The following is a 72,089-nucleotide window of genomic DNA, read 5'->3' as shown; positions in this document are numbered from 1 at the left end:
TTGGATCCTGGCTGCTGGGAGGCATCCGGAGCTGGTAGCAGTCAACGTACATGAGTGAGGCCCACAGTGGTGATTGAAATTCCACCGTGGGAGGATTCAGAGACGCTGGCGCACAAGAGAGCTTGATGTAACCAGGGTTACGGGTTAGCCAAGCAGCGGGATGGAGGGTTAACCATGAACTTCAACTGGCAAAGAAGAGCAGTATGAGAACAGGTGGTGGGTGAGAGTGTTGTAGTAGGTCCGTTTAATTTTAGGTCTTTCTTGGCTAAAAACATTGTCGGAATCGAAGAATGGAAGGGACTCATCTGGCCTAACAGGGAGTCTTGGAATTTTTTCTCAAGGTGCCATTGGTCTTTGCTGTCTTAGGATGGACTTGGATAAAGATTAGATATGTATTATGTAAACTAAATCCTTCTTTTTCTTTGTTTTGGTTTTTTATGATAATTAGGTCTCTCCATACCAAGTTTATTAAAATGATGGGGCATGGGGCTCCTGAGTGGCTCAGGTCATGTTCCCAGGGTCCTGGGATCAAGCCCTGCATTGGGCTCTCTGCTCGGCCGGGAGCCTGCTTCCTCCTCTGTCTCTCTCTGCCTGTTTCTCTGTCTACTTGTGATCTCTGTCTGTCAAATAAATAAATAATATCTTTTTAAAAAAATGATAGGGCATATTTTATTTTTTTAAATTTTTTTTAAAGATTTTATTTACTTGACAGAGAGAGAGATCACAGTAGGCAGAGAGGCAGGCAGAGAGAGAGTGGGAAGCAGGCTCCCTGCTGAGCAGAGAGCCCGATGTGGGGCTCGATCCCAGGACCCTGAGATCATGACCTGAGCTGAAGGCAGAGGCTTAACCCACTGAGCCACCCAGGCGCCCCAATGGGGCATATTTTAAAATCTAGTTTGATACCTTTGTTTCTCAATATTGAAAATCTTTGCTCCATTGGGAATTTGATTTGGCATGAGGTGTAGAAAAGGGGTTCAGAGTTTTTTATCCAAGTGGATAATTCCTCCTTCAGTTCTCCTTTTTCTTCCATTTGAAGACATCCTAAATGTTTTTACAAGAGAATAAAATGGCATATATTTTGAGAAAAGGAGGAGAGTGTTTAGACCTTTTATTATGTGGTCAGAAGTGTCTGAAGTTAATGTAGCAAATTTTATTACTGAGTGCTTATGAATAAACAATAATATGCAATTGAAGAAAAAATGTAAATTCAATCAGAGAGACACAACAAATACCAAGTTCTTGGAAAATCTCCAAATTGTAAAATTGTCAATTATTTCTAAATTAACCTAGGATGTCAATGGGACACAGTCAAAATTCTAAAGGCTTTATGGAAAAAAAGAAAAAATAATAAAATAATTCTGTAATAACCTAGAAGAACCAAAATGTAATAACTTTAAGAGATTGAGATTTTTTAATAGGAAATATTTAATATGCTTCCTATAAAAATAAAACCTTTTTAGAACTAAGATATTGAATCTAAAGTTTTATTGGGAGAATAAAAATGTGTCAATGTTAAAACAATTAACATTTTTATATTAAAGCATGAATAAACACTGAGTTCAGAGGAATAGCATAATAACTCTAGAAATATGCCAAAATACATAGAAATGTATTATGAAGTAACAGTGGCATTTCACTTAAGGAAAAGAAGAATAATAAGTAAATGGTAACTATTAAAGATCATCATACTGACTGAGCAGATATGAACAGATTCCAAACTGATAAACTACTGATATAAGTAATAAAATAATATTGTTATAAGTCATCTAAAAGGTCAAAGCTTTTCTAAATATGACATAAAAACAAAGGCCATGTAACTAAAAAGCGTTACATTCACATACATTTTTAAAAAAATGCCTGCATATGCAAAAGCATTATCTACAATGACAAGACACTTAAAAAATTGGAAAACTTTTCCCCAAACCTATAATAACATCACGAAGTAATTAAGCTGACATAAAGAGTGCCCTTAAGTCAAAAGGAAATGTCAAAAAAAAAAACATACAAGGGGATATTAAAAAATCACCTAAATAAAATATGAATTTTAAGAATGAAAGTAAGCTGAGCACTACAGATCATATGAAAAATGCAAACTGAATTTCCACATCTCTTCTATCAGACTGGCAAAGATCAAACTGTGTGAAAACCTACTACTTTTGTGACAATGCAAGAAAAGTTGTCATTTTATTTTTGCTGGTAGGAGGGTAAACTGGTGTAAGCTTTAAAGAAGGCTATATTGCAATATCTAAGTTAAGAAGATACATACCTTAGATGTAACAATTCTACTTAAAGAAATTTATCTTATATTTATTATCACTTATGCTGATATTAAAGGTGATTAACTACAGCTTTCAAATACATTAATAAGTGGACTATACAAATCTCTTATCATGGAATATTCTATAGTTGCATAAAAATGAAGGAACAGAAGAATATATGTATATGAGTCTATATATTTACAACATTCCTTTAAAGGATATACATACAAGACATACATACATGTCCCCAGTACATGCTAATTGTCTCTGGAAGAGGGAATGGTTTTCTGGAAATCAATGAAGATTTCCAATTATACATTCCTTAGTATTTTAGAATTTTGAACCACATGAATATATTACATATTTATTTATATATTTGTTTATTTTCAAAGATTTATCTATTTATGTGATAGAGGGCACATGACCTACTGGGGGGCAGAGGTAGAGAATCTCAAAGAGACTCCCCACTAAGCATAGAACCCAACATGCGGTTCAATTCCATGTCCTATGAGATCATCACCTGAGCCAAAATCAACACTAGAATGCAGACTGAGCCCCCCTGCCACGGACCTCTTTATTTCTTAAAATATGTAATATATTTGGGGTGCCTGGGTGTTAAACATCTGACTCATGATCTCAGGGTTGTGATTTGAGCTCCACAACACGCTCTGGGCTCAGTGAAGAGTCTGCTCGAGATTCTTCCTCTCCCTCTGCCTCCCATGCCATCTCATGCTCTTGCTCTCAAATAAATATAAAAACAGAGAGGAGACAAGAGATGATATCCCTTTGATGAAGATCTATGTTCAATACCTCTCTCAGATTTTGTCTGAAAATGTCTTCAATTTTGTTCTCATTCTCGAAAGTTAATTTTATTAGGCACACAATTGTTAATTGATAGTTATTTCCTCTCTGAACTTAGAGGAGTTATTTACACCATCTTCTGGCTATAGTGGGTGCTGTTGAGAGTCAGCCCTACAAATAAATTTCCTGTTTCTGTAGGGAGTCTGTTTTGTCTGAATAATTTCCATATCTCTTTATCATCATGTCATTAATTGTCCAAATATGTGTGTATATATGAGTTTATTTTTATTTATTTATTTAGCTTGGAATTCACTGTGCTGTTAAATCCAATGATTCATATTTTTCAACATATATTTGCAATTCTCATCACTTTTCAAAATATTTCTTCTCTGCTATTTTCTCTCTTTTCATATATATATTGCTTTATTTTGCCAACTGACAAAATACTAAGGTTAACTTTTTTCATATCGAAACATTTCTAAATGGGATTGTAGATTATTATCAGCAGCATTCTATAATTTGGCAATGTCTTTCATGTTTTGTCTACCTTGAATGTCTCAAACTTTATTTCATATTTTCCATACACTGTGGCCATAACGATTGTGCTGTATTTTGAGTGATTTCTTCTTTTTTTTTTTTTTAAGATTTTATTTATTTATTTGACAGACAGAGATCACAAGCAGGCAGAGAGGCAGGCAGAGAGAGAGAGGGAGGCAGGCTCCCTGCTGAGCAGAGAGCCCGATGCAGGGCTCAATCCCAGGACCCCAGGATCATGACGGAAGCTGAAGGTAGAGGCTTTAACCCACTGAGCCACCCAGGTGCCCTGAGTGATTTATTTTGATGGGTCTTCCAGTTTGTCGTCCCCCCTTCAGTCCTATCTATCATGCCATTGAGCTTATACATTACATTTTACATTTAATTGGTTATATTTTCACTTCTACAAATTTTTGTCCCCTGGTCAGCCTCTGAATCCAATTATCCAGGTTAAAAGTTAAAAATCTCAAAAATTCCTCAGGCTTTTGGGATCTGCTTAATCCCTCTGCCTTTTCTACTCATTCTGAGTTTGGTCACTGAAGTCTCCCTGGGTTTTTGTAAACTCAGCAAATCATTTAAAAGTACATTTCTTACATTATCCAGCATTTCTAGGGGGTATATCCAGCATGCTCAAACTGTTTTAAGCATCTAATCTGCAAGCTGCTGACAGATGAAATAAGGAAGGGTATCTCCGTGACTTGGGGGAGGAGGTGATGACAGCTACCGAGGAGACATTGTATGACAATGACAAGGAAGAACAGGGTCAGATGGTTGCAAAGGGGATGGAAGTATTTCAGGAGGAAAGAAAAGAAATACATTAGATGTGGTGATAGAGAGCAAAGAGGTCGGATTCTTTATTCTGAGTTAGTTGCGATGCCAAGGAAAAAAATAAAGGTCTTCATTTAAAGGGGATGCAAAAAAACAAAACAAAACAAAAAAAACAGTGTTTCATGAATCATCAAAGTTGCAGCTAAGACCAAAGGTAAATGAAACATGTAGGGCAGAAGCTGGAGACAGAGCAGGTTTTCTTGGTTCGGGCTGTGAAGAGTCCATAGATACAAAGAGGGGGATGGAGGCAAGTGAGACAAATGGTGGAGGCCGCTTAGGGAGTGAGGGCGGAAGTAGAGGGAAATCTCCAGCTAAGAGGGTGTGTGACACACTCTCGTAGGGACAACCCTTCTGTTTCAGGCACAGCAACGATATGTTTCAGAATGAACACCGTCAGGTCTCACCAAGCCCTACACGAGATCATCATTGCCATGGATCGGATCTGGAACACAGACACAACATGGGAGTCGGAAGTGAGCGCAGGAGCAGCGGCAGCAGCAGCGGCAGCAGCAGGCGGACAGTACGGAGATTGGTTACGGCTCCAGAGCAACGAGCAAGAAGAAATGTCTCATGAAATCAGGGGCCAAACCTCGTGCACCGCTTGAAGCCATGTGCTTGTTTGGAATTGCTCTGCTTGTAATATAAATATTAGGAAAAACGACCACAGACGATCAGACTGCTATGTTTATAGACTTGATAGAGGAAGGCAGAGAAACGACTTCGCAGCCAGGACGTGGACCGTGTGTTTCGGTGACTAGGGCTGCAGTGATCCCAGCGGCATTGGAGCAGGAGCCCTGAACCATCCTAAGGAGAGTTCATCCCGGACGGGGGAGTCCGGATGGCGGGAGAAGTAAGCCACAGCCCTTGAGAACCGTTATTTGAAGAGGGACTGTCAGTGAATGGGACGGGGGCCGGGGAAGCAAAAGAAGGGGAGAGACAGAGGAGAAGGAGGAGGAAGGAGACATGACGGGAACAAAAGAATGAACCCGCAGCCTGGGTGAGCATGCAAGTCAGAACTGCAAAAATGTGAGGAAAAAGATAAAGCTTGGAAAGACAACCAGTAAACTAAAAGACAAAACAATCAGGAGATTCATTCACACCAGAAAAAAAAAAAAAAAAAAGAAAGTAACAGACCACTTGGAACGTTGCATTAAAATAAGCATGTTTAGGACACTTGATGACGGATAAGAAAGAACAAAGAACAAGAAATCTCGAAACAGCACCTGCAGGTGACATCACAAATGGTTAGGGAAAAGCAACTAAACATTTTCGGGGAAGAAAACATAGACTTTGGAACAAAATCTAAAGATACATGGAAACTCTGGGAGTGGGTCGAATTAAAGAGGGAATAAATGAAATGGTAACGGAAGAGGAGCTGAGCTCTATGAAGATGTTGCACCCAGAGCCCACACTAACGCAAAAGCAGCCGAACGAAGAGACAGCCAGTCCGGAAACGGGACAGAGGAAAGACATGCCCCAGAGGGCAGAGACACGTCTGAGGCTACCCCAAGCATTAGGGATGGTATTTGGGGAGATAAGAGATGAAGGATTAGCCCTCCAGGCTCTCAAGATGGGCTTCAAACCCAGATGTATTGCCAGGCGGACGGCGGCCACATCCTGAAGGGGAAGGGCTGGGAGGTGGTGAAATGTTGGAGCAGGGCGGGGGCCAGGACAGAGGAGAGCGAGCCCCTCCAAGACAGAGGCAGCCCATGGGAATGCGGAGCCCTGGTTATGACACAGTTTTTTAAAAGACAATGCATACATCTAGACTTTCAGGTCACAGCTTCTGACTCTCAGTGCCGGCAAAGGATGTAATACGGAGCTCTACAGAAGTCGGCGGACCCCATGCAGCTGCGGCGGACCCCATGCAGCTGCCTGCAGGCTGAAATTTGCACCATTCACTTCAGAGAAAAGTGCGCGATTCAGAGTCCTGAATAGGCTCAGCGTGACTCTAGGGTTCCGGTTGACCTAGCCCCTCCTTTGTCAAGACCATGCTATTTAAATCAGTATCACGACATCTGTACCACACACTTCATATGGGGACCCTCATGGATCTCCTTTCCGCCAGGTACAGTACAGAGGCGGGATTGTTACCTTCCCCGGGAGTCAAGAACTGTGCCTGATATTTTGTGAGGTTGGCCAAAATTATGTCTCTAAGGTCCAGAATACTTACAGGATAGCTTCCTGAAAAATTATGTTTGGCTTCCTTGTTTTCTTTTAACTAAGGAGAATGATTACATCAGCCACATCCCCCTTCAATAACAAAGACAAAATTTAAATGAATTTTGAAAGAGTCTGTGCTTGTTTGGGCCATAGTCCTTCTCCATAATTTCTAAGCCAGTTAAATGGACACCATGAAGATATTAATGTATTGGAAGATATTTATAATTTATTATCTCTTTGGAGGAAAAAAACCCATACTTTGTTTTTAAGATTTTATTTTTGATTAATCTCTACACTCCATGTGGGGCTTGAACTTACAACCCCCAAGATCAAGAGTCCTATGCTTTACTGGCTGAGCCAGCCAGGGGTCCCAGAAGTCATATTTTAAAAATGTTCACCTCACCACTGTAATTTGCTCATTTACGTTTCTTAGAATTATATTGTACACAAAAGCACCACCGTCTAATAAAAAACTCAGACATCATAAAATACCAGAGTTAGGATGATAGAACGCACTACAGCTACGATTCTCATCATGACAAGAAGGAATCCGGTGAGCAATCACATGGGGCTTCTTCCTCCTCATGTCACACATAGCATTATACCCAGCTGTGCTATTTATACAATGACACAGAGTCAAGGGTCATTTTGAAGGGATTTCTGTGAGAAGGGGATGGCCAAGGAGCCACTCTTCTCAGTTATGTCTTGCTTTCATTTCCTCTAAAGATACCTTTTCTTTAAATATTTTACTTGAAAATATTTCAAGTTTTCAGTTAATAAGCACATCTCAAGCATTATACTGCTGCAATAAATCGCTTAAATGGCCAGGTTATATTCCACAGCGTTGGTCGCTTGAATATTTATTGTAAAGCACCACGTACGATGATTTCCATTTTTATAATTAAGAAGATCTGGAAAAATAATTCTAATGGCGAAATCAAGAATGATAGAGATGTAGTCTCGTAATTTTGTCATGGTCCTGAGGGGAACTCCCTTTCATGAACACACTTTGATTAGAAGATCAGTGGAAGAATAATTATTAGAAGCCGAGTCCCAGATATTTAATGGGAAGTGAACTTGGATCGATTAAGCATGTCCTTTTTGCCATAGCTGAACCATCTTTGTTGGTGCATTTTTCCATAATTTTTAAAATCGTTCTCATTCTTAGTTCACAAAAGACTTTCTCGAGGGGGACAATGAGGCCTGTATTTGAATGTCCCAGTGTTCCTCTGACGACCTATTTAACAGGTGTCCTGATGTCAAACCTAGTCTGTCTACCTCTTCGTTCCATTAGTTTGAGTCTGTTTCCTTTCTGAACTTCTATGTCCATCCATTCTTCATTCTCAGGAAGAATGCAGTCCCCCTCCTAGTTAGGCTAGGCAGTAATTTGATTTTGTTCTTTTTTCCTCCAAATTTTCTCATTTTGTATTGCTCCCAAGACCGCAGATAGTTAAGTCATCCTTGACTTGAACTCGCCATTTCCTCCTCTGTCTCCCCATCTTCCATCCACTCCTGAGCATTTCCAATATATTCCCTCACCGGAGGTGCCTACGCTGGGACTCTCCTTTATATTTTAATCATTTTCTATATCAAACACTACCTCTACCTCATTTATAGCCTTCTTAAATCTTTAATCTGTGAGTTTCAGAAGATTCACGTTTCTGCTGCTACACTGTGTTACCTCTGCATTTTTCAAAGCTCTATATTCTTGACCTTTTCCTATAATCTCTGATGGCTTCTTTGTCCATTTTTTTCCCCTAAATTCTCAGTTATCAGCTCACTTGCTTTATTCTTGATATCTTTTTAACTTTCTCATGCTCTTTGCTTGAAATAGTCCCATTAAAAAAAAAAAAAATCACACTACAATGGACCTAATTTCATTGTTTCTGTGAAGTTTATCTCACTCTATCACTCAACATAAAGCCGCTGAACTCTTGAGTCTATGCCAGAAAGATGTATTGGAAAGCGCATACAGAATTAGTATACTGTATATAGACATCTACCATTAATTGTTACTGAGTTGATGACTCCAAGGTAACATTACGAACAGAAATTACTATTCTATGGCATGACAAAGGGCTGACTCTCACACCGAAAGACAGGATGCCCCCATACATTTCGAGTTCTTGATCTCTGCCATCTGTTGTTTCCAGCTTTTGTGTCGTCTTGCTTTTATCAGTGTGCAAACCGATAAGCTACCTCCTTCTTCCCTTTCTCCCTCCCATTTTTCTGCCTTTGTCTTCTGAGGTCTGGAACACCAGAAAACCAATTTTAGGAAAATAAGGTACAAAACAAAATAGGTTCAGGATCAAGCCCTCACCCTTAGGGTGTTAGGCGTCCATCCTGAAAATAAGTTGTAGAAACTTGGTGCCTGGACTTAGGGACTTACATTTTATTTCCTCAAAAGCACATTTTGTACCTACAGTGTTGGGGTGACTGCTAGATACCTGGGTTCAACATGAAGAGGTTATTAGATCTGTCAGTGAGGTATCTAAAGGTATGTTAAAACTTTATTCAACTTCTGAGAGGCACAACCCACTCATTTTCATCAAGAGAATAACTTGAAGCCTTTTGGGAATGGCGATATTCTATAACAAAAAAGTTATTTTTGAAATTTCAAAAACCAGTTATTTGTACTTTTATTTTTCCCTTTCAAGTTCTTTGGGCTCTATGTAAGAGATTACATTTCCTGTAGGTTAGGGATATTTGAAGAAATAAAACAAAAATGCATTTTGTGTACATTAAACTTTGTAAATATGTACCTCATGTCTCTTGAGAGCAATTAGAAGTAGGCCTGGAGACAGAACCTGAGGGTGGACCTCACTGCACAAATGGAAGGTACCAGAAGTTCTGGAGAACTGGGACTCCCAAGCAGCAAAATAATTTGACAGTATACAAGGATAAAGCCAACGCACTCATTATTCACAGACTAAAATAATTTCAACCACTAATTTTTAACCATGAGATCCTTCACACTCCAATGAATCTTTTGGGGAAAAAATACTTAGACAATGGCTAGCCACACTCTAACATTTCTAGAGGAGCCACAGGAAAGCCTCTGATATTTGGTTTCCCTGAATACCAAGAGAAGTCTTTTCATTGCTCTTCTAAAGGAAAAATTTCTGGAAAGTCAAATATATAAAAGAGCACAGCCCACTCCATTGCTCTTTGCCCTCCTTCCAGAACAAAGAGCCGAATAGCTCCCAACTGTATTCTGCTGGGTCCTCCTGGCTTTGACTTGCAGTCCCCAGAGCCAGGAGAGATGCTGGACAGCCTGGGTAGAACTCTCGTCTGACCCACTATGCCTCACAAAAAGGACCTGAATGGAAGTCGTTGGATATGAACCAAGTTGTGTTTTCCAAGAACATGTAACACTGAGCCATCAGAAGCTTTTTATTACTATTATTTTTAACACACTGTGCTTCTGCCTGCTCTCCTCCTCTAATATCTGGAAGACAACGACAGAAACGTCCATCCTAGGCCCCCAGGGAAAAACTCAAGAAAAGCTCTCTTACTCTCTGTGAGGTCATATAGGAGTACGTCTCTGCCCCCCAGTCCTCAGAGACAGGGAACAGTCAGTAGAAAAGGAAGAGGACATCGAGCCTTGGTTTGCTGCTTCCAGAAGCCCCAGGAGTTTGGGTGTGGTTCGTACTGAAGAGGGCAGGGAAAGTCACCCCAGGAGTTTGAGATGAAGTTGCCCTCCAAGAATAAAATCGGGAGATTCAAAACATAATGGATGAGATTAGTTATCTGTAGAAATGATGCACCCTAAGGAGTCTCCAAGAAGATTATGTGGAGAAATTTAGAAACACCCTGAGGAATTTGACAATGGCAGAAGCTTGATTGTATCCATATATTTCCAGCAACAATCTAATCAAAGTAAATGGATGAAGCCGTAACACAATCAAGCAGTAACTTAATCAGTTATAGTGAATAGATTAAGTACTCTAATCACAATCAGTTGTAAAGCAACCCACCTGAAGGAAGGGCGGCTGGGAGGAAATGCAGGACCCCGGACTTGTCTGGGCCTCCAGCTCCCTCCAGTGTGAGAAGCACAGCGAACTGGTAGGCCTCAAGGCTGTTTCCATGGTAATTTGGATTCTGAAGGCTTAGTCTCAGGTCCATTTGCCTACAAGGAGAGAGTGCACTTGTCAGCAAAGCAGCAATCCTTACTGCTGTTGAAACCCAAGGACTGCAGTTTTAGAATTAGAGTAATCGCCAAAGAACAGTCAGGAAAATTAATAAAGTAATTGGATCCTGTTTGCTCCCCCACCATTTATGGAATGGCTGCTGTGCTCAAGCCACTGGCCTGGGAGCTGGGGGTCAGTGTCGAACCAGAACACCCTTGCCCGCATGCAACGTTCATTGTAAGAACTAAAACCGATATCAAACAACTAGTTAGATGATGGATTATTTTGTTATAATTGTGACTATTTCTAGGACGAAAACATACAGAATTTACTTGAACGGGAGCACAATTACAGAGACCCCTGAGCGGACTGGAGGTTTGGAGATCGCTTTCATGAGGACCCCTGCGGTGGATTGAGGCACATCTTACAAAGGGGAAAGAGATGAAAAAGACAAGAATAAATACAGGTTGAAGAGTAGGATTAGACTAACCCTGTGAATAAAGCAGGTGACAATAAGTAGCTCAGAAATGATCTGTGACAAAACAATTGCCCACACAGAGACTGGAAAGACTACTGCTAATATTCTCTTGAGGGGGCCACCAGGGGAGGCTTACCTAGCAATCCATATTCCAGAGACAATCTACTATTTAGAAATGAACTACCTTGATATTTTTGGACCTGGTAAGAGCCGGGGAGATTTTACGCCACCGGAGTTGATGATGGATCCACACTATCTAACGTTGGCTCCGGAAACAACATGAGAGTGCTTGCTGGAAACGTGGTGCGATTGCAGCCCCACATTGCAAAGCACCAGACGATCGGCTACGGCCATTAGACCGATTTGGGGATGCAAGACCATAAGACATAAAGGTAGAATGATTGCAAAGCGATGGGCAAATAGAGCTCTCCCCTGTAATTTCCTATCCGAGGCAGAGAAGGGCTATTGAAAAGTTTTAGATCAACCGTGCACATGCTCTAAGTGGATCTCAAGGGTACTCAGGCAGAAGCTGCATTACCCAGGAACGTGTTAGGCGTAGAGTGCCAGGACATAAAATACGGAGTGCTGAAACGCCGCTCTGTGTAAGATAGAAGGGAAGTGCAGGCATATGCTAGCTCCCCAGTCACAGATCAGATCGGAAAGCAGGCAGGAGCTGATGAAGCAGCAAATAGGCAAATCGAAACACTGTATCTTCTTGCAAAAATACAGGTAACATTTTGGAAAGAAGCTCCAGGGACTGTAAAGAAAATGGATTTACTGACTGTGGCTAAGATTACAAGGCAGTAAGCAATGGATTCTTTATGTATTCCTTAAGCTTTGATTGAGAAATCATTTGTTTAGGGTGTTAGACTTCATGTTAGGGAGGGTTTTTACCAACTTTTGCCTTTTGGAGATTTTACCCAAGATTAACATACACAAGATTTGGTGACAAAGCAATTCAACCCAAAGAAAGTCTGCAGGAAAAAAAATTAAAAATAAGAAGGTACTTCTAAGTACCTTCTAAGGTACTGTATACAAACAGAACAGTTGAGCTATTTTCCCTGGGTGTCTGAGCTTCTGAAAACTTAACTGCAGTGAATGTTTGTTTTCTCCCTCATTCCCATCCCCTGTGAATTGTTCCATCGACATTCTAGAGAGGATGTTTCACACTCTGAAATGAGTGCTATTTGTTTTGTTTTCATCGAAAAGTCTATTGGGGAGTTTTAATCAAGGAGTCTTCCTGAGAGTTAAAATGTATACAAGGAAGAGTGTCTCATTCTCAACAATCCCGTAGCTGAACCAACCACTGACCCAGAGAGGGAAGACAGAGAGAAAAGCAGGTCCAAAGTGACGGCAAGGACCAGAGGGCTCGCAAAAGACACTAGAAGCAGGAAGAACGATGGAAGGGATTCAGCAGAGAGACTGGTGTGATTATGTTACGTAATTATGCAAATAATTGGCATTGAAACCCATTCAGAGCCACAGTGTTATAGACTTTGAGAGGGATGTCAGAATTCTTCGAGCACCACCTCCTTGTTTTATGTCTGAAGACTCGGAGGTCCAAGAGCAGTTCCGTCTCTCGTCAGGCTGCACGTTATTTAGCGGCGATTATTTTTATTTGGTCGTGCAGGACCGGCACTAGAAATCAGGTCGCCTGACCGTCCGTGGCTCTTTCCTCAACCTCACATTCCCATTCCATTTCAAAATGAGTCATTATTACAGCACATTTAAAAACAGAAGCATTACATGCTGTTTTTAGTATAGTAGATTCAAACGTTTTCTGAAACAAATGTAAAAATACTGCATTCCAGAAGCGATCTTCACAGACTGAAGCTTGCATAAGCGTTCCCCGAAGGCTTCCTAAGGCAAACATCTCCGGTCCTAATCCTGGAAAGTCTCCCAAGCTTTGGGGTGATGCTGATGTGACGGGCCCACATTTTTATTACTTTACTGGTCCGGCTCCCAGAAATGGCTAGTATTTATAGTAGTCCAACTCCGGGAAGTTTGCATGAGAGTAACCAACAATCTGCAACGAATCAACGACATGAAAATAATGACCACAGCCCAAGTTGGCTGATTTGGGCTCTAGTTATCTTCCATAGGCCTAATACAACAAACAGCCTCTCTCTGTGCCAAACACCTCAAACACAAACTTCTGTGCCTACGAGCTCCTCCTAATCTCTACCTGTTTGTGGCAGGCCAACTCACCTCCAGTGTTTCCTCCTACAGGAAGCCTTCCTGGTGTCCCTCAGGTTGCCATGGGAGCTCTTTGTCCTCCCTGTTTCCGTATGACAGCTCTTGTCACATTGGATCTAACTACAATTGTTGCTTTGAATGTTTACTTCCCCCAAGACTGGAAACAACTTGGTCCCAGCAACAGCTCCTTAAATATTTGTTAAAATATTACAAAAATGAGGATAATCAGAGAAAACAAATATAAAATACACACAATACAACTAATTCTCTGTGAGTGAAATTCATGGTTTTAAATTTAAATTAAATTTAAATTAAATTTCACTAATTCTCTGTGAGTGAAATTCATGGTTTTAAATTTTGCTTATTACCCTCTACCTATGTATCTATCTTACCCTTGGGAGATCTATAAATAAAATGAAAACTAACTTCTGTCAAGAAACAGTAATGAACGTACTAAACATGATTCGACAGGATACAAATCTTCAATGCAAATATTCAGAAAGTGCCACCCAAAAGTTTAGTACCATCAATGATGATTCATTATGTGCCAAACCACTTCCTTTAGAGGTTTAATTCCTAGGATTTTACGATGGGAAGAAGCCTTTGGTGGAACCTGAGGTCCTTTCTAACCACATCTGCCCTTGATGGAGGTCAATCACTGAAATTATTTGATGACGTCTGGAAGGAACCTAAACATCCCACACTGTACCCAGTTCAGTTTTAAGAATTCTAATTTTGGAATTTTTGTCCATTAAACCCATAATCTCATGTCTCTTAGTTCTGTTTTTCTGGACCAGTATGAAAAAACACGTTTCTTTCTTTGTTGTATCAGTCCCTCAGATTTCTAAAAATAGTTATCACGTTCTGTTCAGCACGTTTTCTTTAGTTAAAAAAAAAAAAGACAAAAAAGGATACTAATTTAAGAAAGAAATGCTTATCAAGTACATTTATTAATCAAATGGAACTATATATTTACTGTAAAGATATCATCATTGAGGTATATATCTGAAAGTAATCTCATCCAGAAGGGATATATGGCATATGCAAATCAAATTTGATCCAAAAATGTAAACAAATATGAATGATACGTATTATAGGAATTTTACTAATGGATTTCCCTATCGTCCTATTTCATAAGCACTTTCTGGTCACTGGTAATATCCTATTTCTGTATTTTTCACGTATGGAACTTTATTCCTGTGAACATAAGGAGTATTAGCAAAAGAAAATGTAAAATGGCTGCATGCCATCGAGTGGTAGAATCCCATCACTAATTTCGTTTCTCGGTGTCACTCCCACCAGTTCAGGACGGGGCTGATAAACCTCCGTTCCCCTTGAAGTCTCCATGTCTGATGAAAAATGGAATACTTGAGTTTATGCAGCTGTTCATGAGCTAATTATCTGCAATCATTTCTGATTACTTAATAGGCCATGGTAGGATGTGTGTTTGCTGCTATGTTGAGTTTAGACATTAGGCTTTAATGCGCTGATATGGTTAATTGTTGTGCTCACCGCTGCCTGCTAATAGACCATTCCTGAAAATGAGACCGTATCTCAATGGAATTTGCTTGTTTATTTTAAATAAGTAATAACTACAAACTCAGATCCTAGATCCAGTGTTTACCATTTTAAGAATGTACTTTTTAATGCTGTATCATTTCTAATGCATTTAAATTATTCAAGTTTGGAGAACACACGTTATTAAACTAATGAGTCAATAACCAACTCAAATACTTAGATTTCACATTCTTCTTGCTCTGTTCGGCTTCCTAAATTGTTTTCTGCCATTGATAGCAAAATAAATTCTCTTTAAATGCGGCCAAACAAGCTGAATGTAATAACACAATAATGAGAAAAATATATGCATATTAAAAGCAGACAAGTATTTATTAACACGTGAGCCAAGATGCCGATGTGCGCGGCCGGTTGGAGCCACGTAGAGGCGTTAACGCACGAGGTGGACGAGGAATTGTAATGATCCTGCTCATTTGCTCGGCAGTTTTGCGTTTTATGACAGCGTTTAGTCCAAAATGCTAGTGTGTAGTTTTAAACATTTAGCAGGTTGTTCTTTTGTCAACTCTCTCCATATATCTGTGTTTCTGATTGCCAGCAACGGAGGCGAAGTGTCCATACAGATCCTTTAGGCATCTCTTTTCCTTGCTGTTCGCGAGTTCTATTTTTTCCTTCTATCAGCAGGGTTTCATTTCTTCATCTCCTTTAAACTTCCTGTCTTTTCCCCGTCTCGTACTCTGTGATTAGAGGAGCCAGTAGGATCCAGACAGTAAGTAGAAAGTGTTCCAACCCCAAACTCTTGGCTTCCCTTCTGCAACTTCCAAGAAAGGGGTCCTTCTGTCCTCTGCCTGTCCCAGGCCTTGTTAGCGTGGATGGACCCCTTTTAAAGCAGACTTCAAAGAAGGGGACCCTGTGGATTGTTTAGGTCCATCGCTCTGGGTGGCACGGTACAATCCTATAACCTGCTTTCCCAGAAACACTGTACACATTGTGCTTCTATGAAATTAAAGCCGTGTCTCTCTCTCTTTTCAAGATCTTATTTTTTTATTAGAGAGAGAGAATGAATGGGGAAGGAACAGAGGGAGAGAAAGAAGCAGACTCCATGCTGAGCAGGGAGCCCGATTCGGGGCTCGATCCCAGGACCCCGAGATCATGACCTAAGCTAGAGGCAGACATTTAACTGACTGAGCCACCCACGCACCCCCAAAGCTATGTCTCTTCTGCTGTCAAAGAAACAAGGAGAGACTAGAACTAGAATTGTATATATAGTGATTTATATTCCTTATTGGATTTATAGGATTTCCATTTAGAATGTAGTATGTACCTGAATTTCTCTGAAACTTTGGCTTTCCATCACGAATTAAGGTTCTTGGTGGTTCTTTCATGTTTTCTATTCTAAATTTTTGAGGTATCCCTGGAAACATAATCACCCCAGCATCTCCTTCCTCATACCTTCCTTTTTCAAACTTCTGGGCTTTCTGTTCCCCAGACTCAACATGTACTTCTTCAGGTACTCGCGAAAGCATCTCTGGTGAAATTCAAATCCTGTCTGACCATTGATGCTGTGCTTTCCTGAAACTTCCTTAGAGACTGCCAACCTCTTCTTTAAACCTATGTAATGTTGATTTTTTTTTTCACATAGTAGGTGCTTGATAGAGATTAAATGAATTCAAAACTGAGAAGTTATTTAAACCAGTTGATTTGGATTCTGGTAAAATGAGAAGGTTCAGATTCATGGGCACCGGGAGTTGTAGGTACATGTTTTCATCTCTGTGTTATTAAATGCAGTTTAGCAGTAAGGCAGCATTCTTCTTTTCTTTTTTTTTTTTTCCTTTTCAGTGATTGCATACCGTTTGATATGATTAGTTCTAGACTGTCCATCTGTAAGCAAATATCTATGGGATGCCAAAAAAAAAAAAAATAGAGGGAAAGAGAGATACTTTCATTTAAATTACTAGAAAGACTTAACAGCTTTTAGACACAGGGATTTCTTTCTCTTTTATAATATACCAGCAGCACTCTCTTCAATGACATTTTAGTGCATTCATGTTTGAGTAGCGGTAACAAGGTTAAAAACGGTCAGTACACTGACATTATATTAAATTTTATCTATGAAATCCAACAGATGGTCACTAAGTTTCTACTGTGTGCAAGGCACAATGCTGGGCAAGATTCTGTGAAGAACAAAGAAGACTTATATAAAATCCCTTCAAGAGGGAACATCAGGAAATGCAGATAGAACAAGTTATGTAACAGGAGACACACCGTAGTATTAGCTCCAGAAAACACAGCAAGAAAAAAAGAGATTACGTCTTTTGGGAAACTCATTAGAACACTTCTTTCCTTTCACACACCAACTTGCTAATGATGGCGGCTTGGAATATGTGATGACAGGTGCCTTTAGAAAGTACCTGAAAATAATGGATTTAGAAAAATGAATAGAAATTAAATAAATAAAAAAGAACAGAAGGTAGTGGAAATTTAAAAACAAATCGATGGACATTTTAACATTGCCCATTCAACATGATAAATTTTAGGGAGAAAAGCATAATCTTATCATCGCACCACAATTATTTTGTTTTGCCTGCTAGTTATTTGTGTTATTTTGAAACCAGCACTTGAATACACAGAAAAGAGAAAAGCTTACTTTAGACTTTCCCATGTCGCAGACCTCATTCAAGCCACAGCCTGTGCGACACGGACGCCTCTCCCACTTCACCTACAGGAACCAGGTTTCCTAAACTGGAAAATGAGAAGAAACAACACCAATAATAAAGCCTATTCCCTGGGTGGTCAAGAGAATCCAATGAAATGCTCCAGGGAAATGACAGCTGTTGTCTCAAAACAAAGGCCCAGGAAATAGGGGCTCCTCACCCCATCCCCTCACTGTACTCCTACCTTATTCTCCGTCCACCCCCATCCCTGAAATCCTTCATACTCATGCGGTATGAGTCTGAAATACCAAGAAACAGGCAGATTAATTCCAAAGAGCTGAACAGTAGCGGACCACATAGTGAGTCCTGGAAATGCGGGGCAGCGTTGAACAGCCACCTCCGAAAGGCTGAGGCCAGGTCCTGGTCCCACAGCTGTGGGTGTCTATGTTGTCCAAGTGGGACAAGATGCATACCTGCTTCCCTCCAGCTGCAAGCATCAGGAGACATGGAGGCGATGGTTTCTGCTCTCGCTCCCCTCCCTCTGCAGATGGTGGCCTAGAAGCACCCAGCACCCTGGCGAGTTGGCTCTTTGCCTAAGATAGCACAGAAGCACCGAGCAGGAACCTCAGCAAGAGCAAAGGAAGCCAAGCAGAACCACATGACCAGGGCTCTGTGATTGCCACTGTCCCTGCGCCCGAAGCTCACAGTTTATGTCACAACCTACACATCGATCTAAGCGGAACAAGGTGCTAAAGCAGAAGACCTCAATAGGCTGGAGAGTTTCCTAACATCATAACGAAATATCCAGGATCAAATAAAAAATCACCCTTCGTGCCCCAAACCAGGAAAGCCGCGATGGGAAGAAGACAAGACGCTGCACCAGTGGTGATTAATAAGACGGAAGAGATGTTTGGATTATCTGACCAGGATTTTCCAAGTGCTTCCAAGATTGACTGTAAGTTCTCTAGAAACCGACTTAAAAAATGGAAGATCTTAGCAAACAGACATTACGCAAAAGAACCAGGCTGGAGATTACAGGACTGAGAAGCACATAAACAAGCAACATAAACAAGCTTGCTGGGGGTCTCCCCGGTGGTGATAGCAGACTCAGGGACCACGGCAGTTGGAGGACCCAACATTTGAATCCTTGGGATCTCAGAAGGATGCGGGCAGTGTGTGGGGCTGAGAAAATGTTGGAAGAAACGGTGGTTGAAAAGGAGCGTGTATTACGTCTACGTACTTAACCTCCATCCACTGAGATAAAAGGGTACCGCTTCGCGTAAGACGTAGAAACCTGGAATCTTCTCCTTCGACCTCTCCGTCCTTACGCTACAGTCATCACAGCATGCCTGCATGTATCGTGCATCTCATCACGTTATATTATTTTGCTTTCAACAGTCCCATGTGTTGTAAAGAAACTAAGAGAAAATAGGAAATATTTCATATCTATTCAGATATTTGCCTTTTCAGCTTTTCCGTAATGCTTCTTAACGATTTGCATTTCGGGCAGGCATCGAATTCCTTTGGCATGGACCTCAGTGGGCATCGTTTGAACAGATGCTTTAAAACCCTTGTGTGCTAATTCCCATGTCTCGATCATCTTGGAGTCGGTCTCCATTGTTTGTCTTTTCCCTGAAACTAGGTCACATTATCCTGGTTCCTCCTACATTGCATAATTTGGACGGCATCCTATCACATGGAGGTGCGTCGGCACTGGGGACATTCCTCCAGAGAGTGTTGCTGTTTTTGTCTCCGCTGACAATTAACTGGGTTGGATGCAAACTGCAAATTGTGTCAGGCAAGTTGGGTTCTTTTGTCCTTAGCTGCTCTGTGTGCAGTCTGTCCCCGCAGGTGGCTGGGATGACTCAGGGGTCAGGCGAGGACAAGGGCAGTTTAAGCACAGAACTTGGGGCTCCTCCTCTGGGATCTCTATTCCCCCTTTTCCAGTGGCATCTCCGGGCCCCTTTCTGGCAGACTTTGGCCAGCTCCGCTTGGCGCTGGCTTTGTTCTGCCCTCAGGATTAAAGCTGTAGTGCATGGCGAGTTACCGCCAGCTGGTCGCGTCTCCCAAACCTTCTGCCTCTCCAGAATCTGCCAGCTGGGGTTCACTCACCAAGATGGTTGTTGAGTGTCCGCGGAACCTAGTTATCCAGTTGCCCAGAAACTAGAGTTGGGTCCAGTTAGAGCTTGCCCCACCATGGAAACAGAAACCTCCTTGAGGTTTTGAAGGGAGATGCAGTTGAAACTCCAAAGTAGGTCTGAATGAATGTCACTTTCCAAACACCCATTCTTTCTAAAAAAGATCCTGTCTGGCCTGTCCATCTGGTTCTTTGATGCTCCTCAGGAAAATTTCCTTCGTACAAATCCTGCGTGTTTCTTACCAGGTAAGTATCTATATGCACCGTGCTGAAATTGATTTTGTTTCGTTTGCCTCTATTTCCTTGGCGTTACTTTCCTCATTTAAGGAAGCCTCATTAGAAATGGGCTTCCCCACCCTGGGGCACAAGAAGTCTGCAGTTTTGTTCTGAATGCACACCTGGGAACTTCACACCAGGTCAGCGGAGCTCACCCGTGGTCCGGCCCAGTCCGAGTCTGCCTTGTCGTCATTGTCCTGTTGAGATCTTTGGGTTGGGATCACTGATCTTGGATTGGTTCCAAGTCCGTCTCTTCAACGTAGAGTTCAAATGCAGATAAGACCATATAGCATATGCTCTGGCCTTGCGGAGAATTTCATATGCTGGTGACTTTGAGAGCTGTGTATGGACATTGTAGCGACAGAATGGGAAAGGGGTCAAGCCATTTCTCTGCAGTCCTTTTCTTTTCTAAAACATCTTTTTAATAGACCGAACCAGCTCTGAGTGGAATTTTCCACAAACATGCAGAAGTAATGTAAGACTTAAGTTTTCCTTTTCTTTTGGTAAATAATTATACAGTTACCTGCACTAAAGTTGGCTGGGGGAGAGGGGTTTAAAAAAGAAAAAAAAAAAAAAAAGAAGGAAGATAAAATGAGGAAAAAATTAACATATTAAGCTTTTTAAATGGACTTGTTTTTAAATAATTAATTTCAGATATTAAAATTGAGATCAGAAAAACTGAAATCAACTCTTCTAGCAAAGATCTAGCTTCTTCTGTTCCTAAATGTTATTTTTATATTCTGAATCCCCACAGGTTTTTAGGAAAATGCATTTGAAGTTACCCAAGTGTTTGGCTTATCTCTAGCACCTAACAGGGAACCTGAAGTCTGTGGAATAGAATAAAAACCAGCAAGTGTTGTTTTCCTTAAAGGAGACTTCATTTCCTTAAATTTCATTTAAGAAAACAAGAAGTACTTTCATCATATGCTGTGAAGAGCAGTGATAACCCGGAATATTACTCATTACAGATAGGAGACTCAGCTCTTTCATTGGACTAATAATCTTTTTCTTAAAAAAGAAAAAAAAAAAAAAGTCACTCCTTCCCCAAAGAAGTTACAAGAGACCAACAGCACACTAAAAATACTTTATTGTCATTACTTGCACTATATATACATGATAAACAGAATATATAGTACTTCTGATGAAACACCCACAGTCTTCATCCGGGTAAAAGAATCATCCATAGAATGGAAACATGGCACCCATTAAAAAAAAAAATCTCTCAAATATTGCAACAACTATAAAATGAGCCACAGATATTCTACAGCCTTCTTATTAAACAAAAGGGGACTAAACGTTACATATGGTTTGAAGAAATTAAATGCCAGATATTCTACAGAAGGAGAAAATATTAGCACCCCGGAATAAATTTTACACCTGGTCCATTTTCTGCCCACTGGAAAAAATTGCACTGTTTTGCCTTTCCAAGAGGACACACAAAAAAATTCTTCCCGTTATTAGGTCCGATCTTTAGCACGGTTCTCATGATGGAGCGTTTGCCATGGTTGCAGAATGGGAAGGACAAATCTGCCCACTGCAGGGTGAAAACAGAAGGATTGTCAAGTTTAGGAGCAGGTTAGAAATACGTACAGACTAAGCCTGGGTGCACATCATGAGTGAACCCCACGTTCCCTGCTACTATGAATCAGGCATTGTGAAATTGACACAGGTCATTAGTTCCGGCCCTTAAAAAAAGCTTATAGACTGTAAGAAGCATCTCCTACAGATTTGCTTGAATTACGCAGAAAACTGCCATGACTGAGGTTCCCTTTGTCTGAAGGTGTGCTTATAGGAGTTCCTTCCTCTTTATGGAAAATATTTGAAAACGATCAGAATCCTGCCGTCAAGCCATCATATTTCTGTTATCAGTCTGTTTCAGTTCAAACAATGAAGATCAAAGATTTGTTACACATTTGACACTAAATTTCCTTCATCTCTTAGGAAAAGAAAGAATCCAATGCAGAATTATGTGGATGAATTTAGTCAGATTCCCTTGTACTAGTCTTATAAATTTTGGCCTCAAGGGAGCTTGGGGGCCAGCTGTGATATTATTAACTTGTTACCTAATTTTTTTTTCATTACATCCACAAAATCTCCTTGAAGAGGATATGTGACAGTTCAGGAGGGCAGAGTTACATCTTGTGCAGGGATTTAAAGCTGGAAAATTCCTTAGTAAGGTACCACACTGAAGACAGAGATTTTCTTTCTCAATGAGCCCAACCCCCCAATGTTTTACTCCAGCACTGAAACAGATCAGTATTTTCTTTTTTTCAGTTACACACCAGATGCAACTGGAAAAATACCTATCTTTCAACATTAGAATCATACTCAGCACATGAGAGGCTCACACCCTGAGAAACAGAGAAGATGAGCCTGAGGAAGGAGAAGGACCCCAGATTTTAGTGTTCTCTCCCACCTTCATTTCCAGGGACACGTGCAGATCCACAAGCGGGGGAGGGGGGACGAACTGCTCTCCGCTTACATTGTTACTGTATAAGCTTGTGTAATAGGACTTACTAAGATCACTGTAAACCCAAGGAACGTTAACTATTTTTCCTGTGTACTTCCATCCAGTGCACAAACCCAGGGTTTTGTAGCAGAAGTTAGGAAGAGCATGTTTGTATCTTGATTATTTGCCACTTGCATAAATCACTCAAACCCTTCTATCTTTATAAACCAAGGGCAACACATCTACACTCGTGGCTCATATGTGACATACTAGAATCATCGAATGGCTATTATTTGATTATGTTTTCTTTCTTTCTTTTGATGAAGCTCTTTGAATTTAAGTTCTTCAACATTCAGGCTTCCGACTGAAGTGTCAGTGTGCCTATTTGAAATTTAAAGGTGAAAAAGAAAATAAAATTTCAAGATGAAACTGGGAAAAAGATTGCATTTTTTTTTTTTTTTTTTTTTGGAGAAGCTGGGAGGAGGGGCAGAAGAATCTTAAGCCCTGATCTGGGGCTTGGTCTCCCAATTCCGAGATCATGACCTGAGCTGAAACCAAGAGTCAGACACTTAACTGACGGAGCCACCCAGGGGCCCCACTACTCATTACATTTTGATAACGGAAGTATTCAATTACACTAGCGTGAGCTTAAAAAACTCTTACGCGTACTTGGAAAAACCCACACTGCTCTTCTCTAGGTAAAGGACAAGCATAAAACTGCCTGTTCTTGTTTTCGCCGTCCTTCCGCACGACTCGGAGAACGCAGCGGCGGCTGTGTTTACTGCAGCGAGGCCGATCGGCATGTAATGCCCAAGTACCATCTGTCAGCTTAATTCCAAGTTCACTGAAATGACAGGTTACAAAGTTACTACAGTGTTAACAGCGCTAAAGGGACCGTTCCCACCACCTCCCCCCCGGCGTCAGAATTCTGTTGGTACCAAGACACGGGACCAAAAAGTGGACCATGGTCCACTGGAGGTCATTACACATGCTGGGACACCTTTTGAATTCTTAGTTTTCCCAGGTAAAACCAATTTACTTCCAAAGCTACCTGTGCACCCGACGCACGCAATTAGAATTTCTAAAGTACAAAAACACCTTACGTGTGCACGAAGTATAGCCGCCTTACTTACGTTTCACTTGTGATACCAGTTCTTCCCTCATTCAGGATTATAGTGTGGCCCCTTTGATTTCCCCTAAAATATTCTCAAGTCCGCTGCTCCCCGCACCCGCCCCCCACCGAATAACTAGAATGTCAGTCTCCTCTAATTATTTTCTCACCTGTAGCAAACTCGCTTCAGTGGCTCCAACAAGAGCCAACGAGGTCACCCTTTCTGTTGTCCACTTTAAAGACAATTTTCTATGTTTTCTTTTGATCAAGGCTACTATAATAGTTGCAATCATATTAGAGCAAGGCACAGGCTGCCTGGCAGAGCAGAAATGTGTGTTCTGTAAAGCTACTAGGGAAGCTTTGTTTTCCCCCACAATTAGGATCAAGAGTATCTGCAGGTTAGTCCCACATACCGTGGACAAAGGTCAGAAGCCCGACCTCTACTGTGAGCTGGAGAAGCGGAATTTTCTCTTGGAAAAGGAGCTTCACTAAAATTTATTTTAAATTTTTAAAAAATATTTTGCATATTTTTAATAATACCTTTATAAGAACTAGTCTTTTTAATAAACCAGCTGAAGAGAAGAGCTTACATTAATTAAAACCAGAAGTCCTCCCCCTTAATATGGCTATTTTAAAACTTTTTAATGATAAAAAATTCATCCTCTCTCATTTGTTTTGGTTAAAATATCATTATTAAATAGTTTCTAGGGCAGGATAAAAATCACTCTTAAATAATTTTTAGAAAATACTTAAAAATCATAAATGTTTTCCCTTTTTCTTTCTTCCTAAACTACATTCTTCGTATGCTTGCTCCTGTAATGATGCTTCAAGGTATCATATTCAATTGAAATGTTCAAAGTGTGAGGTGTTTTTTTTTCTTTCCAGTTTTACTGAGATATAACTGACATATGAGGTCTTTTATTTGCAGTGAAATTGTTTTAAAATCACTTATAAAGGATGCCTGGGTGGCTCAGTTGGTTAACCAACTGACTTCGGCTCTGGTCATGATCCCAGGGTCCCAGGATCAAGGCCCACATCTGGCTCCATGCTCATCGGGGAGCCTGCTTCTCCCTCTCTGCCTGCTGCTCCCCGTGCTTGTGCTCGCTCTCTTTCTCTGACAAATAAATAAAATCTTAAAAAAAAAAAAAAAAGAAATCATTTATAAAACAGATGTTTAAATACGTTGCTGAAGCTGGTCATGGAGTAGGCGTTGCTAAGGAAATCATTACAGTTAAATATTTTGCCAGCAACTTTTTCGTGGCTACCTTCTTCAGGGTGGGGGACACTAGCCAGTATTTTAGAATCAGAGGTAATACCGTCCTGAAATCGCAAAGCCTGAGGACAACAGGCCTTTCTTTTTCCACACTCCCTCCACTTTTACCAATGGCCCTTCCAAGAGAGGGGATATTAAAACTTTGACTTCCAGGGAAGCTACATCTGTAGGTGGTTGTAGCCAAGACATGTCAAAACCAAAGGGAATCATAAACGTGCTTTTAAAAAAACTGTTAAGAGAGAATGTAAAAAGGTAAAGAACATTAATAGAAAGGAGCGAAATGATGCTTTCTTACAGAAAACATGCACACAGGCCAACACAGTTTTCTACATTATTTTGAAGGTCACTACCTTAGGTAACAATGAGTTGAACATTTTCTAACCCATTTGCTTCAACCTAGACATCTGCAGAGCTCCAAATACCCAGGAAAGGTTTCCATTTCTCTTACTAGTAGAGCTTTAAGGGGAAGGGCATGGTGGAAGGGCGGATTAAGGTGGAGGGAGAAAGGCCCCAGTGACCCCCTTGAGTTCCCCATTTTCTGGCTTTCATTCCATTTCCTCCTTGGTATAAGTTAAAGACAAAAATATCCACATGCTATCTTATCCCCAGTACTTGGAGGGGAGACCGCTGACCAGAAGCCTCAGCATTACCTGGGAGAGCCTTACCCACCCCGCTCGCGATTGCCCACAGAGTTGGAATCCGGATGTTAACAAGATTCCCCGATGATTCTTATGCACATTAACTTGTGAGGCACTGAGTTAATGTAACCGAGATATTGATGCCACCTGTGATCATATCAACTCTAAATATGCATAACTAATCTTAATTTTATGATAGAAAACATTATCCAGGATAATTAAATGTTCTGATTAATTGAGGACATCTTGGTTCCTCTTTGTTTCCATCATTACTTAAAAACCTTCTAAAATGTAGCAGATCATTTTCTTAGGTAAACTTAGCATACAAAATAGTTTAACTTGCTTTGATAACTAGAACCATCACTTTGAATATTCATAGTGGATTATAAGTGGCCTGTTTATATAATAGATCCGGGGTTGACAAATCTTTTCAGATGGCACATATTTTCGGCTGTGGGTCGTAACAGTCTCTGCTGCGACTACTGAACTCTGCTGCTGTTGCATAAAAAGCAGCCACAGAAAATATGTCAGCCAATGGGAATGGAAGGTGTTCCAATAAAACTTTATTGATCAAAACAGGCGGTGGGCCGGGTTTGGCCCTGTCATGGTAAAGTGAAAGTCATTAGAAGTGAGCAACGCTTGATGCGTAATAGGTTCTCAATAAATACTTGTTAATTAATAAATAACACTGAACAGAGATCAGAAAAGACTTATCAAGAACGAGGACATGACCATGCACAACTCTGTAATTTTAAAGTGGGTAGTTCTCAAGGCTCGATTTATCAAGGTCTAACTTCTCTTACGGATAGGGTGACTCATTATAATGAAAACACTGCCTAAAATGTTTTGAACTAATCAGCGTTGTTGAAGGTAGATTTTGGAGCTCAGTGGTATTTCACGAAATAAAAGAGAGGTTCAGTGACTCATCCTAGGGGTTCCCCGGCGATTCTAAAATCCTTTGGGGACTGGAACCTGCAAAGGAGACAGGAAGCGCGTCTAAGGGGTCCATGCTTCCCGGTGTGAGAGGTGGAGCTCTGCCGATGCTGACTGGCAGACAAGAGAAAATGTGAGCGACGCCGCCATCTTTACTTCTCCTCCAAGGGAGCCTCTGCTCAGCTCAGGAAAAACCTTAACTGAAAGCACGAAAACACGTGTTCTTTGACTAAGTACTCCAGTGTTTTGCTCTGCATTTATAGTAATTGGATCAAAGACTTAAAGCCTTTTCTAGCAGTTATTCTGAAGTGCTTAAAAACCGGTTTGACCACCCAATTTATAATCCAGTAGCTGGATAAAATTCAAGTATATCCAAAGACCAATCTGGAAATATGCCTCATCAACATAGCACGCATCATGTGGTGAGGAGCCCAGTCATTAAGAGAACAAAAGGCGAATTAATTACCATATAATTATTAAAGAAAAAAATAAACTGGCTATAAATTCTCTGAGTGGACCACCTGCTTTAATCGTATTATGTTGTGAGCTTCTGCTCTGCATCTTGTCTGCAAGATGAACACTGTAGCTGCCAGACAAGGAGAAAAATGAAATAAATGACAGTAATTTGCAATTTATTCCTTGTAAAGTAGCTGGGTGCAGAAGGGCTGCTGGGTGAATGTATTTCATCACTTGACATTTATTCTGCTAGTTGATCTTGATTGATTTTAGAGTCTCGGTCCTGGGGTTCTTCTATTCAACGCAGGCTGCGGCGTTTCTAAGTAATGCTGTGTGCTGTGATTAATCATACGACCCTCTTACTAATGGCTTATGAAGAAATCATTTAAATTTAAGGTTACATTAATGTTTTTTTAAATCCCTAATTCATTAGTTAAATTGTCTGAGATTTTCTACAAAGCACTAAGGAAATAAAAATATGCCGAGATGTTCCATCAGGGTCCAAGGAAGGCCACACCACTTTCAAATGCTTGCCTCTCCTTCTTTCTGCTGAAGCTACAGCCCAGGAAAGACTTCAGCAGTGATTTTCTTAGAGGACAGCCTCCCAACTCACACCTTCCAGACCTTAGCTCCTTCACGACCTCTGATTGGGGTTCATTAGACATTAATATGGATGAAAGTGTAGAGGGAGTGTCCTGATCCAGTCAGTTACATGCCGGGCCTCCACAACTTAATTCAAATGTTTGTCATTCCTCAGTATCAGTGACAAAAGTTAAAGCAGTTATTACAAGTGATTATGAACAAGATTTTTTGAAGAAACCAGCCAAGGATAAATCATCAAGACTAACTTGATGGTAAATCTCGAGTTGGGATAGTAGACTCGAGACAAAAGCATCTATTGACCAAATACTGCCTCAGAATTATGAAATAAGCTCCAAGGGTTCCCAGAGGCTAGTCTGGGACGGTACCCCAAGCCGGTCCCCTGTCTTTCTGCCTGAGGGAAGAATCTTTCCCTCAGCAAAGATACAGTCCATCTGGGGAGAAGCTAATAATGCAACCCTCCCCCCCACAGTCATTTTAAATCCCACACACACCAACGGTTTCCTGCCCATCTCCACGGGCCCTGAAAGACTCCCGCGAAGAAGACTGTCCACCTTCACTTCACTGTAGAAATGCAGGATGGACAGCACCTGCTTCCTGAAGGGGGGAAAAAAAAACACGGCTGGGAAAAAAACTGTGGAGAAATGTTTCTCTGTGAGGGGAGCCTTACAGCAGGTTGTGAGAGGAAGGAAGCCCAGATACAGGGTGTCAGCAAGGTCGTGTGGACAGGTAGTTTTAGGCGCTACCAAGAATCCTAAGAGAGGGGATGACATTGTTAACATTGCTGTATCTCCGGTGACTGCCATCGGGTGTGGGAAAGAGCTTCTCCTAGATGTGAAGTTCATCGTCTCAAAACGTATCTGGTCTCTAGTATTTACTAATCAAAATGACAGCTTTTTGAGTTCAGATACAAAAGTCGCACACGTGTTCTTTGGCCTTTATTGGCTGAAACCACCACCACCCCCTCCCCTCGGCTACGGAGATAAGCCACTTTCTCTAGGAGGAAAATTACTGAAAGTAACTCCGAGCCCCTCTCTTTAGAAGACACTTAGTAAACTGTCCTGAGTGAGCTTTCCTTTAGAAGAACTATCTTTCTTTGGAAGGAAATATATTAAACAAAATTGTTAACAGTGGTGATTGATACCAGGTGGGATGATGGGGGATTTAAACAGTTTTCTTTATACGCCCAATTTGTTCCCAAATATTCTGTATTGAACTGTAGACAATTACAGTCAGGATAAAGTAACTTTTTACAAATAGATATAGAAGGTTCTGTTTTCATTCTCTTCCTTTCTTTAACATTATGAGCTAGAGACAGCAAGGGAAGTAAATTACCATAATCATCTTTCCAGGTTTGATTTACCTTCCAAAATCAACATAAACTGCTTTAGCAGGGGATGACTTCCCCGACCTCTTAAAACTTCATGCAAATACCTTCAAGATCAAGGTTAGAAGTATCATACCTGGCAGGAAATCCAGGCTTACCACTTCGGAGGTCTGGTGATGAGGAGTGGGTTGTTTTCAATTTTTTATATGCTGGACTAAATAATTCAGACTGAGGGCAGAGCGAAGGCGATACGTTTGCTTTGTCAGATGGTTGAGATCCGTGGTTCGCTCTGTCCTCGGAACGGTGCAGTGGGTCATTAAAACAAACGTGAGTCGGTGAACGGTTCTGAAATTCTCCATCTAGGGTCTGGTTTTGGCTCGTTTTTCTTTCCAAAGCACTGGATTTATTGCTGAAATCGGCCAAGACAAGGGTTGTAGTTCCAAATGCTGTTTTCCTGTTAATCTTCACTTCCTTACTTGGTTTTCCAAAGCTGTTACAAGGATACCTCACTAAGTCGGTAAAGGCAATAGAATGTTCTTCGTTCTCGATTACTGAATCTGGGAGGAGAGAGAGGTAATTCTGCAGTGTCCCTATAATATACAGACTACATGAAATACACATAAACCTATATATTTGTAATATATTGACTGTCTGAAACATCTTTTAACAGGACTAAAACTTATTCACCTATGACAGTGAATACGTTGAATGAATAACACAAAGTTACTTTGGACAATTAAGGATTAGCCATCTTGCTAGGAAATGAAGTATTACATAAAGAACAAAATTTCAACCACCCATAGAGGCTCCAAGGTGGTTTAACAAAGATTTATATTTGCTTCCTATTAGGTCTACCATTTCAAGGTCATGGAGCTATCAATTCCGTTACTATGTGGCAACATAGTAAAGCAGGGTAATTAAGAGGCAGGTCTACCATGAGGCTTTAGATCAGCAGCGAGACACCTGTCTCTGGATTACCAGGAATGTTTCAGTGAATGACACAGGAAAGGGAATGGCTTAGTAAAATTAAGCAAAGATGAATTACAAAGACTAAACATTAATTAAAAATGTTTCAGCAAAGCATCCCCGGATTTTGGAGTCGGGACTGGAATAAACCACAGTCTTTCGTATTCAGAGAAATAACAAGAAAATAGTTAATGAGATGCAAAGCGGCATTTCGGTTGAAATGAACGAGGAGCCCTAAGACTGTGGTTTCCTGAGGGCTCTCTGCTGAAAGATCCCAGAACAGGAGGCGCTGTCCCTTCCAGCAAAGCTGTGAGCACCCGGCGAGGCCCGCCGTTCTGGCCCAGAGAACAAAACGCCGTGTGACAGCAGGCACAACGTGGGGTCCGCAAGTCAAGAACGAACTTTCTCATCGCTAATTGAAGGAAGAAAGAAGGCTTTGAGAACACAATAGGAGCCACATCAATGAGCGGGTTCTTAATCATGGGCTCTCTCTGAGGTTTAACTTTCTCTGAACACATGAAATTGTGAGCTGTAAAGAGTTATTTTGAAGGATTTCAATGAAATCAGTACAATTGTCTGGGTAAAGATTTTAATAACAAGGGGGTAGGAAGGATAAAGAAGAGAAAAAATTCAGCATTTTTCTATTCCACCTGCAACGATATTCTTACAGAAATCCTCCCTTTCAGTTTACGAAGCACTTGGACTGAATAACAAACTCCAAAGTTGCTGAAATCTGCATAAAACAAAGCTTTATTGAATAATTCATTAGAAATAGTAGAGAACAGATGTGATCATCTCCGTTTTTTGAGATACAAAGGCACATACTCTTTTAGCACAAGCCTGTTTCCCCTCCCTGTTTAAAAAAAAAAAAAGTGCTCAACAGAATATTAGCGTGGTTTACGTGCAAAGGCTGGCAATTCCTTTCAATCTTTCGGAAAGAAAGCATTTGACTTAGTTATGCAGTATCAAGGTGGAACAAGATATATACCTTTGCATAATTAGCCCTCTTTGAAGCAGAAGGAACTCAGAACCAGAATCCAGGCTTACCCGGAGGCCTTGAAGTCAGGCAAGCGGCACAGGTCTTCGAAGACGGGCTATTTATTAGCGTACAGACCACACACGCCCATTGCTCCTCCCATTTCCGGGCCACGTGCTCCCCTCTGCTACACGGCCACCTGATTGTCGTGTTTCTCGTGGGCAACTTGCTGCAAAAGGATTTTTGACGTTAATCACGAACACTGTTGCTGTTGTTCTTATCCATTCTGGGTATTTTAGAAATTCTTATAACCACTAATACCCAAGTGTGTACTGGCTCTAATTCTCTTGGAATGAAATGTTCCCTCTTGTGCCCTGCTGATTGCTATTGAAGACAGAAATAAAAAACGTTTTTACTTAAATCAGAGTTGTGGGGTTTTTGTTGTTGTTGTTGTTTTTAAACAACACTAAATGTTTAAAACATTAAACAAAAATGTTTAGTGTTGTTTGCAACAACACTAAAAATAGTTGACAAGAACTCCTAGGAAGCATTTCTCAAATAATGTTTTAAGTAAGCGGTCTTCTTCCCCAAGCCAAACTGAGATAACTTTATACAACCAAATTCAGGAGGTGGGGAGGAGTGGGGTGGTGGGGGAAGAAAAGACTTGGGCAGAAATTAGAACATGGAGAGTAAAATGAGACAAAATTTTAGTTATTTCATGTGCATGTCTCTCCAGAATTCCTCAACAGGGTCTACTAAGCACTAGATCAACTACCTGATCAATAATGAAGAAAACGATTGCTGGCCTCATATTACTTCCCCTTAGGTAAAACTGCTTCCTGTTAGATAGCTAATAGATTCATAAGAAAAGAGTAAAACCAACCCTGATTTTTGGACTCAAACGTAAATCACGATTCCCCATTTGGAATTTTTTTTTTTTTTAAGATTTTATTTATTTACCTGACACGAAAAGTGCACAAGCAGGGAAAGTGGGAGAGGAAGAAGCAGGCTCCCCACTGAGCAGGGAGCCCAATGCGGGAACTGATTCCAGGACCCTGGGATCAGGACCTGAGCTGAAGGCAGATGCTTAACCCACTGAGCAGCCCAGGCGGCCCCCCTCTGGTAATTCTTATTTGACTATTGTTACGCAAAAGGCTCTGCTAAAGGCTCTGCTGAAACCCTACTCTTAAATACGTAGTTCTTTATCGCACATCACGTGGGTAAGCAACATGGCAGACCCACGGATTCCTTTCAGGATTCCAAACATCCACACGGAGAAAAGCTTTCTGGTAAAGGCTATGGGACCTCCCATCTCAGAGCATGAGTTCTTTGACTTGCAGCAGTACCCTGACCCCTGGCACAGTTTGCTCCTTACATATAATTACAGCAGTTTTTAAATTCAAGCTTCTCTGGTGAAATAACAAATAGCATAAGAAAATCTGAAAATGAGACACATCTCATTATGGTTCTTTTATCTTTACTGACTTTTAATGCTACTCAGTATTTGTTTCTTCGGAACCACCGACCTCCCATAGAATTTGTGTGCTTGGCCGAACTCCTGCCCTCCTACCAACTTACTGTGAAAGGCAACAAAATGCATTTATTCATAATTAAATATACACAGTTTAAATAATCTTCAGATTTTTTGTATGCTACCATTTTTCACCATTTCATCTTCTATCCTACAGAGTTCACTAATCGTAAGCACATGTTCACTGTTACCTGTAGAAGCTGTGGAAGCATTTCTTCCCCTTACTGTTCCACTTCTCAATGACCTACTAAGAAATTCTCTCCAATCCCCACTTGGAAGTGCAACAGGAATTTCAAAGTTAACATACATCTGTCCTGGACTGAGTAATGGTCTCCCAAAGATAATGGGTCATACTACCAGGACCCTGCAAACATTACTTTATAAAGAAAGAGGACCTTTGCAGATGTAATTAACAATCTTGACATGGGGAGATTATCCTGGATCATCTGGGTGGCCCCTTCATCCAAACCCCAGTGTCCTTGGAAGAGAGGCAGAGGGAGGCTTGATACCCAGGCAAGAGAAGGAGATGTGACCCCAGAGGCAGACTGGAGTGAGGCAAACCACAAAGGAAGGAGCCCCAGCTACCACCGGAGGCTGCAAAAGGCAACAGGTTCTCCTCTAAAGCCTCTGGAGGGAGCACAGCCCTGTCCACACCTCCGGCCCCATGAAACGGATGTTGACCTTCTGGCATCCAGAGCTGCGAGAGTAACTTTCTGCTGCTTTAAGCTACCAAGCTTGTGGTCATCTGTCATGTGCAGCCACAGGAAACTTGTGTGAATAAAATTCACGATCATCCCCACCCCATACACACACATAATACCTTGCAAGTCTGCTAGCTCGTCTCATCTCAGTAAAGGGCATCTCTGTGCCCGTGAGGGATGGATGGGTCAGGCACTGTGCCTGACCCACTGATCAGGCCAAAAACTTGGGAGCGACTCTTAATGCTTCTTACCCTCACGTCCCACGTTCGGTCCACCAGCGAGTCCTGTCCACTCTGCTCCAGAGGCAAACGCACTCTGAAGCTACCAAAGCTTCCATAGCTTGCTGTGTTCTCTTCCACGGACCAGAGTGGGGAGCGTGGAGAACGCAAGCAGCAACCCCAGCCACGAGTTCTGTGGCGTCCGTGCTGGGGTTCTGGTCAGGCAAGGCCCATGCACCACCAGCACCATCTCGCATCTGCTCAGTGCCCCGGACGAGGTGCCCCAGTGTCTCTACTTTCAGAAGGACCTGAAAAGGTCTGCTGCATTCTTTGCTCCGGGGCCTTTATGACCCAGGCTGCAAGGCCATTTGACACATGCACCCCCCAGCAAAGTAAAGAAGTATGAGGCCAAAATGTAGAAAAAAGTGATTACACACAGGGCACCTGGATAGCTCAGTTGGTTAAGCAACTGCCTTCAGCTCAGGTCATGATCCCGGAGTCCTGGGATCGAGTCCCGCATTGGGCTCCCAGCTCCATGGGGAGTCTGCTTCTCCCTCTGACCTTCTCCCCTCTCACGCTCTCTCTCTCACTCCCGCTCTCAAATAAATAAATAAATAATCTTTTTTTTTTTTTTTTAAGTGATTACACACAGTTGTGGCTTGCAAGTAATGAGTATCTTATTTGTCTCGTATCTGTGGTGTTTATAAATTATAATTTGTTGTTTCTTATTCTAAATATTCAGAGTAGGACCAAACTTAGCATTCAAACTTTTAAATATTTTTTTTTCATAAAAGCCCCCTAAATTGCATTTCAGCCCTTAAACTTTACTACCTCAACTTCTAAAATGATCCTAAATTCAGGCATTTTTTTTTACCCCCACTCCCCCACTACAAGTTGCCGTGATTTACCAAGGGTCCTACTGTTGAGGCACCCGGACGCCATCTCTTCACTCTGGTCACACTTAGTCACTTCTCCACATGGCGACCTCACCATCCTCATAAAACACCAGCAGTGTATGCCACCCCTCTGCTCACAACGTTCCAGCGGCTTCCCAGCCCACTCAAAGTCAGCAAACCCCCTGCTACCCAGAGCGACCTTTCGATATCTTCTCTCCCATTCAAAATCTCTGAAGGCAGCTCATCACACTCCGAAGACACCCAGAACTTCTTGTCGTGGTGGGCCAGACCCTCCGCCCGCATTCATTCTGCTCCACTCAGAGCCACACCTGCCTCTGTCTCCCCATAAACAAGTCAGAGACTTCTTCACGCTTTTCCAGTTACCTGCCCCTCCACCTTGACAAGGCATCAGATCCTTTCAAGTCTCCTCAGAGACTTTATGTATCTCATACATGTGATAATCTCATACATTATCCAAGGACACAGAGCTTCTTCCTAAGACCTCCTCCCGCTGGAATAGAGAGTCCCGTGACTAGGTCACAAATACAGGTGGAATGAATCCATTTTGCCCTGCTGGAAGATCATCATTTCCACGTTGCTGAAGGCAGTGGCCATCCCTCAGGCACCACCAGCTGAACTCACTGGATGTCACTCTGAAACACTCCCCACGGCTCTTCCACGGCCACGTTCTCGTCTTTCGATCAGCAAAGTCAAGGTAACCTCAAGGCTCCCCTTGGACCTTCCTGGCTTGTCTTCGCACATCTCTCCGTGAGTGCGATCACCACCAGATTCCACTCTCATCTCCCGTGATCCCAAGGCCAGTCGCGGGGAGGGGCTCTGTTCTCAAAAGTCAGACGCTTACAAAACAGGTGGAGGAGAACCATGTCTCCGAGGAGTGTTTGCACTTCTCAGTGGAGACCAACCACCAGCATGGGAAGCAACTGATTTCTCTTTACACGAAACAGATTGTTTTTTTAAGGGCAGCAAAGTAAATGTTAATAAAACAAAGAGAAAGGTACACAAAATCAAGTAGCATTTTAAGAAGGTTGGAATAAAGAGAATGACCAAGTGGCTGCGCAGCTGCTCTTTTAGGGGGAATCGACTGGGACTCCAGTTTAATCTGATCCCTCGCTCACCGAGCGTCAATACTTTCTGGGAGCCCCTCCAGAATGTGTTTCTTCGGCAGAAACTGGAAGTTTACCACCGTGAGGCTTGAGCAGGCAGCCGCTTACATTCTCCTTCATTCTTTCTCCCTGTTCTAGCCATGGAGAGCCCAGGCGAGGTCGCCTTCCTGGGCTCCAGGCCCCAGGACTCAAGTTTTGATAGTTTTCTATTAATGCTGTGAATTCCACCAATATTCATTTTGGTTACATGACCCACAGATTCCCATTTTTGTTTAAGAGAATTTGAGCAGGGCTTCTGTCATTGTCCTCAAAAAAATCCCTTTTAAATTATGTTTTTATACATGACAACGGTGTCATCAAACTCTCTTGCCAGAACAAGCCTACCCTATCCAGGTTAACCCATGACAGATTTTGTTCAATTCATGTCTCCCGAGCGCTCTGGAATTGCTCCATCCCCCTCAAGAATCTCGATGAGCTCAGACCTGCCTTAACAACTGCCTTGCAAACATCAGTAACTTTTCCTTCACTAGCAAGCAGTTCTCAATAACTTTCCAAACTAGATGGCTTTCAGACGCCTTTGTTTTTTTTAAGATTTTATTTATTTGACACAGACAAAGAGAGAGCACAATCAGGGGGAGCAGAAGGCAGAGAGAGAGGGAGAAGCAGACTCCCCGCTGAGCAGGGAGCCCCACACAAGGCTCCATCCCACGACCCTGAGATCAACCAACTGAGCTACCCAGGGGCCCCACTGAATATATCTTGTTATAGGAACAAAATGCCCTCCCCTTCGTGTGGCTCTGCAAATGCACATTCCTGCCTTTTGTTTTCGATGAAACTCTATTTCCTTCCACAGGGATCTCAAAGGTCACCTTCTCCAGAAAGACTTCCTTGTTCTTCCCACATAGATTTAAGTGTTTCCTCCTCTCATCTTCCACTACCATTAGTAGAACCTTGCCCTCTGCAGAACTTCCATTCCAAGCTCAGTGGGGTTTTAAAGAACTATTTACTCACTGACTCCCCACCTTAGACTTTGAGCATTCTGAGAGGCTGCACTGTATTTGGTCTTTGGAGTTCCAGTACCTGACGTAGAGCAGACAGATAAATGAGAAAATGTAGTCAACATAAAAAAATTTTTCAAAAACTCATGGAGAAAATGAACAGATTATACTTCATGATAGAAATCTCTAAGAATAAGGCAAATACTACTGGTTTTCAAATGTTTCATTATGTACACATTTTTAGTTGCTTTTCCAAATGATGTCTGAAGCTGAATGCCGAGACATGAATCACAAGTGGCTGAGGAGGAAGAGGGATGGCAGCGCTCGGAATATTCTCAGTAGAGCAAGTCGCGGCTCCCCTAATTCATAGGTGCCCCCATGTCTCTTGCAAGGAACCCCTGAGCTTTTACAACCTAACTTCAAAAAACCTTTGGAATGGACAATTATTTATATGGTAAATAACACATTTCTTTAACAATTTGGAAGAATACTTTTTTTTTGTTTTTTGGGTTTTTTTTTAAGATTTATTTATTTGAGGGAGAGAGAGGAGAGAGCGAGAAAGAACAAGAGTGGGGACAAGGGGGGAGGGGCAAAGGGAGAAGCAGATCCCCCACTGAGCAGGCAGCCCAAGGTGGGGCTTGATCCCAGAGCCTGGGATCATGGCCCGAGCAGAAAGCAAACACTTAACCGACTGAGCCATCCAGGCGCCCCAAGAATACCTTTCTTAAAGACTCAAAAGTTATCAATTCAAAGAAAACAAATATAGAACATTAACCATCTGTTCAGTAAACATGAATCCAGCGTCCTCTATCTGCCAGACACTGTGTCAAAGACTTTTGGTCAGAGAAATGTACACCTGTAATAAATAAGAAACCACAAATCTGCACAATAAATATATTTATAGCGAAATACATCACAGATATCTATGATAGTACAGTGGGGTGAGGAAGAAGCTGTGAGAGATTCTGAGAAAAGGAGCTGAGAACAAGAGAAGGAGAGATGGAAAGGAAGTCGCAAAGGGAGGGAGGGCAGGAAGAAAGCCACAGACACACTTGAAGGTGCAGGTGGGGCCCTCCCCGCAAACCTCCTCCGGCCCATCACAGAGCTTGCCAAGGGCAAGATGGCGCCTCCCGGCCCAGGATCCACCGTGGCAAGATGGTGTCTCCCGCCCCAGGTTCCATGGGGGCATCCTACCCTGCCTTATTCCTAACCACACCACTGTGCTTTCTTGGCTCACTCTTTTCCTCCTCCTCTGGGTATTCCCTGAAGCTCAGACCTTGGTTCCTTCCTCTCCACTTTCCCTGTGAACGGATCTCTTGAATACTTCACTTAACCACCACGAAGCCATTACCTGCCACCTGGGATGTGGCCCACGATGCATCTCCTCCATCTACTGTTGCTTCACGACACAAAGCTCTTCTGTGCTGTTCTATCCCAACTTTCCCAGACCCATACAGTGAACATTTCTATTAGTCTGAAACTTTTTACATTGTTCTACATACCAAATCCGTCCCAATTCTTGCTGACTTTTAAAATTCTTTAATTGAAGTACCTATTTTCTTTCCTGTTTCCAGGGCCCTGACCTCAGGCCCGAGAACACTCTCTCATTCTTACACTGCAATAGCTTCTCTACCTGTGAGGTTTAGTCTCACCATTTCCCACTCACTGAAAAGTCCTTAATCTACTGATTTCCGCAAGACATCAACCATTCCCAGAAGGACCAATGAGTCCTATTATTTGATCCCAGTCTATCTGGAAAACGAGCTTTTGCGATCCAACACCTGAGGGACTCCCTGGGGCTTGGTGAGTGTTCCCGTCATCCTCCAACATGCCATGCTAATGAATGGTTAGGGTTTGTGGCTGTGCTATGTCTTTCCAATTAACTAATGTTTGTTTTCTCATTTATTTAGCCAAAATTCTATCTTTTTAAAGTAAACTTGAAAATCACACTCTTTCTAGATCTTTCCCACTTTGTGTGTATATATATACCTCTAACGTTCCTGAACTCTGGTAACACTTAATGGGGTTCATGTCTGATCTGGTTATTTTGGCCTATAATCACATATTCCTTTAGATTACTCATATTTGTCCTGGTCTTTCCTAAAGGGAAGTAGGGACTTTTATCAGAGTAACTGTGCATCCGTGAAAAGGAAGTAATTGGACTGCTTGGGAACACTGTACACTGGTTCCAAGCAGATACTAATTCCAAGGGACTCAAAATATCACTGTGCTCCACCAGTCAGTGCTGGGGCTTATGGAAGTCAGGTGACCAATGCAGTTGTAGCTCAGATCCATCTCAGCGGGTCCCTGAACCTATTCTCTGGTTCTCTGTCTAGTTCTGGAAGGTGTAACTGGAACAGACATAATCAGCAGCTGGAAGAATCACCACATATGTGTGTAGTAAGCAGTCGACGGCTTCACCCAAAAGACATGAATTTTGTAAAGACATCTTGCTTAGGTTTTATAGTATTACTTCCAAATAAAGCAAGAACTTTTGAAGATAGTTGCATTTTTCCAATCATTGACCTTCTACACCTCCTTGTGATTACTTTACAAATGGGATTAAAGTGAAATGCTGGATATTAACATATGAGCTGGGGATTTTCTACTGAATCCAGAAGTGGTCCATACATCATCTATAGTTTACCCAGGTTTTTTTGATGATGTTATTTATTAATTCCTTCCAAGGGTTCAAATAACTTTGAATTATGTTCTTATTAATAGCCTTTGAGTTAGTGATTAGGGCAAATAGTATACCTTTAAATTAGATAACTCACCAAATGTCAACATGTTGAGGATTTTCTTTTTGACAGCGAGGGCAGAAATATGTCATTCTATTATTCTCTCCTAAGCGACACACAGTTATTTTGCAGCAGCACTGACAACAGTGAGGACGCTTATAGACCTTATAGTGTTTAGAGATAACAGATCCCGTTTTATGGCACTATAAACAAACAAACAACATTATAAGATTATCTATAAAACAGTGTTGCTAAGGATCCAAAGATACATTCCAGAAAGTCATTTCTGAAAATAATTTGTTGAAAATTTACATGTTTGTACATACATCTGTATAATCTTTTCTCTCATCTGAGAAAAGTTATTGACAAGACTCAGCAATATTTGTCAAACAAGATTTGTGTGAAATAATTAAGCCATTATTTTATAACTTATTAGTATTCAAATTGTTCTTTGCATAGCATTATCTTTTTATCTAAATGGGATGTACAAGTTCTACAATTTAAAACGTCGCTCATGCTTTTAAGTTTTTTTTTAATTAAACGTAATTATGTGGTTAAAAGACTAGATTAGCTAGAAATCTGATTATTTTTAGAATACTAAGCTGCTCATTTTCTTTCAACAGACAAAAGCAAAAAAATTTATTGCTACAGTGAAAAACTCGAGACCATCTTTTCATTTTTAATCTCACAAATTCACTAAAAAAGAAAATAAAAATTCGAAAGCCTTCCTTGCAAAGAATATGTCCCATTTGGAATATTCTAATTCAAAAGACATTTTGAGGGCGCCTGGGTGGCTCAGTGGGTTAAGCCGCTGCCTTCTGCTCAGGTCATGATCTCAGGGTCCTGGGATCGAGCCCCGCATCGGGCTCTCTGCTCAGCAGGGAGCCTGCTTCCTCCTCTCTCTCTCTCTGCCTACTTGTGATTTCTCTCTGTCAAATAAATAAATAAAATCTTTAAAAAAAAAAAAAAAGACATTTTGATATTCTATCACAGTTTTATTCTACTTGTATATATTTAAAGCTTCTAAAAAGACAATGTTTTGGGTTTATATCAGCACAGGAAAAATCCCAAGGCCCAGAAATATGACTTGCCATATATAAATTGAAAATTACACAAACAACTTCCATTGATTTAAGCCAAGTATTAAAATATCCAAAACTTAATCTGCCTCAAAAATGGGTAGTGGTCTATAATCATCTTTCCCTGAAAGATTAAGCAAGCATACAGAATATTAAAATTGCCATAATATTCAAGGCAGACTTGTAAAACAAGAGGTTCACTACATGAGGCCAATACATGAAGACTCCTATCATACCTGCTCTCTGAACATAGTAAAATTAAAAATTTTGAATAGAAAATGGACTATGGGGGAAAAGAAAACAGACATGTTTATACTCTACTGAAAAGAGAAACTGTGTTTTCTAAACTGCCCATCCAGAGGTATAAGCATATATACAACTCTCCAAAATTTATAGGTTAGCAAGTACTTACTTCATTCTCAAAATAGTCTTTGTGGTAGATAGAAAAATACTATTATCCCATTTTACAGATGAAGAAACTATACCAAAATTATCTAAATAATCTAAACCACACAGGTAGCAAGAGGCAAAATCTGACTGAGTTGAGATATATTTATTCCAAAGAATTGAGTCTCTCTCTCTCTCTCTCTCTGGAGCTCCTACATTTTACTTTCATATGTCCAAAAAAAGAACAAGAGTCTAAGTAAAATGCTAACACAGGTGTTCCCGAACATCATGTAAAGATAATTTAATATAATTATTGGTAGACAAGTTTGGACTGACCCATGACACCCAATTTCTAGAAGTGAATTCTGCTGCCCACAGGTCCCTCTGCCTTCCTGTACCTCGACACACTGACCACTAGATGGCTACAAACAGCCTTAACATTTTTGGTGCAATCCAAAGGGAAATAGTTGACATTTTACATAATGGAAACATTTTTCCTCTTACCCGGTAGAAAAGAATGCTGAAGTCACGTATCATTTTCACAAGGTAATGGGTCTGTTCATCTGTCAACTGACAAACCTTAAAACAGAAAAACCGTTGAAGACAGTGTCATAATTTGTTACTCTCCAAAAATAATACCAGTTGCGAGTTCTAAGAAAACTAAATGCATATTTAAAATATATGCATATCTTCTGTTTCTCACACATCTATTTAATGTCATTAACAATGGCTTCAAATGATAGCACAGATTAAAAAAATACCATTCTTGTTTATAAATTTCTATTTTAAATTTATTTAAAGATTTTATTTATTTATTTGACAGAGAGAGAGAGATTGCAAGTAGGCAGAGAGGCAGCCAGAGAGAGAGGGGGAAGCAGGCTACCCGCCAAGTAGGGAGCCTGATGTGGGGCTCGATCTTAGGACCCTGAGATCATGACCTGGGCCAAAGGCAGAGGCTTAACCCACGAGCTACCCAGGTGCCCCTAAATTTCTATTTTAAATACAAATAATTCTAAATAAGTATCTCTTCTGTATGAGACATCTTCAAAGTCCCAGCAATGTGTTTTGGCCACGGAATTTGAAAAAAAAAAAAAAAAAAAAAGCAAAAACAACAACAACAACAAAATAACTAGAAAGAACGGAGGGAGGGAAAGGGATAAATCAGCACAGGAATGAATGACCATCAAGGATCGAGGATGAATGACTATCAAGCTTTAAAATGATATGAATTTATATACACCCATTAATATCAGGGTACTTGTTAATACCCGGAAGCACTCAGAAATAGCACTTATGGAAGAATTTTGTGTGTCATGGTCTGGCATAAATCTCAGTGTTACCCTTGTAGAATTAATTACCATTTAGCATGTGCTTTTATTTTATTTTATTATTTTTTTTGTTGTAGGCAAAGAGGCAGGCAGACAGAGAGGGGGAAGCAGGCTCCCCACTGAGCAAATAGCCTGACTCGGGGCTCGATCCCAGAACCCTGAGATCATGCCCTGAGCCGAAGGCAGAGGCTTAACCCACTGAGCACCCCAGGCGCCCCAGCATGTGCTTTCAATGGTGATGCCAGAAAATAGCTTGTCTGATGACTTAACTTTGTTTATGTATGTGAATATATACAAACATCTATATACAACAGAAACTAATTTATCAATGACTATAAAAACCTAAAATCACTGACTCAACATAATCATTACAAAAATATTAGGTCTATTTTTCATTTATTTAAAGTTTAAAACATAAACACTTTGAAACTGAGTTTTTTCTTACCATATCTTATATACCATATTTAGTCAAACCTTGAAATGTTAAACTAAACTTTTTTAATAATTGTGCATGTGATTTTAGGGGGCTAATAGCTAAGCTTGAGAACGATCATTAATTTTTCAGCTCCCAGACATGTGGGCAAATGATCTTTTCCTAGACGAATGGCCTGTTGGACATACAGATAAAAAGTAAATTCTCAGTTTATCATAGATAATGACAATATTCTAAGTAACAGTACTCCAGTTTCTTTTTTTCTAAAACATTTTCCACAGAGGCCTACGTGATTTTAAAAAGCTTGCTTCTCATTAAAATTCCGTTTCATCACTCTGATGTTACAGAAATTTAACCAACTTGTTCCAAGAGTCAAAAAGCAGAATCTAATCTAGAAAAATCATTAACCAGTTTCTTTGAAAACTTATTTCTTATTGATTTGGATTTAAAGAAAACTATCTAGGAAATAATTACAGAAAATCAAAAGGTATCTTTGGACTCTTGTAAAAAAAATCATTTTGTTTAAAGAGACCAGCTGGGTGTAGATTAAAGCCATAGAGTTCCTCCCTTAGAAACTAAAATATGCTTAGCCTTCTACCTGGCTTTGGGTTCTAATCTCTCTGACTTTCTTACAACTTTGCCCTATTAATCCCCATTCTCTTTCCTACAATTTTAATCTCTCCCTCTTGACTATTTTTTTGCCCTCATATAAATTAGTTTATGCCTCTGCAGTTGGAGAATAAGGAAAACACAACAAAACCCGGTCCTCGTCCTGACCACCCCCCTCCCACCAGATGGTCTGTGTTTTCCCCTTCTTCCAGCAGAGTTTTTACAAGTCCTCCAGATTGTTCCCATCTCCCTACTAGTCCCTTATTCCTCAGTCCTTGCTATCCGCCTGCCAACCTCATTCCCCCCAAACAGCATCCGCGAATGTCAAGTAGCCATAAATAGGAATACGGGAGTGTGTCTAGAGTGTGAATTTAATATGCCACTTACAAAGAGCAAGTTGTGAGCTAACTTCATTCATACACCCGACAGATAATTCCCGAATGCTTTCCCCACGTTCTAGATGCTTGAATCCCTCCATGAACAAAACAGACAGCTTCCTCGTGAGAGACTGTGTTGGAGCAGGAAGAGAGAGATCTTAAGTCATAAATCTAACAAGTCCAAATGAGGTTATGTTCGAAAGTGATCAATGGTAAGGGGACAATACAAAGCAAAGCAAGTTATAGAGGACAGGGATCGGGAGGTGGACGGGGGGAAGCACACAGCAGCTGTAAAAGAAGTGGTCAGCGCTGGCCGCGTTGAGATGCGAACAGAAGCAAAGACCCCGAAAGTTTCTCTTTGGGGAGAATGTTTTACGGCAACAAGATTTACGTGTTCCACGTTGGTCCCTCAACAGCATCTAAAAATACAGAAATCATTTTAAAAAATGCTCATGACCTACTTTAACAGCTGGGTGGAGGCCACTGTCAAAGAGAGCTTCGTTTCTGATGATGTTCCCCACCCCAGGCAACACTTTCTGGTCCATTAACACATCACACAACATCCGTCCTTTCTGCTTCTTCACTTCACTTTCTGCTCTTGAGAAACTAAATTTAGGGGAACATACATCTAATTCTTCCATCATTCGTACTCTCTGTTGGCTTTCGGTGGAGTTTCTGTAGCAAGGAATAGAAAACACATTAATCATAAGTCGAGTTACAATTTCGCAAAGTGTCATTTAGAAGGAGCTCTGATATAAACACTTTCTGTTAATTGGAGTGTGAGTTATACCACCCAACAATGAAGACCATACAGATTATTTAAAGGTGTGTTCAGAGTGAGGCTTTACCAATTACAGATCCTTTTTAAAACATCTATCTATCTCCACATTTCAAACCGTAGACCCATCTCTTCAGTTTTTCAGCTGCGGTACATTTCTTTTCTGTTTTACCTGAATTCTACTGAGGAGTCAAAGAAACAAATCAGATCTTTGGTGAGCTGTAGTTCAAAAACAGGAGAAACTCCATTTTTATTTTTATGCTCAAGTGGATTAATCATGATGGAGCCTTTCATTCCAAAATGAATCCTGAAACAAAATCAAATCCAGTTCTGAGTGGCAGAAAGTATAATATGTATCTAATTTTTTTTTTCGTTCATTTCACTTTTTGGGTTATAAGCAAACAAAGGTTAATCAAGATAGGCACTTTTAGGGGGGAAAAATGTAGCCAATATTATATCTTTTTCTATTATGGCTTTGTATCCTCGTAAAACTAGAAGATGTAACAATTCAGTTTTTCAAACCACAAATAAAATAAATTCCTAGAGAAATAATAGGGCCTGACAATAAGCCCAAGAACACATACCCTGTTCTTCTTTTCTTGTCAGATGCAGTACTTTTATTCATGGAACAGTCTAACATTTCAGCTTTCTCTCAGATTCAAAGGCTTTGGATGAGATGAGGCTAAATTTCAATTGCCTACAGTTTTGTTTTTAAATATAAATTCTACAAAGCCACTAACATTCAAATTCTGTATTTCTAGCCACAATGGATGGGAACTGTTTACCTACTCTGAAATGATTTCTACAGTTTAAGACCCTGTTTCCCTCCCCCTTGTTCTGGGATACACAATGAAACAATTTTTTTGCAAAATCTTATGCATCAAAAGAGAAGAGAACAAGTCAAAATGATATTGTCTTCACTTCTTTTAGTTTTCTTTTACCTTTATATGTATCGGGAAGATGGGATTTATAAATATTTACGGTTAGCTTGAAAGCCACAATGCAGTGATGAAAAATTGATAACCTTTCAGTTTTTATAGGATTGATTAGCATGTCCAGTAAAAACAAAGAAAGAGAGAGAGAGAGAGAGAGAGAGTGAGAGAAAGTGGTTTTGTGGACCTCTGATGATGAAGATCAAAAATGATTCTTGAGATGAAATACTGTGTTCCGCCTTTCAAATCCTTCTCCTTCTAGCTTTGTTGAGTTAATAAATATGGCTCTTTTGGCAGCAAATGTTACTGCACTGTGCTTCTAATTCCAAAGCACCATGTTATAGTATTGTACAAGGTTAACCAGTCTAACTTTAAAAATGTGGGTTTTAAACTCTGTGTGCCCTACTATCAATCATAAATGCATTTTACATGCCCCATAGTTCTTGACAGGAAAAATGTGTGCCTGTAAGTACTCCATAATTTAGCTTATGGAAGTTCAACCCCAGTGAAAGGTGTACAACTGGCATGCCCAGAAGCCATCATATCTAAAATCTTGTCAGCTGCATGGCTCATAAAGTGGATTCTAAATCACTTTCTATAATGAAACTGCGTCCACATAAAAAATTCTCAAAGGTTAACACCCAAATGAAATGCAGGGGTAGCCCCAATGAGAACGCGGACTCAAATCAAGTATGCTTTTTCTGGCCTTAGTAAATCTATTCAATTTAGAAGAAAACGTGCATAAAAACCACAATTTTTAGTTTATTCTTACTTATTTTATTTTTATTAAATAGCAAAACGTTGTGATAACTGAGCCCCAATATACCGACAAATGTTGGGTTTATTGTTAAGTAACTTTCCTATTAAACTAAGAAAAATACACCAGTATCGTGGAAATTTTGGGGCACAGTAACATCTGTACTCTTGTAACAACTGCCGTACTGATCCTTCATAGACTGGGACATAGGTTTATATCACTTTTACATTCAAGAGTTTGATTTGCTTTTCAAGATTCCTCATTATAATCAACTTAGTTTAAGAAAATTTTATTAGCTCCTTATTCCTAACTCTTTACCTTATCAAATCCCTTCCATCCCCAGCCCAACCGGTCACCTAAGATCATCTCCTCTGCATAGCATGACTCCCTGTCAATAACGGGCATTAGGCCCAACTCTGAGTTGGAGTTGGTGTCTTGTCCCTTCCTCAGCTCTTGTGCCTTGGCACAGGTGAACTGGAAATGGACACCTGAGTCAAGCTAGACCCATCAGTATCCAGTACCTGGATTCATCTGCTTTCCCCTGATGAATTTATGGATTCTGGCTACAGACAAATCAGTTTCCCATTAATACTAGGAGATCCCACCTGGGAACAGTCTTTGGGAATGTTACCCAGCATGGTGGGCAACAGAGAAGCCAAGGGAGGCCTGTCTACAGGAGGGAAGAGTTCAGCAGATGTCAATGAGGGACAGAATCGAAAAATGCAGCGTCCTCACAGAAAATGGCCTTTGCTTCCAATTCTGCCTGAAATCCGTCTGCATTACCTTCAGGTAAGATACCCCATATTCTTGTAAGAAATAATTACTGAGCTCATTTGAGTTGGGCTTCTGTTGCTTGCAACCAAAGTTCTAATATAAAAATTATGGCCAAACTAAGCACTGAAGTGATATTAAGAAACTGCCTCTAGTTCGAAATAATTTCCTAAAACAAATCAATAAACAAGACCTGATACTATTTTAAACACCAGCCACGGGCTTCCAGGTTATCACTGTAAGAATGACCAGAGCAATCAAAACATCCTACAACAAACACATATGGCACAGATAATGGTGCTGTCAAGGTTCATCTCAGGGATGACTAAACATACACTGCTAACATGGCAACTGTTTATGAAAATCATCAAGTGGTCAAAAGTGACGTAATAGTATAAAACAGTTGAATGTGATTATTCTAAAGCTTATGTCAGAAATTCAAAGAAAAAAGTTATAAAACAATATGGAATGAACCGTGTTAAAAAGTTAACAGGGAGTTCTGCATCTCCTTAGGTACAGAGGAGCGAAGGACATAGAGCTCCTCTCCCAACATGAAGAGAAAAGTCCTATTATTTACAGAATCGTAAATTCTCTTGAACCTGTCAGAGACGTGAGGCTGCAGGTTGACAGGAAAAATGTGTGCCTGTAAGTACTCCATAATTTAGCTTATGGAAGGTGAGCTAAATTCCAAATGGTAACAACCTCCTCCCCCCTTCATGTGTAAAGGCAGACTCCCAAATTATTTTACCTGTGACAGAGTATAGGCAGAAGAGCCTGTAAGAACAGGTAAGAAGGAAATAGCTCAAATTTTCCACAAACTTCTAAAAATGGAGTGTGGCTAATATAACCATTTGGAATCCCTGGAGGCCCCAGACACAAGGACAGGCTCCCATGTAAGCCCTTGTAAGCCCTTTTCCATGGGTGTGCACCCCTGTGCATGAGAAAGATGTGTCATAGGAGGGGACTGACAGAGCCACCCTCGGTGGCATGGTGCCGGGCTGTAGCCAAGGGAGAGGTACAAACAGAAAGCCCTGTGTCCTGGCAGGAATAACGGGAAGCCTCGTGCCCACACCGTCTTGCACCAGCAAACAGAAGCAGGCGGCCACGGGGGAGGGCAGGAAAGTCTTTGCCACCAGGCTCAGGCCAAATGCACAGCTGCTGAGGTTATGTAAGCAAAACCATCCGTCTTTAGGGGTGAGGCAGGCCATCAGCTTTGTCCTGCAGTGATATGCGGGGACATCTGTTCCCGCTGAGACAGAGGAAGGAAACGCTCTTGCACTGGGACCCACCCACACATGGAAGGAAGAATTTGACTGCCTTGGGGAGGAAAAGGGTCAGTGGCTCTCAGAAAAGTGCAACCCTCAGGTCCACGTGCACAGGGCCCAAGATAGAGGCTAGCCTAGAAGAATCCTTTTGCCCATCATGGACTTCTCACTGAATAGCAAGCAAGAGCAGTATCCCACTGGGGTGGGAGTGGGGATGGGGAGCGAAGCGTGTGGAGAAATCCCCTCATGGTACACAAACGCAGGGTCTGCTAACAGCTGAGAGTAGAGGACAGAAACACAGAGAACCAGTCCCAGCCACACCAGGCCACACTTAAGGCACAAAACAATCGGAGCCACTGAATTTCTGATGTTGCTGGTTTCTGAAGCCGACTACAACACAACGAAATCCGAACCAATCTCGATTGCTCAATCCCCTGCCCTAATGCCCTGATAGAAGAGGCATTAATATTTTTGAGGTTAAATATTACTTAATTTGGTCTCTACCGTTCCTGTAAACACAATTACCTGGAATTTTAAAAAGTTACGACCCAGAAAAATAAGATAAAAATTAAACAACAACAAAGGGACTTGATGTCAAAAGATAAAGGAGTCAACAGAGTCAGACCCGAAGATGTGCCAGACGTGGAACTATGAGGCAGATAACCTAAAGTCAACTTAAGTAAAATTATGATTGTCAGTTGAGAATACCATGCCAGGTCAATCTGCTATGATAAGGTCTGTAACCCTCCACAATCACTAGAGTGCTGCACATGCATTTTATGCTAACATATTTCCAAACTTTTATAACCTTGCACACAGGTGTGGATAAATCTACCCAATCAGAGCCAAGGCAGACCATGCACGGGACATTCTCTATGGTATGGCCAGTTGCAGATGCTTCCCGTTCATGATAGTTTTCTATATGCCTTCAAAAGGGATATAAGAAAGTGTCGGTAACCAAGATCCAGCAAATCTACATCTAGGAATTTACCCTAAGAAAACATCAAAGTGGTGAAAGATACACACTCAAGGATGTAACGTCCTTCAGAGTTTTTCATTAGAGTGAAAAATGGGGGAAAATGCTAATTAGTAGTGATGATAGCACAATCTGTGCATATGTAATATAAATTATGTATGAATATATGGTATATACACAATTTATATTTTATCTATGATATTTACAAAAACTGTTAAGCGTGCCCTCTTTTGGTGGTAATAATTACGGATTGGTATTTATTTTTGCCCTTAGACTCTTGGGAACTATCAGGTGCAGAAGGGAAAGCCAATGAAAAAGCTAAAGATTTCTAGATCTTCTCCAGTTACACATAAAAGCATCACGGTAACTGAAACAGAAAATAAAAATTTCAAAATCTACCATTTTAAAAACTAAAGATGTTTAATTCTTGGCTTGTGGATTACTTGTAATGGTTCGTTTTCTTACTTTCTCTCTCTTTCTCTCCTCCTTCCTTCCTGACTCCTCTCCTTCATTTAAACTGAGGTATCCTTGACATATAACATGAGTTTCATGTGCACAACACGATTCAGTATTTGTAGACATTATGAAAGGATCACCACAATAAGTCTAGTTAACATCTGTCACCGAACACAGTTACGCTCATTTTTTCTCGTGATGAGAACCTATAGGTTCTATTCTCTCTGCAATTTTCAACCATGTGGCACAGTACTGTGAAACATGGCGGCCCCCGTGCTGGAGTTACATCCCCACGACTTACTTATCTCCTATCTGGAAGTTTTTGCTTTCTGATCATGGTCAGTTTCCTTCAATTGCAGGGGACAGAAACCCAACTCAACAGGTTTCGGCACTAAGGAGTACTCCGTAGCTCACAGGATCTGAGGGAGGGCTGGCGAATCCAGCTGCAGGACAGGAAGGAAAGCAGCTAGGACCAGGAACAGATGGAAGGAGGGGCTAGAAGGTTTGTCGGATTCTCGGCTTTGTGTAGGCTGGCTTTATTTTCTACCATCTCACAAGCCAAGGAACGCAGCCACCTACAAGTTCTAAGGCCTCACCTCCTGGCTGCCCCTCATTATAGGGCCTGACTGTCCTCAGCTCCAGGTGAGGAAGTCTCACGGAAGAACCCACACTGTCCCAACCGACTCTGTATGAGACAGAAGGTCCCATAAGATCATGCTAGAGTCAACTCGAACTCTGTGGTCAGTTTGGCCCGATGACTCACTTTCTAGAAGGAATGCTGTTCCCAAAAGACATGTGAGCGTGGTGGGCAGACAGATTAGCAGGACTGACTATTCTTCAAGTATCCGATTTCATTTAGAACCTTTATCAGGCTTCCATTTTTCTAAATGGCAATGTGGCAGATCACAAAAACTACGTCTAAGCTGTAAAACCCTTTACAAGTAGCGTAAAACAGATTCCTTAAAGATTGTCTCACAAACTACGAAGAACTGTCACATTACCTCATGCATAGCCGTTTAGAGGATCAGATCACTTACACCCCAACAAATTAAAAAACTGATAATGTACAAGCCTTCTCTAAAATGACAAAGCCTGTAAAATATTTCAGATATACTTTCAGAATATGATCATTGCAAACCATCAGAGTCATATAAATCGTAAATTGGAAATAGCAAAGTGTTTTGGAAAGAGAGACTCATTAAAAAAATATATCTTTTAAATGTGAGTCCGAGACGTAACAGCTGGGTTCTTTCTGATGGAAAATGGCAGCTTCCAGGGTGGGTGTGTCTGGGTAAGTAGACGGGTAGATACATCCCCATGCCATACTGGTAATATATACACATACATATAGTTATACATATAGCCAATATGTATATATACACATATGTAGTTAATAGAGGTTATATTTGGGAGTGAGATTATGCATGTATAAATTTATTCTTGCTTCTTATGTCTCAGTTATCGCTAATAAGTATTTGTTACATATACAGCCAAAAAATTAAAAATGGTTTCTGTTTTGCTATCGATGACAAGCTTCTTTAAAGTGTTCAGAAGGAGCACCCGTCTTAGTCACACATAACACCACTACCGTGCGCCAAAAATCACTGCATATCAAATAATTTTTCGTGTTCTCTGGCACTGTTAGGATCACTTGAGCACTTTGATAAATCTTTTCGTAACAGAAAGAGTTGCTCTAATTTGTATCTCTCTGAAGTGTGCATTTTGCATGGCGGATTCCCTCACCGAGGGCTTGGTCTGTGTCCTGTTCCATGACAAATGAATCCCAGGAAGATTCATGGCCTGCCCTGTAAGAGGCATTAAAATCCAGGGCAATTTTAACTGTAAAAAGCTGCACATTACGGGGTAAATATAAGCGAGCACTAAACGTGTCTCCTGCTTATGTGCTCTTTAAAATGCAGACCAGCCTGGTGGGTAGCAAGAAGCGGTGAGGGATGAAGACTAAATTTCTGTCTCATGCTCGCAGACCTGTAACGCCACACAATGATCACATTCTGTGACAGAGTCATCCATTCCCTTAAGAAGCATAGGTTGGGAGAGTGTGTGAATGTGTATTTTTACCTGCAATTCAATTGTGGAAGGGGATGCAGTTGATTTTAGGTTGCTCAGTTTGTATTCAAACAGCTGATCGGCCACGGCCCTGGAATTATCACACCAAATAGTCATCAGGGCTGTGGGAAATGGAAGGGAAGTCAGCCACGGCGCTTGTCCCCACGCGTACACCGAGACACACACTGCCCACGGAGGGTCCTAGTTCAGTGCGTTTAAGGAAGTGATTGCCCTGGTTTAGAACTTCGGGGAACGTTTACGGACAGCCCTGAACTGAGAAACGAGTCCTCCTTTGCCAGTCTGGTGGAGAACAACTGATAAAAACCTCCAGCTCCTCCAACAGACATGAATCCGCACCTAACACCAGAGAAGCAACAGCGTATCAGTGTTTCCAGCCACCTTCCCCGGACGCCACCGCTTCCTCCTCCAGTCCGAGCGGAGTCTTCCATCACCTCCATCCAGCACCACAACAGCGCAACGGCAGGAGATCACTGCTGCGTGAGCCAGGCAGCACACGCTTGTGTGACCCTTTCCAGACTGAGAAAAAAACCCCACCCAGTGATACTGTGGTCCAAGGACAGCAGCCGCTGACAACAAAGAGAACATCTGAGAGAGAAAGCAATTACATAAACTCAACGTTCTGGAACTGGGCGGTAGGTGAGGGGCGGAAAGTAACCATCATACAGTCATATCAGCTCCCTGTGCCCATCAGTCACCTTCGGTTAGAGGCACAAGGCCTAGTACCAGGGCTTCTCCTTCATGGTGAAATTGTTCAACAGCTTCCAGAAACATTAAGCGAGATTTAAGGGAGCACTACTGTTCTTCATGGGTAGCAACACCTTGGGCTAAATTCAGAGAAGACAAGGATTAGGTAGACATGCTAATCCACGGCCTTCCTCATTTTCCTGCAAAAACTGAAGAGGGGATCATGATCTGGCAAGTCCACACATTTTGACATTCTTATCAGTAAGTCAACCAAGGTAAGAGATTGCACGTCTTTCATTGCGGACACATTAGCGATGACTTTCCATAACGGCTGTGGAAGAATGGAGAACTTGGGACTTCTGGGAAAAGTTCTAGAATTCTGTACAGAAGTTTCCAATTCCATACAAGGCTTCAGAAAAAGAAGGAAGACAGAGAACTCTAAATGTCTAGAGACAGGCTGAAACCGAACTGGGAGAGGTCATACATTTAAAGAAACTAATGCTGCTAATACAATAAATGCTTGGGGGGAAACACGAGAGAAAGCAGCAGGGGAGAAGGGCCGGGAGAAGAGAGTGTGGGGGAGTTATGAAGAGCCAAGCCAAGCTGTGTTGCTCCGCCATCTCTTGGAAGCCCGTCTAGCTGATTTTAGTTTTTCGTAAAAACAATACACGGACTAGCCCTCCAAGTAACGGTGACATCACAACTTACTCATCTTCCGCATCAGATGGGATCTCAGCCTCTTATATTAGAACTTAGAATTGGAGTACTTTCTACGTGATTGTGTGTGACACCAGGTGAGTTGCAAGAAAAGCCTACACATCCCTCAACAGGGCAGTAAGATGTGTTGTGCAGGTTTATCTTACCGTAAAGCTTTGGGCCCAAAGTACATAAAGAGCTCCTTCCCCAAAGTCTGGACACCACTGTAAACGTATCCATTAAACAGTCTCAAGGGATTCTGGCTGGGATCTTTCTTATTATTCAGTGCAGCAGCCTAGGAGAAAATACACACACACCCACGTAAACACACATGCTGTCTCTAAACAAAGTGATAATTTCATTCTTAAATGTATTTCTATTACTTCATTTGCAGGTGCATCCCAATGAGAAGACTAATCTCCAGCAAGTCAAGTCACGGAATCAGCTGTTTACATACACTTTGTCAAATTACTATGGAGTCATTTAAAGAGAGAGGCCAAAAAAATTAAGTGGAAAAGAAAGTAATTGGCTCACCATCAAAATGAGTTTCTTCCAGGACCCTAGAGCTCTGCACATATGAAAAGAAAATACAGAAAAATGTTGTAACGGGTTTAAAACCAAAAAAGTAGGATCTTCCATTTCTAGAAGCATAGCTGAGTTCCCTGAAAGTGCATTCTGATCGAAACAGCTAAAAAATAGTGGAAAAAATGAAAACAAAATAGTTTTACCTATAATGATGAACTCAAAAGCGAAAAAGGAACAGTAAGAGGTTGGAAAGCAAGTCAAAGAGGGCAAGAACACCAAAGAGAAGCAGCTCTCTGAAGCAGGCTTCTGTCAGAAAGGTATCTCTGGGCCCCAAGGAAGGGGGGTTTCAGTTTTCATGGTCTTGGAGGGTGTAGGGCATCAGTGGTAAAGACAGGGCTCCCCTGGGCGATGGGATCCAATGCACGACCTGCTCTTCTGTCCCTCCTCAAACCACAATGGCAAGAATAAAGGAAAAAGAGACCCATTACTTCTTCCTCCCATCACCGTGCAAAAACAATATATTGTGAGGATTACAGTATAGGTACTAACACCGTAAAGATAGAGGAAGTTATAAACAAAATATCAGTCTTTTTGTGGGGCAGGGAATGAAACGGGACTGGGTTTAGATCTTGGTAAGGCTCTTTTTCTGGATGGGCAGTGGGTACACTGGTGTTCTCTGCATCATTATTTTTCATTCTTGAGAAGTGTTATAAATATTCTTTGATTTGTAATCAAAATATAATAAAAAAAATTTAAACTGTCATTAATGCCTAGCTATTCTATAAGATATAATAGGTATATATAATTATATTTACACATTAATTCTTAATCTAAGGGAATATCCTCACATACTTTTAACCTTTCTTTCCTTTTTCTCAAACGGACCTATGCATTCCCAGAAGATCCAGGATAAAATCTTGCTGGCACTGGGGATGCAGGTAGCAGTGATGGTGACAGGGAGATAATTATAAAACAACTTTAGACATTGTCTAGAAGCAAATCATAGCTTCCCTTCCGCTTATGGTAGAATGATATTCAGTGATTCTCAAACATTTGGTTCACAGACATCTATCATTCTAAATAGTCAAGATGATATGTCCACTCTATTCTTTAGTTTCGTAAATTGGCCCTTGTTAAGGATAAAAAAAAAAAGACATTATACTATTTAGTTCAAAGGAACAGAAGGATAAAAGATTTTTTTTTAAACACCCCTCTCCCAAAAAAAAACCCCCAAAACAAAAGATTGCAAACAGCTAAGGACTGAATTTTGTCCCTTCCAACACTCATGCGTTGAAGGGCTAACCTCCAATGGGACTGTGTTTGAAAACAGAGCCTTCGGGAAGTACTGAAGTTTTCGTGACGTCATAGGGTGGGGTCAATCCAGCAGGATCAGCGTCCTCGTAAGAGCCTGAAGAGAGCTCCCTCTCTCTGTCCTGTGTCCTCAGAGGCTGTGCCACAGGAGACCGAAGTGGCGTCTGCAAGCCAGAAGTCAGCTCGCACCAGAAACCAAACTGGCCTGAGCCTTGACCTTGGACTTCTGGCCTCCAGAACAGGGAGAAAATAAATCTCTGTAAGCCTCCCGGGCGATGGCACTTGTCGTGGCAGCCCAGGCAGGCTAAGGCCAGAGCAGACACCATTCTTCCACGAAACCCACGTTCAGTTATGGCTACTCTGATGCTAGAATCTCCCAGCTGCCCGACGTTCAGGGGGCCAGCCTCACAACCTTCCTCCACATAATAAGAACTGGGGATCAGTCCCGTGCTTGGAGGGACCAAGGAACCAACGCATGGAAGAGGTTACAGATGACAGCCTTCCAGTTCTGCCCAAACCATGAGAAGAACCTGTGGGAGATTCTAGCAAGAGGCCCTCCAGACATACAGGCCACCATGTGCTCAGAACATCTGCCTCTGATTCCTTTCCTCTTTCTTGGTTGAACCCCCGCGGCCTAGCAGTGATCAGCAAGCCCTCTCACAACAGGTTGGAGGATCCAGGGAAGGAGGAACACACTTGCACACGTGCCTTGTTTTCCTAAATGAATCTGTGAGAGGCCTGAATTGAGAAGCACCAGGAGTCTTGATGTTTTCCTGCCTAACAGAAGACTTCACCTGGCCACAGAGCCAAGTGTAGTTAAGAGGGTGGGTTTCAGTGCCGGTTTCCAACCAAGTAGTTGGTTGGAAAACCAAGTTGGTTGACAGCCAAGTAGTAGGTACAGAGTTCTTCTAAACCAGCCAGGACGCTTTGAGGATGATGATATACAGAGCAGACACAGATCTGTTGTGAGTTTCCTTTGCCTCAGCATAGACTAGGTTTGATACATTTCTGGATCTTAGATTTAAGGTCCTAGTGACATTTTAAAAACCTTCATTTCTAAATTGTTTTCCCCACCACTCCTGTGTCACCAATCTCTTACCCTCTCCCCATACTGTTTCCTAGCGAGTGGTCTCAGCCACGCCCTGCAAAGTCCTTCAGTGGCCGGCAGAGCTCCCCGCACTGGCCGAGCCATCTGATCCCGTTTCAGACCCACGGTCCCACGCTGTTACTTCCCTGAGGGAATCTGTGACCACTGCCGCCACGGTGCTTTCGTCTCCTTTAGTCCTCCAAGTTTTACAGGTTCATCTAAAACTCAGCCTGTCTCCAGAGTGCTGGGAAGGCAATCACACGCAGTCTGCCATGTGTCCATCCCCCTGGATGCATGAGAAGGGGCCTGGGGCCTGGAACATTGCCCATCTAGAGCCATAGAGCCTTCAAAGTCTGTTGCCTTGGGAGGAAGTATCGTTCCCTCTTCCAGGCTTGATGCACATGCCCAGGTGAGCCAGGGGCTCTCAGGCGCGCCCCCAGCTTTCTGTATGGCAGACCCCGGGGGAGGGCTCAGTCTCCTTCCACCCCCACACCAAGCGGGGGGAGTGCCGTCACACTGTCCATGTCTCCTGCAACCGGGATCTACTGGCCGTGGGGACCCACGCCTTGGGAGGGGCTGGATCTGTGCTCTCTCTCACGTCGGGCCCGAAGCACACACTGGACCGCCGGAATCTGCTGTGCATGGTTTCCCAGTAACTTGGAACCAGGATCAGGCGCTGGCTTCTTCCAGTGGCACTTAGGTGCCTTTTAGCCTTGGCCACTGTCTTGTTGGAGTCTAGCCTTCCACACAGCCAGACCCCCAGGGAACAGTGATGGTTTCTCCCAGTACCGCCCTGAAGCTAACCTTGCCCCCCACTAGTTCACCCAATAGGAAAGTGCGGGAATGAGCGGCGCTCACCGGACCACTTCTCTGTCCCCTGCTCACACCTCCTTTCCTCCACTTTACCCAGCTTTACCGGGTGTTATCAGGGCTCCTGGCAAAGAGACAGACAAGGTAACCTTTAACGAGGCAGGCTGGCACAATAAAACAGGACACAAGTCCCAGTTGTCTCCCGTGAAGTCTGCTCACGTTGCCATATGAACAGCTTCGAAGAGCACTTGCTCCACTCAGGCTAAACTCACCGTCAACAGCAGCCACAGTTCAAGTTCCTCACTCTTCACGGGGCTGGGTCTGTCATGTGAAGCCCCCTGACAACAACGGTGGGATGTGACATCTGCAAAGAAGTCCCTCGCCATTGAAAATGCACCGTTCATGACTGTTCATTGGATTCATTCATTTTAGAAAGGTTGACTGACCTTCCACGGTGTATGAGGCTTGTTCTAGATGCTGGGGATGCATTAGTGAGAAAACAAGAACAAAAGCCTCCTGGTCCAGGAACCTTCATGGAGAGTACAGCCTTCCAAGCAGGAGAGAGCAGGTTAATAAACATTGTGACAGTGTGCTGAACCATTTGGGAAAGAAATCAAGACGAGAAAGAGAGACCACGATTAGGGGAGGGAGTAGCAAGTTATAATTCCAAGTGAGGCACTCAGAATCTCATGAAGGAAATGGTATCTGAGCAGGTCTCAAGGGGGTTTTGAGTGAGCCATGATCCACACGTAGGGAACAGGGGTGCAAAGGCCCTCCAGGAAAGTGTTTCTGATAACAGCAAGCATATCAGGATGGCCCACAAGGGAAGGTGTAGACAGATGAGAACCAGACCGTGTGGCCCCCAAGGTCCACTCAACAGACTGGTTGCTTCTCTGACACGAATGAAGACGAATTAAAATACGATCTCCGTTACCTTTTAAAATGCTCTCTCTGAAAATGCTGGGTTGGATTCTGGAGAATCCAGGAGATCAGGGGGCAAGTGGTCCAGGAACTCAGAAGAACCACTGCAAAGATCCAGACAAGAGAGGAAGGAGCTCGGGGCCGATACTGGAACGGCAGAGGCGGTGAGAAGTGGCCGGATTGCTGGGCGGATTCTGAAGGGGAGCAAAGAGCATGTGCCGGCGCACACTGCATGTGGGAGAGTTTGGGCCTGAATTATGGCAAAGACAGTAGCGGTGGCAACGGAGAGGAAGATCTGGGTGGAACTGGAGGGGGAGGAAAGTGAGGCTAGTTTTCAGGTAAGTTGAGGCGAGACCTCGAGCAGGCCGTTGGGCATGGGATCTGGAGTCAGGAAAGAGGTCTAGGCTGCAGCTGTCAAGGTATCTAGTCATCAGCATTCTAATGGCTTCTAAAGCTTCGAGACTGGACGACGTCAACGGAGAGGGAGTACAGAACACCAAGAGAAGGGGCTAGGAAGGGTGGGCTAGGACACCGCCGTGGCCTGCCGGGGGGGGGCGGGAGGAGGAATGGGAAACCGTCAGGGGAAGGAGGAGGAGAACGCACAGCGGAGAAGGCAGCCGGCCAGGAAGGAACAAAAGCCAGCAAGGGCGCGGTCCTACCAGCTAAGGAAGGAAAGTTCTGAGGAAAACTCGTGTCTGGTACCGTTAATACCTCAACGTCAGATGAAGACGGAGACCTGACCACTGGATTTAGCCGTGCAGAGGTGCTCTGAATGACAAGAGTTTTTGGAGAAGGGACAGAAAGCAAGAGCCTGGCTGAAGTGGGTTTAGGAGGCTACGAGAGAAGAGCACCAGAGGCACTGAGGCGGTGTGAACACGAGATGCTGTCCAGGCTAACACAGGGACGCGGTGATGGCTGAGGGGACGTAGAGGCAGGAAGGTTTGTTTGCTTTAAGACGGGACAGCCCGGGAGAGAGAAGAACTGTCGCGCAGGGGAGACGATGGCCGAAGCGATGTCTTCACTAGGCGAGAGACAAGCTCAAGGACACGTGGGCTATGTTGGTCTTGACAGGAACATGGACAGTCCCCCTGCAGCATCAGGAAGAAGGCAGCTTATATGGCTACAGACGCTCGTAGGTAGATGTGCTTGTGCAAATTCTCTTGTGGTTGATACGTTTTCTCAGTAAAATGGGAATCAAACTATCAGCTAAGAGGAAGACCCCAGGACCCTGCCTCCTCTATAGATACATGTAGCGCCTAATAATAAGATTCATTTTTGCCAGATTCTGACGTGATTCCCAATACTCATTCACAAGTAGAGGCCAATGGCTTGACATAAATGGTGTCTGTCCTTCCATCCCGAGACATCTATGTGGAAACGTCGTTAAAACCTCTTAAAACGTCGTTTAAGACCACATTGGGTATCTGTCCTTCCTTGCTTACATTGACTTAATGCTCGTCAGTGCATGTTTTTAATCTTATTATAAGGAAGTATTTATTTGTTTTTTTTTAAAAGATTTTATTTATTTACTTGACAGAGAGAGATCACAAGCAGGCAGAGAGGCAGGGAGAGAGAGAGGAGGAAGCAGGCTCCCTGCCGAGCAGAGAGCCCGATGCGGGACTCGATCCCAGGACCCTGAGATCATGACCTGAGCCGAAGGCAGCGGCTTATCCCACTGAGCCACCCAGGAGCCCAGGAAGTATTTATTTGTATTTGTCTACATAATCGGGCTTATTAGGATCATAACATTCCCTGATTTTTTACTTTATTCTCTGCCTTCTGAAAACCCAGATTGTTTTCTGGGAGGTTTTCCACTCCATAAGGACTAGTGGTCACCGTTAGGGGCTAGACTAGACCAGCTGTCCCATTATCAAAACATCCGAATTTAATTCAGCAGTAATAGCTCATGGGGTTTTATTGTAATTGGCTAAAAAAATATTTAAGTGCACAATTCATATCACCTTTTCTGTGCCACCCATTCTTTGAACCACTCTACAATATACATTTCAAAAGAGAGCCATCAAAAGAAACAGTAAAAACCAGGTTAAAAAAAACATATGGGTTTTAATAAAAACCACTGCCTTTAAAAAAAAAAAAAATCCAGGTAGTCAGATGCCCCAGAGCTCCAACTAATGTCTATCAAGAAGAAATTCAAACCTAGCTTATCCTGATTTCTATCTGAGATTTCCCTCCCAGGGAATGTTGAACAATTCACGAAAGGGGTCTATAAGGTCCTGCCCCAGGACTGTCTGGAACTTCACTGTGGGGAATTTGGTTCCATAGACAGTTTATGGAGAGCACAGCTGAAACATCCTTTGTTACCAATGCTAAGGGGTAGGTTAAAAAAAGTTTTATACCCAGGATTAATTCCTCAAGGCATCAGAGGCTGTCCTGTTGCAGACACATTACTGTCAATGATCAGAGTTTTTAGACTAAGAGATCCAACCATGGGAAGTTTGGCTATTTAGCAAAAGAAAGTCTCAGTGGATGGCCTTCCAAAACTTTATGGTTACAGGACCACATATTTAAAAGACCAAAAGGGAGTACATGCCCTTGTAAATAAATTCTGTTGTGCTTAGGAGGATGAATCCAAAAATATAAAGGCCGATATACTTAAAATGCACGAGACCATTAGATCTCTTAGCACAGCCATCAGTGAAAAGTGAACTATGTCCTTCTGGCTGAGGGGGCCTCAAAGAGAACCACAAACCAAACCCTTAAAGGTGTACTCTAGGTCTTATTTTACTGGTGGTTTACCCTCTTCTCCATGACTGAAAATAACACACGATATGACAAAAAAAGAAAAAAAGAAAAAAAAAAAGACATGTTGAAGAGGTCATGAAACGAACACCTCTCCACATACTGAAAAGGAACATGTTGTGGCCCAGCGACAGTGCCCAGGACGACACAGAGGCCGGCAGAAGGGAAGAGCAGGAAGGACAGCAGGCGCGGCAGAAGCCGCCGAGGAAACAGACAGACCCGCAACTGTCAGAGGACTTCAGCGCCGCTGAAACCGGTCCAGCTGCAGATGCTGCGTGACCTTGGCTGGAATACATTTCGGAATTAGTTTTTGAATACTTGATGAGGTGTTTGGGAATTAAAATGAAATGTTAGCATAATCTCTTCCTTGCACACACGTATAGATCGCATTTCTCTCTAGTATTAGGAGCTCCCCAGCTGGGAGGCCCGGCAATCTTGAGGCTTTCCCCTGCCAGATCCAGCAACCACTGTCATGGCACTTTCCACACGGAACGAGTGTTTGACTGTGACTTACGTTTCTCCTCTGACTGCCTCTAAGCTCCATGGGGACAGCGACTATGGTGTTTAACTAATACTGTTGAGAGCTTCAGACAATGCCTGGAGCAGAGTGAAGGTGTGTGGGGTTAATTAATCCCTCCTCCTTCCCCTCCGAAAACTCCCCGTGGCTTTAAAACATAGGCTCACTCACAGCATAATGTATATACGTGTCCAGTCACCACGCTGTACACCTAAAACTAATGCAACACTGTGTATCAACTATAATTTAATCATTAAAAAAAAAAAATACAGGCTGTCTCCCCACCTACCATTCCATCCTTACTTAACCTTTCCCAGGATCTCTTGGCAAAAATTTCTACTCTACCATCTGTTTCATCTCCTCTGAAAATTATTAACAACCCAGTCTCTTTCTTTCTTTAAGATTTATTACTTGAGAGAGAGTATGAGAGAAAGATCATGCGATCAGGGGGAGGGGCAGAGGGAGAGAGAATCCCAAGCAGACTCTTGGAAGCCCAACGGGGGCTCGATCTCATCATCCCAAAACCACAATCTGAGCTGAAATCAAGAGTCAGATGCTCAACTAACAGAGCCACCCAGGCACCCCCAGTATCTTGTTTTCTAATGACCTGCAAAGGAGTGAGGCTTACATATTCGAGGGCCACTTTCTCATAAGGACCAGAAGCTAGATGGGAGTAAAATACCATATTAACCAGATTATCCCATAAAGTAAGCTTTATGAAAAGGTTTAGGAATTCTGTTTAGGAATTCTTCAGGGGAAGGGATTTAGGAAAGGACTGATGTATTTTCAGCAACCAGTGCTAGCAAGCGCTGGTTTCGGTTTGAGATGTTTACTCAGCATTTGAATGGTTGCTTTAAAACACGGATTCTAATGCTTCGCTTGAGTTTTGAGGGTAATGATACATGAAGATCTTTTAATTCAGTTGTCTATCATTTGGGCACTAGACTCAAGTTACCTGATTCCCGGCACACTATCGTTTTTAAAATAATCAGCTTTGGAAAATATACTTAGGACATAATAAAATTTTTGACTTATGACTGACCATCTCAAGCACTTGCTTATATTTTTAGTCTTTTTTAAAAATTCCATTTTAGAAGGAAATTTTTGTATACCCATGATGGTCTGTTCCACTTATTTTGAGAGCTACTGTGTATGAACTGGCCAAGGCTTTTGAAATAAATCTAAGATTTGCAAGATATTCACTTGTCCTATGGTAGAATCTGGGGTTATCACCTCTTTGTATGAGCTCCAGCTGCCTAGACAAATTCAAAAATTAATTTCCACAAGCCTATTATCTTTGTTATAACGATACACAAATGCCCAATATATGCTTGACTTGCTCACACTGACCCTTACAATTCTGTTATTGTGTGATTTGAACATTTCCTCCTCTCCACCCCGAAACAGACATGAAAATCTTCTATGCCACAATTTTAAGTATGATTGAGAAGGGTTCACCTTCCCATTTTCAAGTGGCTTAATAATATGAAATTGTCAAAACAACATAGATCTTCAGAGACAGCACACGAGTTATTGTGCTGATCACCATTTATCCTGCCTATCCATGGGTGAACTTTTCAGAACAGACCAAGACTTTTCTATAGATAAATGCTCCACTTCTAGTGCAACTGTCTATTTTCCCCACAGAGAAAAGAAAATACCACATTTACTTTCATAGCCCCTCCTCCTTTTTTGCCACATGCCTCTTTCTCCCCTAATACAACAACACTTTGCTAATCAGAGGTCACTTACCTACCAATTTAAACCATCAAAGAACCTAATTTTAAAACGGTCTCTAAGCACCCAAAGAGAGGTCTTTAGGTTCATACATCAAAACATATTGTACAATTTTTTAAAGAGCAGAGCCTTCAAGCATTTACCCAGAGGCTAAATGCTTTGCACATAATTTGAGGGCACCAAATGATCGCAAACCCTTCATTAAGGACAAGAGCGTTCCTCCATTATATGGGTCTGGCAAGAAAGCCCTATCTGGGAGAAAACAGAGCAAATAATTACCAGGACACTTACTTTGCTAGACACTAAGCTAAGAGTTTCATGCATCTTCTAATCTAATCCTGACCAAATCAGCAAAGATGTGAGTGTATCACCTCTATGGGAGAAAGTAACAAAAGAGCTAGAATTCAAAATCAAGATGGTCAGGTGCTCTTTTTTCTATATCAAACCAAATACTTTGCTGTTGGATCAAAAGCTACAGTGGCCATGAAAAAAATCACCTTCCTTAGTCTCCTCATCTGTAAGATTGTTACCCGTCCTCCATTATCCTTTGTTCCACGACTCCATGTAAGGCTGAATGCTGATAATAATGTCCCACAGTCGCTAAGGTGAATCCATTATCAGTCTGCGTTTAAAAAGGTAAGGGATCATATAATGCATGTTCTCGATCACGGTATCTCCCCTGCCAGGTTAGTATCATATTGCACGTCCTATAAAATTATAAAACCCCTTTGTATTGAAAGGCATAACCTTCCTTTAGCTAGAAAATGAATCTCCGTGGATTAGCTCATCCCTTCATACAATGGCACTAAAATGAGCAATGATTTCTTTCTTCCCCACTATGAACAAGAGGAAGAAAGGAGGAAATCTTTTATTGTGTGGCTTCACTATTTTCTGGTGGTAGGAACTGTCACATAACATACATAACAAAATACACACACTCATAACGAAACAGTCCTGACTGAATTTAGTTTTAAATCCTTAATCATTTTGGGCTATTCAAAACTCTTCTGTTCTCCATCCATTTAAAACATTTATTAAGTACCTACTCTCTTCAGGACACTGTGAAGGACATAAAAAGATGAGAAAGCATTGTTATATTGAATACATGTATCAAACCTTAAGGAGGTATAGAACAGCGGGAGCCTCATGTTTCAAATGAAAGGAATGCTTATAAATAAACTGTTTCATATCTCGTTTGGTGAAAAGGAGATTGAAAACATATGCAGATTACACACCGGACTTCCCCGAAACATTGTATCCACCCAACAATTAAAATCAGAGGATTGGCTCTTAGCAGCTCATCAACCAGAAATGTTCATTGATATTCCGATACTGTTTCTTACCATAAGGTTCCACGAACTCCAGCAGAGTTTTATGCAATGTGCTTACACAGTGGCATAATTTTATGCTGACAAGACGGTGGATCAAAATTCAGAAAAAGAATATAATGCATGCATGACTAGCAGATGCGGAGATCTCGGACGGGCAGGCTTCTTCAAAACGAGGATCAGTTGTCACAAGGAGATCCACATTAAAGCGTGTTCTCTCTGAACTCCAAACTGAAGCCAAAAGCAAGGAACACTATCTGATACACTAACAGGTTCATTAAAGGCACCAGCTACGTAGGTGGGGAGGGGGTTTCTGGTTGGTTTTTCAGTACAGGGTTACCTGAGTTATTTTAAATGCCCACTCGCTATTTCTTTAACTCTCCTTTGTATGTTTTTCATGGTCAGTGCAATGTAAAGAATAAAGTATGCAGTTGTTAACTTATTTTTAAACTCTGCCTTGTGGAAACTAGTGACTTCAAGCCAGCAGCAGAAACATTTAAACAGCTTTAACTCCCTACCATAAATGCCTGGGAAACACGGGATCATCTGTTACAGTAATGACCATGTTGGAGATCAGGGACAACCTACCACATTTTGATTAAATTTACTATAGATCCAGCAACCCTCTAAAATGCAAAAGGCCCTTTCTGTTTATGAAGATTATTATTATTGTCATTATTATTGTTATTTGATCAAAAGCCCAGCAAGTGAAACCATGGCAAAATATTTACTATTTTCTCAATAACCACAAAGAGATTACTATCAATTCCATATTGATTTTCAAATCCAGTTCCCATAAAATCAGATTCCTGATCCAAGCCTAAAGACGTATTCCAATTTTTAATACCTCTATGTCAAGTTATTAAACAGAACAGTTTTAAGGGCAGGCTTTTTTATTTAAGGGGTATAGCTTACTAAGTACTGCTTCCGAGAGATGTTAACAATTGCCCAAGAATTAATGAAGCATTTGCATTCTATTATCAGGTTGTACTCTCTTGTACAATCTGAACAGAGGATTTTAAGTCCTTAGAAGAGAATTCTCAGTGAAAGGCAACTGATAACTGAACAAAAATACAAATGGTGGGTAGATATAACCAAAAACCCAAGGTCTCACTTTCCTAGTTAATAATCACTACTATCTCTTTGGCAATGTGGCGTTTCTGCTTCTGAATTATCCACTTCCCCACTGAATCTTTTAAAAATGAGAAAAGCCATAGTTAAGAGAATAGGCTTTGGATTCCAAAAGAGGGACCCCCCCCTCTTTACCCCTGGTTCTACTCCTTCCTAGTCCTGTGATCTTGGACAACTTAATTAAACTCCCTCTGGACCTCCCATTCCTCATCTGTGGAATCATAGGGTTATCTTTTTCCCAGCTACATGAAGTGTAAAGGTTTTTCAAATGCTGTTAATGCTTTGCCACCAGAGATAACCACAACGAACTTCAAGGAAACATTCCCGCTCTTTTGGCCTGAATACCAAGGTGGTATTTATTTAAAACATGAAGCTGAATTCTCACAGGAGAAAGTTTATCTCATTCATCTGTGCATCCCCAGGAGCTAGCATAAAACCTGACACAAAACTCAGGACTGTTCAATGATGTAAATCATGTTATACATACACATATTCAGACCCTACCCATTTCTTTCTTTTTATTTTAAGATTTAATTTATTTATTTGACAGAGAGAGATCACAAGTAGTCAGAGAGGCAGGCAGAGAGAGAGGGAGGGAAGCAGGTACTCCGCTGAGCAGAGAGCCCGATGTGGGGCTCGATCCCAGGACTCTGGGATCATGACCTGAGCTGAAGGCAGAGGCTTAACGCACTGACCCGCCCAGGCGCCCCAGGCCCTATCCATTTCTGAGCCTTGGCTGCCTTTGCTTCGGAAATAGCAACTTGGTCCCCTCTTTACCTCCGCAGCCAGCCCTCCCCCCTGGATTCCTGCAGCCCTCTCCTAAGTGAGGGTGCAGTATCTACTTTGGCTTTCCCCCAGTCTTTTATTTTTCAAGATAGAGTGACCTTTCCAAAGTGTGCGTGGATCTCACCACACTTTAAAGAGCCCTCTCCTCCATTCCTTGTAAGATAAATACAAAGTCCCTAACCAGGTCTACAAAGACCTCCACGGTCTGGCTCCAGCCCAGCAACCTCAAACAACCTACCTTCTAGCCCATTCTCTGTTTTCCAGTCACACTGCTTTTCTTTCAGTCTCTCGAACATTCGAAGCTTTCCTCCTTTGCGAACGCTCTGCCTAACGCGTTCTGCCCGCCAACAACCACCCCCAGGGGTTGCTCATTCCTTCTTCCTCCTTCATACCTCAGTTTAATTGTCAGCCAAGCCTCTCCTCACCTCCCTGAGTCCTTACAGAACCATGTAGCAGAGCCTTCAGAGAATTTATCAATTTGAATTTATGTTCTCAATGGTTGTATGTGTACCTTCCCAACTCCAATGCAGGCTCCACAGGGGAAGTGTCCGTTTTTGCTCCTTAGGCAACTTGAGTATTCAAAATTTTGTGGAATACGTGATTTTTAATAAACATTCATATTCTAAGAGAACACTCAAGATCCAGCCCAGTGGTACCGTGCCCTGATTTTGAGAAACACCACAGTAAAAGAATAGGTGCAGAGCACTTAACGACATAGAGAGTTAAAATAAAGAAAACACAACAAGTTGGAAGAAGATGCAAAACTTAATTCTCTTCCAAGTTTGAAAAATATTACTTTCTCAGACTCTCATTTCTTTCAAGTTGTAAGCATATGCTAATTTCATAGCAAGCCGCTTTTTCTTCCTGGACCAAAGGCTAGGAGCGAGTTTTGCAGGGGAAATTAAGTACAGCACAATATTGCATACATCCATGAAATACAATCATCCACACATCTAAAGGGCTTTTAAGGCATGATGGCTTAATCAGAGTATTTTTAGTACAAGTCCTAAATTCTTAACAAATGCAAATCACACCATCTGCAATGAATGCCTTGAGTGGTCAGAAGCTGTGATACAATATATTTTAAGAAAAAAGAAATTCACTTAAGGGAAGCAGAGCTGGGTTCCATAGCCCCTTCATTAGATGGCAATATTAAGCTGAGTGGGAAGGTCAGTGCTGAATTTTCTGTGTGCAGTTTTGGAATTATTCGTTGTGCTACACTTATCAAATGCAGAATAGCAGGCAGGCGAGAAGCTGAAACTTCATGCTAAAAGCTCACTTAGAAATGTGAAGAAAGAAATGGGGAGCTCTGACAATATTAACAGCAGAAAATGCACCTATAGATGCGAGGAGACCATCTTTTGCTGGGTCATTGCAAGTTAAGCGAAGTGATTTGTAATAAGACACCTTCGACCAGTTCTTGCCCGGGCATCTCTCGCCGGCAGCCTTTGCGCAGCCGTCCAGTCCCGTCTAACTACCCAGGCGCGTGGGCACGGACTCGTCCCTCTTACAAAACTGAAGGTAGGGAAACGCTATGCCCCAGCGAGCCTGTTCCAGAGCAAAGAGATGACCTTTTGGGCCCTGGAAACCCAACGGGGTCTGTCCCCTGCTGACCCCAGAGCACATTACATGAAGGGCTCACCTGGGCAGAGACCACGGCCAGCGAGGCTGCGCCAGGCGAGACCTGGCCTCCCAGGCTCTGCAGGGCGCTTCCCCGCACGTCCGTCACCGCCTGGCCCGGGCGCACACGCGCGCCCGAATTTTCTCTCCATTTAGAGTACAGCCGGGTCCTTCCACCATCTCCCGGCCGGGGCTGTGGCTCGCCGGTTGCAGACCCCGCGGAGAAAGCCGCTGTGTGGGTATCGGCGCGGAGAGGAAGTTCAAATCTCCCGCGCTTCCTGCACCGCCTCGGACGCCCCGCCCCGCCCCCCCGAGCCCCGCCCCGCCCAGCCCCGCCCAGCCCCGCCCAGCCCGGGCCCGCCTGGCCCCGCCCCAGCCCCTCCCGGTGAGGTCCGCCTGGCCCCGCCCCAACCCGCCCACAGTGCCTGGAGCCCACCGAACCCGGCTGAACTCGAAGGGCCCAGGCAATTGGGACCTCAGAAACTCTAACCTTTGGCTTTGAGGTTTTGCTCTTGTCCTTGAACTACTCAGCACACGTCCATTTTGTGATGTTGTCCTCTTGTTCTGCCCTAAAATGCAAAGTCGTCTCAGTCTGGGCAGGCTTTGGTTCTTGTATGCCCTATTCAGAAGTGGGTAAGGAAGCGAGGGACTCAGGAAAGGGCGCTTAGAACAAGCAACGTATGTTTTCTCCTGTGGAGTTAGCATATTTTCGTAAATGTGGCTTTATATGCCACATATACTTTAGTCTCTGTATTAAAAACCCTTTCATTTTTTGAGACAGCTGAGCTAAGTGAGCTCTACGCGAATTCATCAACCATTCTTTTATGGGATGCCCCAGATGAATGCTATTTGAAATTGCTTTGTAAAAGGCAGGGCTCTATACAAATATGAAGGCAATGCATAGCTTTTCAAATTTACACACAGACGCATACATATAAATACATGAAGCTAATGACTCCATACAATTTTTAAATAATAAAAAACCTACCCTTTTTTTGAAAAATAAAATACAGCACATTAAAACAGAATGTTACTCTGTGATGTGATCAGTCTATCACCGTGCTGTCGTTTGACCAGAAGAATAGTAGTTAAACCTGAACTCAAACATTTAAGAAGCATTACATATCTCTCTGTGGGGAGCAATCCGTGATGGAGGTAGCTGGATCACACTCAGGACTCTTTGTACTTTACTCCCTTGTTGAATGGTTGTTTACTTTTCTAGGTCAAATTGCTAAATAATCGAGAAAGAATCCTAAATTCAGTTATAATCTTTGCCCTTTGCTGGAGGGAAGTGCTATACACCTTAGTGCTTCTACCTTTGCATTAATTATTTGTCGGTACCTAGTAAATTATCCCGTTTTGTCTTTTGGAGTTCCTGCGGGTCAGGAACGTGGCAGTGGACTGGCTGGGTGGTTCCGGGGCAGCGTTTCTCAAGAAGTTGCCATGAAGATGTTGGCCAGGGCTGCGGTCACAAAAAGGCTGGATTTTAGCCAGAAGATCCACTTCTAAGGGGCTCCATGGCACGGCTGTGGACAGGTGGTCTTGGTGTGTCATCCTCTGAATCTTCTCCTGACAGGGCAGCTGAGGCCCCCAGGAGGTGTGATCTGAAAGAGAAGGCAGGGAGAAAGCTGTAATGATCTTTATTACCTGGTCCCTGAGGTGACACAGCCAGGCCTTCTCCCCTTCCATCTGTTAGAATCCAGTCAGTCAGCGGAGCCTACAGGGGGCAGAGATGAGGGGTGAAGCTTTGTCTCTAGTAGAGAAGAGTATCCGGTAATTGGTGGCCATATTTTAAAGCCATCATGGTCCTCATTAATTCATCACGGACTTCTCGTTTCTCTTCAGCTTGCGCAGTGTGCATGTCTGCATCAAATATCATCTTTAGCCAGAATCAGGTGTGCTGTTCCCCACAGAGCTCAGTGAGCTGGGGAGGAACACTGCAGATACTGAGACTTCATGGATGCATCCTGAAGAGCCAAGCCGGGTTTTGTTTATATGTGACTCGCCTTTGGGTCTGTTGATACTTCTCTCTGTTACTTTTCCTTGCATCCAGTTACAAGTAAAATCACATGAGTTACGCATCTGCGGCGCCTCGAAAAGAGCCACCTCACACCCCTGCAAGCAAGCCTACCCCAGAGGCAGACTCTCGGTGCTCTTCTCAGACTGTGTCAGATTTCTCCTAACTGCCATCCTTCCTGCCCTTAGCTTTTCACAAGTCTTCTGAAGCACAGTGTATTCCCTGATGACTTTGTATAAGTCATTTGTTTTCTCTAAAACTCCCTGTCTTCATATGTAAGATCAAATATATTTTTCCTGTTAACCTCCACAGGACTGTTCTAATTTCCAAATACCAGAATATACGTGAAAGCTCTTTGAGAAATGTAAAAGGCTCTACAAATTCAAGGAATTAAGATGCATTCTGTTTGCTACTCTTAGAATTTTTTCTGTGTTTTGTTTCTTGGCTCATGCTGTTATTCTTACCTTTTTTTCTTTTTACTTCCTCTTCAGCCTCGCTTACTGAAATTTTCTCACTTAAAATCCTAGTTGAATGCATATCCTCTAAAAAACCTTCCAAGTATGGTCAAAATTAATCTCCTGTTTTCTGAAGTTGGTTTTCCAAACCTACCTCGTGTTAGAGTTAATTGGGTGCATACTGGTCTCCCACTAGAGTCATTCCTTGAAAACAGTAGAGGAACTGTCCTGTTTATCTTTAGACTTCCCATAGGACCCAGGGTGCTCTTTTACACATAACAAACTTTCAGTGACTATTTGTTGAATTCAATTATGATTATTAACTTATGAATGAAATTATTGCAACTTTGTGTCCCCAAATACCTTTTCTTATATTTTTAGTGTTATTTTTATGAATTGAGATTTTATGTTCTCAGAAGTCCTTGCTAGTGGAGCCCGGGTGGCTCGGTGGGTTAAACCTCTGCCTTCAGCTCAGGTCATGATCCCAGGGTCCTGGGATCGAGCCCCACATCGGGCTCTCTGCTCAGCAGGGAGCCTGCTTCCTTCCTCTCTCTCTCTGCCTGCCTCTCTGCCTACTTGTGATCTCTGTCTGTCAAATAAATAGATAGAATCTTTAAAAAAAAAAAAGTCCTTGCTAAAATAAACATCAACAAAAATAGGTAATACATTAAGTTACCCTACAGTATACTTTCTTTATTAGATCAACAAGCTAAGAATCTCGATGTATCCTTGAGGAAATCAGATCAACCACATGTACAATCATTTGTGTACATTCATTTTTACCTATTTATCTTCACAATAACCACAAATATTATGTATGATGGTCAGGATACATATTTGTACTACATGAATAAATAAATTGTGTTTCAAACCACTGGTTATTTTCCATAATCACATGTAGGCACCAACAAAGATACAGAAATGAAGCCCAAATTTTCTGACTCTGAGGCCAATATTCTTTTCACTAGCAGCACAGGTAAGTGTAGATGAAATAAAGATGTCTAAAACACTGGAAAAGATAGCTTTCTCCAGGACCTCAGGTCTCTAATATACAGTTCCTAAGCACTAATGGAAAACGTGTTGGACAGGGTAAGAAATCACCAAAAGGAGATGGAGAGGAGCTAAACATAAACCTGAGTTTTACTTCCAAAGATTTGCATTAATAAAAACATACTTATGCTTGCTCTGTGTGAGGCACTGAGTCAGGCTGCACACCAAAGATTACAATGTAGGTAGGGATGCTGACATGAAAAGATACAAGAGGAAAAGAGAGCCCATGTTATATACCAAAAAGGATTTGAAGACTGAGAGAATTCACTGTAGGGACACATCACTCAGAAACATGTCTGGGAGATGCTCAGAGACAAGATGAGGTCTGAGCTAGTCCTTTAAGAAGGAAGGCCCTCGGCAAGTAAAAAGGTCAATTAAGAGCATTCTAAGAAAGAGGAATACAGGCAAATATGTGATGTATTTGAGACACAGTGATCAAAGACTTGTCAGGCAGGGGCGTACGGGTAGATAACCCTGGAAAGATTCGTAGGGACTGCTGTGTGGAGAGCCCAGGAGAAGGAACAGCAAAATCCATCTTCCTGGACAATGGGCAACCATGAAACATTTGAGCAGATGCCCACAAATTCACTAGACTTATCTACTAAAACTGAATCCAGAACTCCGTTCAAACTTTGAAGAGGAACCCACTCTGCAGTTTGGATCCCTTATTTGTTAATTCTTCACTAAGAAATAGATGGGGATGCCTGGGTGGCTCAGTCAGTTAAGTGTCTGCCTTTGGCTCAGATCATGATCTGTGGGTTGCTGGGACCGAGTCCCGCATCGGGATCCTTGCTCATTGGGAGCCGGCTTCTCCCTCTCCCCGTCTGTGTTCCCTCTCTCACTGTGTCTCTGCCAAATAAAAAGAATAAAATCTTAAAAAAAAAAAAAAAAAAAAAAAAAAACAGATGGGTCACAGAGGCTCATAGTAGGTGAGCATAGCTGTTTACATAATGCTGAGTTCATAACACTTTAAAGAGTCCTTAGTTCAAAATTCCTCCGTTTTCACTAACAATGATCCCAGATACTTATTTAATGTTTCTAAATCCCAGGCAGCGTTCAAAGCATTCTGCAAATACAGACTCTTTTGATCCTTGCAATAATCCTCTGAGGTTTACACGATTCTTATCTTCATTTTACAAATGAAGGAACTGGCACAGAGAGGTTAGGCAATTTGTTCAAGGCCACAGCGTTGGGATCCAACCAGGCAAGTCATGGCCTTCGCCAAATATTTTCAGCCACATCAATTATAGTACACTGGCCTTCAACCAGACATTTTTCGCAATGAGCTTAAGAAATGCTGGTTTAGAGGAAAAGCAACCTTTTAGTCACCCTTAAATAGGAATTAAAGTCAATGAAAAAACCTTCCCATCGTGTATTAAGTTTTGACATACTTTGGTTAGTGAAACTTCGTTTTCAGCCCTCTCTTTACAAAGTCTGTGGGCAGCTTTTTTAGGTGGAATGATAAAAATGTAACTGGGGGAAATTTCTTTAATCTCTGTGTTTTACATAAATT

The 72,089-nt window shown here is 42.0% G+C and overlaps 1 protein-coding gene across 1 annotated transcript; it reads right to left on the bottom strand.

Moving 5' to 3' along the window:
- Window positions 1-21,036: 21,036 nt before the first annotated feature.
- NEIL3 (nei like DNA glycosylase 3) lies at window positions 21,037-67,340 on the bottom strand. Its single transcript, XM_045069428.1, is given in 11 exon segments — window positions 21,037-21,501; window positions 23,086-23,260; window positions 28,891-29,311; window positions 30,768-30,925; window positions 38,942-39,108; window positions 40,876-40,950; window positions 43,580-43,793; window positions 44,069-44,203; window positions 52,689-52,816; window positions 67,077-67,175; window positions 67,178-67,340. Coding segments are annotated over 11 exon segments (1,812 nt in total). The 5' UTR covers window positions 67,235-67,340; the 3' UTR covers window positions 21,037-21,318.
- Window positions 67,341-72,089: the final 4,749 nt, after the last annotated feature.

The sequence above is a fragment of the Mustela putorius genome, unplaced genomic scaffold (genome assembly GCF_011764305.1).
Source record: "Mustela putorius furo isolate JIRA1106 unplaced genomic scaffold, ASM1176430v1.1 tig00003932_pilon_pilon_pilon:0A:0A, whole genome shotgun sequence".
In the NCBI taxonomy this organism is placed as follows: Eukaryota; Metazoa; Chordata; class Mammalia; order Carnivora; family Mustelidae; genus Mustela; species Mustela putorius.
This window is presented reverse-complemented; position numbering and strand designations above follow the sequence as displayed.